The sequence below is a fragment of the Coregonus clupeaformis genome, chromosome 27, assembly GCF_020615455.1.
Source record: "Coregonus clupeaformis isolate EN_2021a chromosome 27, ASM2061545v1, whole genome shotgun sequence".
Classification (NCBI taxonomy): domain Eukaryota; kingdom Metazoa; phylum Chordata; class Actinopteri; order Salmoniformes; family Salmonidae; genus Coregonus; species Coregonus clupeaformis.
This window is the reverse complement of record NC_059218.1, coordinates 17,280,259-17,352,347: the sequence shown is the minus strand read 5'-3', so window position 1 is coordinate 17,352,347 and position 72,089 is coordinate 17,280,259. Positions and strand designations below refer to the sequence as shown.

Below are 72,089 nucleotides of genomic sequence, written 5' to 3'. Positions count from 1 at the left end.
AGTAAAGCGCTCAAAGGAAAAAAGAACAATGCCCTATCCAAACGGATTACCCATTTACCTAGCTCTTATCAATAGCTCTTATCAATTAGAAAATTACAGTGCATGGAGATTGGAGTTATTTCGGGAAAAATAAAGTCAATGTTTTTCCACTTCGAACCGACAGGTTACTTGACCTTACTCATAAAGGTGGTGGAATTGTGAGGGAATTAAGTCAAGGTCAGTATCCAGCATTATCTGTAGACACACACCTCCATTTCTTTGATCACGCGTACCTTGCTGGCACTGGCTTTTCTCCATGCGCAAGTTCAAGATCAGAATATGCATAGAGAGAAAAGTACATAAAAAGGGAATAAAATAACGTAACCATACCTGCCAACTTTTCAAAAAACCTTGGAGTGAGATTTTGTCCTGGGTCCGCCTGGGTCCTGCAGTCTGTGAAAAGCAATTGCACTGCCTGCGTCTCAGAACTGCGGCCGCCTTGATCTCATTAGGTTATCGTTGCCCACGTGTGCATGACGTCAGAGAAAGTCGGGATCAAGTCGGACACAAATCTAACCAGCATGCATTGGGCGGTGATCGCCGGTGATCGATTCTGCGCAGACCTGGCTCATCTCAAATGAGCCTCTTGTCTATGATCTGTCGGCATGGTTATACTGGCCTGTGGCCTTCTTGGAGGCCTTGATGATATCGGAGGGGGGCTCCCATTTGAATCAGGGCTCCAGATTGGCCATCTTTATGGTCATTATTGAGGACAGGGTGCCATCCAATGCTAGGCTGTTTCTTCTCTTGGTTTTGTTCAGTCCCACAACTGAAAACACCCTCTAAGCATCTGCGTTTGCATGGGGAAACACCAGGACAAGCTTGGCGACGGCAGCAAGCCTCTCGAATTCTTTGGCTCCTATCACCTATGGAAAATGCACCAAAACACAATGGAAAAACATACCTTGATTTTTGATTGATTAATACTGTAAGTATACTGTAGGTTGATCCATTAACAAAGTTCAGATAAAAATATGCATAATTTGCTTACATGCATGACACATATATGCATGCAACAATTTTAAGCAACAGATGTAGCCAAGCCACACCTGCCAAAAGGAAAGACAAAAAAGGAAAAAAAATGTACCTTATGCTTCCGGGTTGCCATTTCAGCCCAGAAGCTTTCCATTTCAGTTTCGTCTTGCAGGGATATCATTGGCATGGTCTGATAATTTAGAAACTCCTCACCCAGAAGGTCATGCTCCTCTGGCCCATGGTATGGGAGGAGATGGGGAAACCTATTTATGAAAGTAGAGTTACAAGTTGTTACGTTTTAGGTATATAGTCATCAACCAGCAGCAGTTCATACACATCTTTGAGGAGAAGCCACATAAGAATATCTCATGTGCAGTTTAGGAGTGAACACACCTCATCATAAAACACAGGGTATTTTAGCTAAGATGATAGACAATAATTAGAGAAAAAAACTAACCTTTCAACAAAGTACAGGACATCTTCGATGTCACTTTCAGCCCTCTGCCGTACATCTACAAATTGTGCGTGCTTGATCAGTGGCTCTTCCAGTGGCAGCTTCTTAAGTGCATAGCACTTGTCAGGAAACACAACACAGCTTCATGGAATGAATCCACCTGCTGTGGTGTGATGTCACCCTCGTCGAGTAATCTGTTAAATTTAGCCCTGGTTGTGAACCCAATGTTCAACTTTCTTCCTGTCACAGATACAGCATATCGGTATAAGGTACAAGGCTAAATATCACATATCACAGTGTTTGATCATAATAATAGTCAAATACTAACCTGGTAAATGGTTTGCCTTTTCTTTAAAGGCAATTTCACAAGGCTCCTCATGGCACTGCAGAGCTGCTGGAACCATAAACTTGGAACATAGCTTGCATACGAATTTCACCATCTATAACAGACATTTACAAAAATAGAAGGTGAAACCTGTTTTAGAGGATCCCTGCAGATATCAGCAAGAAACACAGAATGGGAAAAAAACAGCAAAATCCAATCCCACCTCATCATGTAACAAAAATATTGATGACTGCTCTCTCTGAAGTAGTAAGTTGAAAGAAGTGAAAGTTGGTACGGTGGCTTGGAAGAACAGCAGGTACACTTCTGTCATGGGGTCAGTGAATGTCTGCACAAGTCTATTTCTATTGCACACATTTCCTGTATTTATGTTAAATTCTTTGGAATACATCTTACCTGTTTGAAATCAGCTGAGTTTACATTCACCACACTAAATCATGTTAACACGCACAAACAAATAATTTATTTCAAGATTTAAAGTTTAAGAGAGTGAGTACTCAATTGGACGACATTTCATTGTTACATACCTAGTCTCAGCTCAGCTTCTTATCAGACTTCTTGAGGTAGTGACCGTTTCTTCTCCTGTTGTCTTTTTCTGTGGCTAACTTCGGGGTGCAGCGCATATGGTTCAGTGGCGCTCATCAGCGCCATCTACCGTCGGGGAGTTTGAAAAAAGGAACGAACGAGTCTCGGCCGATTTTTTTTGCGTGAGAAATTGGATGTGTGGCGTGAGTGCGTGTGAAAACAGGCAAAAACGTGTGTCACACGGCAAAAGCATGAGAGTTGGCAGCTCTGCGTAACTCGGGTCTGAATTCCCCCCTATTGCACCCAACTGGGTAAAAGCACACTTGGGGAATCTAATAACTCAAGCCTACAAGCCTACGACAGTTGGATAGACAAAGGTCCTCTACAATGCAGATATTTCTACTTGTTGTTTTGTATTTACAGCTTTGAGAGGGAAAATACTTTGAATCAGCATCTGAAAACTCCCTTAACCCTCTACTGCACATCATTGTCCTCAGGCAACAGAAAACCTTTTTGACCCCCACACTCCCCCATATAATTGTTTTAATTCCTACACATGACAATATGTGGTGTCTGTAAACAATCCAATGAGGTGCAGAAGTTGGTATGATTCTTTCAGGAAGCAGAGCGACGTGAGCGCATGGTATGAGCAAAGGGTCAGATACATTTCATTATTTTGCATGTTGAAATAGTGATAACTTGACAACAAAATATGTACTTGTGTAGGAACCTCTAAAGAAGCATATTTGATAGATTTGGAACATACTTAGTTTGTATTTATGTAAAAATAAAATAAATTGTTTTTACCTCAATGCAATGTTGTGCAGTTAGGCTACTATTCAGGGCAATATCAGACTAAATGAAAGACATGTACACCTGCAATTATGTAAAATGATGGCCTTGGTCAATGTTTTTGTTTTTGTTTATCCACTGACATTCACAAGAAATGGACACAGGGACATTCTATTGGCGAAAGTAGCCTAATCGAGCAGTTAGGATCATTCCCTATGATAGTGACGACAGTGAGCTTTAGGACAATGACAGCGAGGAAGAATGGACCCCAAAATCAGGTTTGAGAGGCAGTGAAATACTAGTTTATTTTCTTATAAAAATAATGCTTGTTTCTACTATATTTCATTTAATAAATGTTCTGAAAATATCTGATTTTCCTTGGTGAGGCAACAGAAAAAACAAAATGTGTGCAGCAGAGGGCAATCTCTGTCAAATCAGCCACATTGTAACTTAGTCATTATATCCTTAAGTCAATAAGAATAATTCCTTATCTTATTATAAAAGATTCACGAGTCAGTGCTCATAAAAAGACTGCTTCAGTACTCTCCAGCATTTTAGTTTTTCATTCTGATTCTATGAACCTGAATCTACTCAAGTCTTAATGCCAGCTAAGTGACTGCTATTTTTCCACTTTTGTTTGGCAAAACTGCACAGCAACACACATTCTGTGAAGGTCATACCACCTCACCTTATTCTCACATTTTGAAATGAGCATCAGAGCATGGGTCCTTCTGGAGTAAGCAATTTGGGGTCAGCATATCAATGACCTTTATACTGTGACCATTGAAGCACCATCATCATTTAATGAGTCCCTGCTCAGTGGGGAAATTCAGACAATAATAAAAAACATAGCTATGAATCAGAGAGAGAGATAAAAAAAAAGATTAAAAAAAGAGTTTATTAAGAATTCAGGTGGAAACAGTAACTATTCCTCAAATAACCACCTACAGTGAATTCAATATTTTAATTCCTTGTGGAAAATAGCCATGTATGAATAATCTACAGTGAAACCATGTTTCAAATGCTGGCAAATAAATCAGCAATGTACCCTCCCTCACCTCAGTACAGTACATCTGGTGCCTGAACAAGTACCCAATCATCACAGTGGGGCACTCATGCTTTATTGCCTGTGACATGTCACCGTTCGGTCTAGGATTCGCTGATACAGTGTATTACATTTTAGTCATTTAGCAGACGCTCTTATCCAGAGCAACTTACAGTTAGTGAGTGCATACATTTTTCATACTGGCCCCCCGTGGGAATCAAACCCACAACCCTGGCGTTGCAAGCGCCATGCTCTACCAACTGAGCTACAGGAGGTGTAGGAGCGACTGACCCTCCTTCTAGCCTCTCTCTACTGAGGTCTAAAATGAGACCCAAAGCACTGGAAAACTCACCCAGGTGTTTTACATTTGGGAAGAGGGCTTGTAAAAGTGGCTGCTATTGGTAACCGTGTGTTATTTCGGGGGAGATGGGGGAGTGTGTCAGGGCCTATTAACCCAGTGCTCCACTCATTCATTCATTAGGTCTACTATGCAGGGTGAAAACTGAGGTTTCCCACCCGGCCCCTGCATGTGGAACCATAGATGTATGGCATCATGGGATCATTAATGCACTAGGGACTTATGGGATCTTATGGGATCATTATGGGATCATTAATGCACTAGGGACTTACACGCATTCTGTTTTTCCATTTTCCTACTGCCTCACTATGGTGACATATGGCTCACTTCAAAGATATCCCTCTTTTTGCCAGCTAACCATTTACATATAGATTTCATGAAAAATGAGGCTTTGCAAGAAGTTTTCCTATGTAACGGTCTGGGGCTATCATTGTTAGATAGAGTCTAATACCTCATTCAAAGACTTGGGACTCTATTCAATCTGTATCGCTGAAGCGTTACAGATTGCACAATTTAAATGGTCAATCTGCAGTTGCTACATACATTTGTTGATACAGTGCCTTGCAAAAGTATTCATCCCCCTTGGCATTTTTCCTATTTTGTTGCATTACAACCTGTAATTTAAATTGATTTTTATTTGGATTTCATGTAATGGACATACACAAAATAGTCCAAATTGGTGAAGTGAAATGAAAAAAACAACTTGTTTCAAAAAATGGTGTGCAATCTAAGTGACACATGATCTGTCACATGATCTCAGTATATATACACCTGTTCTGAAAGGCCCCAGAGTCTGCAACACCACTAAGCAAGGGGCACCACCAAGCAAGCAGCACCATGAAGACCAAGGAGCTCTCCAAACAGGTCAGGGACAAAGTTGTGGAGAAATACAGATCAGGGTTGGGTTATAAAAAAATATCTGAAACTTGGAACATCCCATGGAGCACCATTAAATCCATTATTAAAAAATTGGAAAGAATATGGCACCACAACAAACCTGCCAAGAGAGGGCCGCCCACCAAAACTCACGGACCAGGCAAGGAGAGCATTATCAGAGGTAACAAAGAGACCAAAGATAACCCTGAAGGAGCTGCAAAGCTCCACAGCGGAGATTGGAGTATCTGTCCATAGGACCACTTTAAGCCGTACATTCCACAGAGCTGGGCTTTACGGAAGAGTGTCCAGAAAAAAGCCATCACTTAAAGAAAAAAATCAGCAAACACGTTTGGTGTTCGCCAAAAGGCATGTGGGAGACTCCCCAAACATATGGAAGAAGGTACTCTGGTCAGATGAGACTAAAATTGAGCTTTTTGGCCAGCTATGTCTGTCGCAAACCCAACACCTCTCATCAACCCGAGAACACCAGCAGGGACTGGGAAACTGGTCAGAATTAAAGGAATGATGGATGGCGCTACATACAGGGAAATTCTTGAGGGAAACCTGTTTCAGTCTTCCAGAGATTTGAGACTGGGACGGAGGTTCGCCTTCCAGCAGGACAATGACCCTAAGCATACTGTTAAAGCAACATTTGAGTGGTTTAAGGGGAAACATTTAAATGTCTTGAAATGTCTTAGTCAAAGCCCAGACCTCAATCCAATTGAGAATCTGTGCTATGACTTAAAGATTGCTGTACAGCAGCGGAACCCATCCAACTTGAAGGAGCTGGAGCAGTTTTGCCTTGAAGAATGGGCAAGAATCCCAGGGGTTTGTCTCATTTCTTTTTTTCTATTTTTTTTGGGGGGGGGATCAGCTTAATATTGCAGATAGATTGTATCTTCTATCAATGTAATTGTCTGCATCACTTCCAATCCCCTTATTTCTTGTTTGTTTAACAATAATAAATATTTTTTGTAAATCAAATGATACAAACCCCCCAAAAATCCATTTTAATTCGAGGTTGTAAGGCAACAAAATAGGAAAAATGTCAAGGGGGGTGAATAGTTTCGCAAGCCACTGTATGTACTATTTATTCTTGAAGAATATAACTTACAAATGCCTTATGAGATTAGTTCAACTGTCGTACCCCATCAGAACCCAAAATATAAGCTTGTTTTATCTTATCTTTAACTCTGCATTGTTGGAAATGGACCCATAAGTAAGCATTTCACTGTTAGTCTACACCTGTTGTCTATGAAGCATTTGACAAATAAAATTGTATTTGATTTTATGAAAGAAACCAGTCCTCTAAACCAACTAGGTAGCTCTCCTCTAAACCAACTAGGTAGCTCTCCTAACCCAAAAACCAAGTTCCCTCAACTCCAGGACAACTGCTGAAACTTTAGAAACAACTACCTCTTTTAAACCGAACGCTGAGTTGTACCACAATTTCATGGCTGAGCTGTGACCTGGTCGGAATATAGAGGGCTGTCTGTGACATCTCATCCTTTCTGAGAGCCAATCAGAATGCTTGTTAGAGGGAGCCGACCCCTCTTAATGAGCATACCTGGGGCTGGTTATTGTCCTAATAAAGCTGGCAGACATGGCGACTGAGGGTGTTGATTTGAGACTGAAAGTTTTGTGTGGAGCCTTAGGAAAGGACATTTTCTTAGAAAACTTTAAGCAACTGCCTTAAGTGTGATAAAATGTTAGTCACTACCCCATTAGTGGTGTAGTTATTGCTTCTTCAATACAGTCTCTTATTGTGTGTACTCTATGGTGTTATTAAATGGAAGACATTCTTGAAGATGATGAGTTACTGTAGGTGTTTTGAACTTATTTGAACTTCACAGTGCATGGTTCGTATCAAATATTATAAACAGACACATAAATTCCATACTTATTCATCTGCCTTTCCAAACACACACACGCACACACACGCACACACATGCGCGCGCACACACACACACACACACACACACACACATACACACACACAGACACACAAACACACACACACTTTTCTTTTCCCATGATCTGTATAACAGGCACAACTAGCTGAAAAGGTTCCATCATTCCAATGCATTATCCAAACAGCATCATGTAACCCTCTGAAATGTATTCACATTTAAAGTTTAATTTTATTTAGTTCTATTCTTTAACTTTTTTTTGATTGAAATGGAGATGTGAATCCAACATATCAATAGTTAATTTGTAGAACTGGAATTAAAGCCGAACTAAGTCAGAGGCACAGATGGAACTATCCAAGCAGAAGATACATCTCCTTAAAATGTTGATATTTGGTTGCGTTGACAACCAAACACAATTCAATATCCAGATTATCTACAAATTAATCATTGATATGTTGGATTCACATCTCCATCTCAACCAAAAATCTAATCAAACTTTAAATGCACTTTAAATCAAGTTTGACTTGATTAACTAAATGGTGCTACACATGTTTTTGCATTTTTGCAACCGGAGCGGCATCTGGGAATGCTGTTCTGACTGTGGCTGTGTTATCTAGTGGAAATAATTTCCTGGTTGCAAAAATTCTACACTGTTTGTTCAATTTCAGTTTATGCTTTCCAAAAGTTGTTTATATATTATAGAGATCTATCAGACCTCAGGATAAGACACAGATGCAGACAGTTCGAAATAACAAAAGTTTACTTCCAAAACAGGGGGCAGGCAAACGTCAGGTCAAACACAGGTATAATGGAGAAAATGGGTGACAGCTGGAAGGGGTGGAGACAAGCTTAACATCCTTATCATTTATCACCCTCCAGGTTCCCTTGGAGAGTTCTTCAATGAGCTTGACGCCTTGATTAGTTCCTTTCCTGAGGATGGCTCACCCCTCACAGTTCTGGGTGACCCTACGTCTACCTTTGACTCATTTCTCTCTGCCTCCTTCTTTCCACTCCTCTCCTCTTTTGACCTCACACTCTCCCCCTACTCACAAGGCAGGCAATACGCTTGACCTCATCTTTACTAGATGCTGTTCTTCTACTAATCTCACTGCAACTCCCCTCCAAGTCTCCGACCACTACTTTGTATCCTTTTCTCTCTCGCTCTCCTCCAACACTACTCACTCTGCCCCTACTCAGATGGTAATGCGCCGTCGCAACCTTCGCTCTCTCTCTCCCGCTACTCTCTCCTCTTCCATCCTATCATCTCTTCCCTCTGCTCAATCCTTCTCCCTCCAATCTCCTGATTCTGCCTCCTCAACCCTCCTCTCCTCCCTTTCTGCATCATTTGACTCTCTATGTCCCCTATCCTCCCGGCCGGCTCGGTCCTCCCCTCCTGCTCCGTGGCTTGACGACTCATTGCGAGCTCACAGAACAGGGCTCCGGGCAGCCGAGCGGAAATTGAGGAAAACTAGACTCCCTGCGGACCTGGCATCTTTTCACTCCCTCCTCTCTACATTTTCTTCCTCTGTTTCTGCTGCTAAAGCCACTTTCTACCACTCTAAATTCCAAGCATCTGCCTCTAACCCTAGGAAGCTCTTTGCCACCTTCTCCTCCCTGCTGAATCCTCCTCCCCCTCCCCCCTCCCTCCTCCCTCTCTGTAGATGACTTCGTCAACTATTTTGAAAAGAAGGTTGACGACATCTGATCCTCATTTGTTAAGTCAAATGACACTGCTGGTCCTGCTCCCACTGCCCTACCCTATGCTTTGACTTATTTCTCCCCTCTCTCTCCAGATGAAATCTTGCGACTTGTGACGGCCTGCCGCCCAACAACCTGCCCGCTTGAACCTATCCCCTCCTCTCTTCTCCAGACCATTTCCGGAGACCTTCTCCCTTACCTCACCTCGCTCATCAACTCATCCTTGACCGCTGGCTATGTCCCTTCCGTCTTCAAGAGAGCAAGAGTTGCACACCTTCTCAAAAAACCTACACTCGATCCCTCCGATGTCAACAACTACAGACCAGTATCCCTTCTTTCTTTTCTCTCCAAAACTCTTGAGCGTGCCGTCTTTAGCCAACTCTCTTTCAGAATGACCTTCTTGATCCAAACCAGTCAGGTTTCAAGACTGGTCATTCAACTGAGACTGCTATTCTCTGTGTCACGGAGGCTCTCCGCACTGCTAAAGTGAACTCTCTCTCCTCTGCTCTTGTCCTTCTAGACCTGTCTGCTGCCTTTGATACTGTGAACCATCAGATCCTCCTATCCACCCTCTCCGAGTTGGGCATCTCCGGCGCGGCTCACTCTTGGATTGCGTCCTACCTGACAGGTCGCTCCTACCAAGTGGCGTGGCGTGAATCTGTCTCCGCACCACGTGCTCTCACCACTGGTGTCCCCCAGGGCTCAGTTCTAGGCCTCTCCTATTCTCGCTATACATCAAGTCACTTGGCTCTGTCATATCCTCACATGGCCTCTCATATCATTGCTACGCAGACGACACACAACTAATCTTCTCCTTTCCCCCTTCTGATAACCAGGTGGCGAATCGCATCTCTGCATGTCTGGCAGACATATCAGTGTGGATGACGGATCACCACCTCAAGCTGAACCTCGGCAAGACGGAGCTGCTCTTCCTCCTGGGGAAGGACTGCCCGTTCCATGATCTTGCCATCGGGGTTGACAACTCCGTTGTGTCCTCCTCCCAGAGTGCAAAGAGCCTTGGCGTGACCCTGGACAACACCCTGTCGTTCTCCGCTAACATCAAGGCGGTGACCCGATCCTGTAGGTTCATGCTCTAAAACATTCAGAGAGTACGACCCTGCCTTACACAGGAAGCGGCACAGGTCCTAATCCAGGCACTTGTCATCTCCCGTCTGGATTACTGCAACTCGCTGTTGGCTGGGCTCCCTGCCTCTGCCATTAAACCCCTACAACTCATCCAGAATGCCGCAGCCCGTCTGGTGTTCAACCTTCCCAAGTTCTCTCATGTCATCCCGCTTCTCCGCACACTCCACTGGCTTTCAGTTGAAGTTCGCATCTGCTACAAGACCATGGTGCTTGCCTACGGAGCTGTGAGGGGAACGGCACCTCCGTACCTTCAGGCTCTGATCAGTCCCTACACCCAAACGAGGCCATTGCGTTCATCCTCCTCTGGCCTGCTGGCCCCCCTACCTCTGCGGAAGCACAGTTCCCGCTCAGCCCAGTCAAAACTGTTCGCTGCTCTGGCACCCCAATGGTGGAACAAGCTCCCTCATGACGCCAGGACAGCGGAGTCACTCACCACCTTCCGGAGACACTTGAAACCCCACCTCTTTAAGGAATACCTGCGATAGGATAAAGTAATCCTTCTACCCCCCAAAAACATATTGTAAAGTGGTTATCCCACTGGCTATAAGGTGAATGCACCAATTTGTAAGTCGCTCTGGATAAGAGTGTCTGCTAAATGACATAAATGTAAATGTAAGCGCAAGACAGATGAAACAGTTCAGGGTGTGACAGAGATCAGTCCTTTCGGGGGCCCAGATAATTTTTTTATAAATCCTATTATTAGATGGTTCGGTAGTTGGGTTTCTCAAGGGACTCCATAGGCCAGCATAGCTGACCTAAGTTGTAAATATAGAAGAAAAGGAGTTGCCTGGTAATGTGCATGTATCTTTCAAATCTTGGAATGTTCTTAAACCATTACTTTCCATGTTATCGGTAAGGGTACGGATTCCACAGTGGACCATTGCGGGGGATGCAAAAGGCCGCCCTCCAGATCTCGGTATTATTGTGAAATATTGGAGTATGAGCATGCCATTTTGATTCTCAATTACATTGTTTTTCAACTTTGCTCCAAATAGAAATTCTGTGAGCAATAATAGGACCAAAGCGTAGTTTACATTGTTTAAGGGATACACTACCAGTCAAAAGTTTGGACACACCTACTCATTCAAGGTTTTTGTTTTTTCTTTTGACTTTACATTGTAGAATAATAGTGAAGACATCAAAACTATGAAATTACACATATGGAATCATTTAGTAACCAAAAAAGTGTTAAACAATTCAAAACATATTTTATATTTCAGATTCTTCAAATAGCCACCCTTTGCCTTGATGACAGCTTTGCACACTCTTGGCATTCTCTCAACCAGCTTCATGAGGTAGTCACCTGGAATGCATTTCAATTAATAGGTGTGCCTTCTTAAAAGTTAATTTGTGGAATTGTTTTCCTTCTTCATGTGTTTGAGACAATCAGTTGTGTTGTGACAAGATGTTGAGGCAAGAACAGCTCAAATAAGCAAAGAGAAACGACAGTCCATCATTCCTTTAAGACATGAAGGTCAGTGGGTGAACGGATGATCTCCACATTTGTATATCCCACCGTAAAGCATAGAGGAGGAGGTGATATGGTGTTTGGGTGCTTTGCTGGTGACACTGTCTGTGATTTATTTAGAATTCAAGGCACACTTAACCAGCATGGCTATCACAGCATTCTACAGCGATACGCCATCCCATCTGGTTTGGGCTTATTGGGACTATCATTTGTTTTTCAATAGGACAATGACCCAGCACACCTCCAGGCTGTGTAAGGGCTGTTTTACCAAGAAGGAGAGTGATGGAGTGCTGCATCAGATGACCTGGCCTGCACAATCCCCCGACCACAACCCAATTGAGATTGTTTGGGATGAGTCGGACCGCAGTGTGAAGGAAAAGCAGCCAACAAGTGCTCAGCATATGTGGGACCTCCTTCAAGACTGTTGGAAAAGCATTCCAGGTGAAGATGGTTGAGAGAATGCCAAGAGTGTGCAAAGATGTCATCAAGGCAAAGGGTGGCCATTTGAAGAATCTCAAATATAAAATATATTTCTCTCATTACTCAGCTAGGGGGCCGAAGACTCTTGTCTAAACCAAATTAGGATGGGGCGAAATTCTAGTGCCCGGAATTACAATTTAAAGTCCGTAACGATAGTCATCCTTTCCTTATTTGTTAATTTTACCTTGCCACACACATTTTGAAACCGCACTATGAGTTTTATCTCAATAGCCAGAAGGGGGAGCCATGGTAAACATTGAACTAAAGAAATTCAGCCCTGGCAATATATTTATTTTGACAATAGGCATTCTGCCGGTTAAAACAAATGGGATATTATTCCATCTACTGAAGTCGGATTTATTAAAATTTATTAATTTAAATTGATTTGAGCATTCTGTTATTTCTGGCAATGGTTTTATCTAAGGAAGGAAATACATCTACTCCCAAATATTTAAAATGGGAAATGTTTGGGATTCCATAAGTAGAGATGGTCCTCCATCAGGGTCTTGAGAGGCAGTAGGGCAGAATTTATTAGATTTAATTCATGATTTGAGATGAAGCTGAATGTATCTATGATCTTCAATGTGTTTTGGAGCGATTGAGATACATTGTGTAGATATAGCAAAATATCGTCAGCGAATAATGAAATGAAGTGATCAGTAGATTTTAGGGAAATAGGTGTTATTTCCTTCGATTTACGAATTGCCTAGGCCAGGGGTTCCATGGATAATAGCAAAGGAGATATTGGATTGCCTTGTCTGCTGCTTCTAGTGATTCTGAACGGAGCAGAGCAGATATTGCCTGTTAAAACTATGACTGAGGGATTGACATATAGAGAAATTGGTCTATCAAAAGTTTTTTCTGCATTGAGAGATAATACACAGCCCAAGCAGCTGTTGTTTCTGATGAAGCATCTAAGATCATTAATAGTCGACAGAGTTTATCTGAGGATAAACGCTTTTCAACAAACCCTCTTTGGTCAGTGTGGACCAAATTGGTTAAGTAAGTGTCGAGACGGGAGGACAACATTTTGGAAAACAGTTTAATATCTGTGTTTATCAAAGATAATGACAACACTGGGTGGCATCCTTACCTCAGAGGTGTACAGTTCTTTATAGAAGCGGGAGAATCTTTGATTTATTAATTTGGGTTCTGATAGTAATTCCCCTGTTTCAGATTCAATAGTTGCTATATCAGATAATTGATCATTACTTCGTAGCTTGTTGGCCAGTAAACGACTAGGACTGTTACCATGGAAGTAATGGTTGAGTCTATCTCGATGGATGGCAAATTCTTCTCTCTGTCTTATAAATAAATGAAATTCTGTCTTGACTTTGGAAAGAGTCATAGCTACCTGGTCTGAAGTATTTGTTGAGAACGCTCTAACGCAGTTAACAACATTTCCAAATCTGATATCTTCTTTAATTGTGATATATTCAACTAAGATGCAAATGCAGTTGCATTATTTTTAATAAACCCTTTGGTGGCATCTCACATAATCTTTATTGATCATTATGAATTCATTTAGTTCAATTTCAAATTGATCACAGAATGTAGGATTTTGTAGAAATAAAACATTGAAACGCCATCTTGTGGCTCTTTTAGTATAGTCTAAGATTTGAAGTTGGCCATAGTAAGCGTGTTTGAGTAGAACGTGTACTCTTTTGCTTTAGGATTACATGCTTGCCAGGCATCAATGAGGTTGTAATCAGAGAGTATATGCTGGAGAGCCTTGGTTGGGTGTGGATTGTAGTTGGTCTAATTAGATTTGTCTCGCATATCCAAAATGGCATTCATGTATGTCCCTATAACCAGATGGAATTCAGTTAATTCTAACAATAGACTATTGTTTTTTTCTGATAATGGATATATAACGTTGAAGATCTGACATTGTTTCAAAGGTACAAATTCTCAAAAAAAATTTATTTTACCTTTATTTAACTAGGCAAGTCAGTTAAGAACAAATTCTTATTTACAATGACGGCCTACACCGGCCAAACCCGGACGACGCTGGGCCAATTGTGCGCCGCCCTATGGGACTCCCAATCACGGCCGGTTGTGATACAAATGTCTATGTTTAAAATTGGTTACCATGATGACATAACCCTGTGGTTTATATTTCAACCTCAAAACAACAGTTGATTACTTTTTTCAAATCCAATGTATTACCCGCGTAGATTCCACGTCACAATACGTTGACAAATTACATTGAAACAATGTTGATTCATCCAGTTTGTGCCCAGTGGGCAGCTCCTTCTCATGGTCTCTAATAAAACGCTGTCATATTGAAGTATACATGGCAGATGGTCAGACTAACTCCTTTCAAGTTTGCCCAGAAACAAACAGTAAAAGTTATTGGCCGGTGTCTGGCTGCAGCCTTGCAACACTCTGCAAGATATCTTAGCGCGCCTTGATATAACCCAGGTTAATTTCCTATGGCAGGAATATGGGGTTGGTGACTTACAGTATGTTGCAGTATATTGTTTTGGCTGGATGTTAAAAGATTAATATGTGTAAATGTGAATATGGACAATAAGTCATGGAATGGAACAATTTCAAGAACAATAGCCACCACAATGCACAAGGAGAATGATCTAAAGTTACATGTCTACTGAAATTAAAGCTCCATTCCCCAGACGTACTGGGCCTGTATAATCATCCACTAGCATGAGATGAAGAGGTTGTCGGCAGCACAGAGGAATTGACTCAATGGTAGCCTGTTACTGAAGACGCCACATTGTGAGTGTAGGCAGGAAACAAAGGGATATCATGTCATCATGGCTCTCTCTCACACACACACACTCAAAGACACACACACGAAACATGCGTGCGCAGGTGATTTGCCTTTATTCATGCTATCCAATGCCCTTTTGAGTTCATTGAGAGACATTTGGGTTCCCAGCGAGGTGGCTTCTTCTGTTGAGAGAGGAGATCTTAATTATTTTAGAAAGGACTTAGTCTGGCTTGGTGTGATTTACAATCAGAGGTGTACAGTTCTTTATAGAAGAGGGATAGTCTTTGATTAATTAATTTGGGTTCTGATAGTAATTCCCCTGTTTCAGATATAATAGTTGCTATGTCAGCTAGTTGATCATTACTGCGTAGTTTGTTGGCCAGTTAATGACTACGATGGTTACCATGGAAGTAACGGTTGAGTCTAAATCAATGGATGGAAAATTCTGCTCTCTGTCTTATCAGTAAATTAAGTTCTGTCTTGACTTTGGAAAGAGTAATAGCTACAGTGGGGGAAAAATGTATTTAGTCAACCACCAATTGTGTAGACTTACAGGAAACGTTTGACCTGTGTCATTGCCAACAAAGGGTATATAACAAAGTATTGAGAAACTTTTGTTATTGACCAAATACTTATTTTCCACCATAATTTGCAAATAAATTCATTAAAAATCCTACAATTGTCACGCCCTGGCTCTGGGGACTCTTAAATGTTGAGCCAGGGTGTGGATTTTCTATGTTTGGTTTTCTATGTTTTTTGTTCTAGATCGTTTAGTTCTATGTTGGCCAGGGTGGTTCCCAATCAGAGGCAGCTGTAGCTCGTTGTCTCTGATTGGGGACCATACTTAGGCAGCCTGTTGGCACCAGTTAGTTTGTGGGATCTTGATCCGTAAAGGTTTGGTGTGTGTAACCTCAGGACTTCACGTATCGTTTCGTTTTGTTGTTTTGTTCGTGTGTTGTGTATCAATAAAGATGTACGCTTATCACGCTGCGCCTTGGTTCCACGAGTTATCAGTCAACGTGCGTGACAGAAGATCCCACCAAAGGAGGACCAAGCAGCGTGTCCAGGAACAGACAGCCTGGACTTGGGAGGAGATCCTGGACGGGAAGGGATCCTGGACTTGGGAAGAGATTCAGGCCGGAATGGATCGCCGTCCTTGGGAGGAGACTGTGGAGGCGCGCTACAGAGAGGAGCAGCGGCAACGCAGAGGGTACCGGCCGAGGAGGAAGCCCGAGAGACAGCCCCAATAACATTTTTGGGGGGAGCTAAAAGGGTGGTTGGCGGAGCCTAGAGTTAGAGCAGAGCCAACTCCCCGTACTCAGGCTAGGAAGCGTGAGACTGGGCAGGCTCCGTGTTATGCGGAACACTCGCACCACGCTAGCACCACGCACGTGTCGTGCTAAGATGGGCATGCAGCCAGGACGGGGTGTGCCGGCTCAACGCTCGTGGCCTCCAGTACGCCTCCTCGGTCCCGTATATCCTGCGCCAGTGCCACGTGCTGTAGCGCCAGTAGGAGTGCACAGCCCTGTACGTCCTGTGCTGATGCCTCACACATATTGTGTAGAAATAGGCATTCAGCCAGGACTGGTCCGGCCCGGCCCGTTCCGGCTCCACAGTCCGGCCCGGCCGTTCCGGCTCCCCGCACCAAGCCAGTGGTGCGTGTTCCCAGTCCAGCCCGGCCTGTTCCTTCTCCCCGCACCAAGGCAGTGGTGCGTGTTCCCAGTCCAGCCCGGCCTGTTCCTGTCCCTCGCACCAAGCCAGTGGTGCGCGTCGCCAGCCCGGTCCGGCCTGTTCCTGTCCCTCGCACCAAGCCAGTGGTGTGCGTCGCCAGCCCGGTCCGGCCTGTTCCTGTCCCTCGCACCAAGGCAGTGGTGCGCGTCGCCAGCCCGGTCCGGCCTGTTCCTGTCCCTCGCACCAAGCCAGTGGTGCGCGTCATCAGCCCGGTCCGGCCCGTTCCTGCTCCCCGCACCAAGCCAGTGGTGCGCGTCGTCAGCCCGGTCCGGCCCGTTCCTGCTCCCCGCACCAATCCAGTGGTGCGCGTCGTCAGCCCGGTCCGGCCCGTTCCTGCTCCCCGCACCAAGCCAGTGGTGCGCGTCATCAGCCCGGTCCGGCCCATTCCTGCTCCCCGCGCCAAGCCAGTGGTGCGTGTGTCCAGTCCGGCACGGCCCGTGCCTGTTCCACCGGTGCCTGGTCCGGCACCGGTCAGCTGCTCCACTCCGGAGTCAGAGCAATCCGCTCCACCGGGGTCCGATCCAACTCCAGTCAGCGGATCCACTCCGGAGCCAGAGCAACCCGCTCCACCGGTGTCCAGTCCAGCTCCGGCCAGCGGCTCCAGTCCGGAGCCGGTAAGGTCTGGTTCACCGTCGTCGGGTCCAGCTCCAGTCAGCGGGGCCAGACCAGACCAGGGGCGCAACGGGGAGGTGGAGAAAAGGTGGTGGTCACGCCCGGAGCCGGATCCGCCTCCGAGGTGGAATGCCCACCTGGCCCCTACCCTCTTGTGTTTGTGTGGCGCGGTCGCAGTCCGCGCCTTTGGGGGGGGGGCGGGTACTGTCACGCCCTGGCTCTGGGGACTCTTAAATGTTGAGCCAGGGTGTGGATTTTCTATGTTTGGTTTTCTATGATTTTTGTTCTAGATCATTTAGTTCTATGTTGGCCAGGGTGGTTCCCAATCAGAGGCATCTGTAGCTCGTTGTCTCTGATTGGGGACCATACTTAGGCAGCCTGTTGGCACCAGTTAGTTTGTGGGATCTTGATCCGTAAAGGTTTGGTGTGTGTAACCTCAGGACTTCACGTATCGTTTCGTTTTGTTGTTTTGTTCGTGTGTTGTGTATCAATAAAGATGTACGCTTTTCACGCTGCGCCTTGGTTCCACGAGTCATCAGTCAACATGCGTGACAACAATGTGATTTTCTGGATTTTTTTTTCTCATTTTGTCTGTCATAGTTGACGTGTACCTATGATGAAAATGACAGGCCTCTCTCATCTTTTTAAGTGGGAGAACTTGCACAACTACCTCAACTAGCCGGTGCCCCCGCACATTGACTCTGCACCGGTACCCCCCTGTATATATAGCCTCCCTACTGTTATTTTATTTTACTTCTGCTATTTTTTTCTCAACACTTTTTTTGTTGTTGTTTTATTTTTACTTTTTTTGTTAAAAAGAAATGCACTGTTGGTTAAGGGCTGTAAGTAAGCATTTCACTGTAATGTCTGCACCTGTTGTATTCGGCGCATGTGGCCAATAAAATTAGATTTGATTTGACTAAATACTTTTTTCCCCCACTGTATGTGGTCTGAAAAGAGTATTTGTTGACAACGCTCTGTGCTGGAAATGTGAATGTTGTACTTTTGTCCCAGATCACTTTTCTAACATGACTGATCTTGCCGAATACATTACCACTGTTGATGACAACCCAGAATGAAGGGCTTGAAATGATGAAGTGTCTGGTTTTACGTGTTGATTTCACTCCTGTTAATCGAAGTATAACCTTTATTATGATTTATTATAATTATGTATTTTGATATAGGAGCTAAAATGTAAATGATTACATTAAAATGTATTCATGAGTTATAAGAGGAGGGAATGTGCAGAATGTAATTTTTTAAATGTTTTTATAATAACTCATTTCTATGTTCTATTCATGTGCTTTTCTAATATTCATTTTCTGTGCTCGTGCAAGTGACTGACTGAGCGAATCCTCATGCAAGTGACTGACTAAACGAATCCTCACTATCAGTAGCTGCAATTTGGCAGTACGCCCAGACCTTTGTTTTGAGAGTGAAAGATATATCAGTTTCAAGGTCTCAGGTGTATACAGTGGGGAGAACAAGTAGTTGATACACTGCCGATTTTGCAGGTTTTCCTACTTACAAAGCATGTAGAGGTCTGTAATTTTCAACTGTGAGAGACGGAATCTAAAACAAAAATCCAGAAAATCACATTGTATGATTTTTAAGTAATTCATTTACATTTTATTGCATGACATAAGTATTTGATACATCAGAAAAGCAGAACTTAATATTTGGTACAGAAACCTTTGTTTTCAATTACAGAGATCATACGTTTGTAAGTAGGATTACCTGCAAAATCGTCAGTGTATCAAATACTTGTTCTCCCCACTGTATATACTGAGATCATGTGACAGATCATGTGACACTTAGATTGCACATAGGTGGACTTTATTTAACTAATTATGTGACTTCTGAAGGTACAGTGCCTTGCAAAACAATTCATCCCCTTTGGCGTTTTTCCTATTTTGTTGCATTACAACCTGTAATTTAAATGGATTTTTATTTGGATTTCATGTAATGGACATACACAAAATAGTCCAAATTGGTGAAGTGAAATGAAAAAAACAACTTGTTTCAAAAAATTCTAAAATAAAAATAACGGAAAAGTGGTGAGTGCATATGTATTCACCCCCTTTGCTATGAAGCCCCTAAATAAGATCTGGTGCAACCAATTACCTTCAGAAGTCACATAATTAGTTAAATAAAGCAGGTCAGGGACAAAGTTGTGGAGAAGTACAGATCAGGGTTGGGTTACAAAAAAATATCTGAAACTTTGAACATCCCACGGAGCACCATTAAATCCATTATTAAAAAATTGAAAGAATATGGCACCACAACAAACCTGCCAAGAGAGGGCCGCCCACCAAAACTCACGGACCAGGCAAGGAGGGCATTAATCGGAGAGGCAACAAAGAGACCAAAGATAACCCTGAAGGAGCTGCAAAGCTTCACAGCGGAGATTGGAGTATCTGTCCATAGGACCACTTTAAGCCGTACACTCCACAGAGCTGGGCTTTACGGAAGGGTGGCCAGAAAAAAGCCATTGCTTGAAGAAAAAAATAAGCAAAAACGTTTGGTGTTCGCCAAAAGGCATGTGGGAGACTCCCCAAACATATGGAAGAAGGTACTCTGGTCAGATGAGACTAAAATTGAGCTTTTTGGCCATCAAGGAAAACGCTATGTCTGGCGCAAACCCAACACCTCTCATCACCCCGAGAACATCATCCCCACAATGAAGCATGGTGGTGGCAGCATCATGCTGTGGGAATGTTTTTCATCGGCAGGGACTGGGAAACTGGTCAGAATTGAAGGAATGATGGATGGCGCTAAATACAGGGAAATTCTGGAGGGAAACCTGTTTCAGTCTTCCAGAGATTTGAGACTGGGACGGAGGTTCACCTTCCAGCAGGACAATCACCCTAAGCATACTGCTAAAGCAACACTCAAATGGTTTAAGGGGAAACATTTAAATGTCTTGGAGTGGCCTAGTCAAAGCCCAGACCTCAATCCAATTGAGAATCTGTGCTATGACTAAAAGATTGTTGTACACCAGCGGAACCCATCCAACTTGAAGGAGCTGGAGCAGTTTTGCCTTGAAGAATGGGAAAAAAATCCCAGTGGCTGGATATGCCAAGCTTATAGAGACATACCCCAAGAGACTTGCAGCTGTAATTGCTGCAAAAGGTGGGGTGAATAGTTATGCACGCTCAAGTTTTCAGTTTTTTGTCTTATTTCTTGTTTGTTTAACAATAACAAATATTTTGCATCTTCAAAGTGGTAGGCATGTTGTGTAAATCAAATGATACAAACCCCCAAAAATCCATTTTAATTCCAGGTTGTAAGGCAACAAAATAGGAGAAATGGCAAGGGGGATGAATACTTTCGCAAGGCACTGTAATTGGTTGCACCAGATCTTATTTAGAGGCTTAATAGCAAAGGAGGTGAATACATATGCACGCACCACTTTTCCGTTATTATTATTTTTTATTTATTTAAACTAGTTCTTTTTTTCATTTCACTTCACCAATTTGGACTATTTTGTGTATGTCCATTACATGAAATACAAATACAAATCAATTTAAATTACAGGTTGTAATGCAACAAAATAGGAAAAACGCCAAGGGGGATGAAATACTTTTGCAAAGCACTGTAAGACAACTGCTATGACTGCCCCAGCAGAGCTCCTGACAGATGGTCACTATGGTGCATCAAGTTTGTTGGAACCTCTCCAGCGCTGACAATAAAGAATGATTCATTTAAGATTGACTTTGAGTGTCCTTCTGTAAGAACTTGAACTTGATTCTGCCTGCGGAGCTTTCCAGTGGGGGTCTGCGAGGAAAACCGGTGGCGCATTTTATGAAGCGTGAGGGAAATTCCCGTCTGACCAAAATAGGACGAGGACCCACCCAGACCAGACCCCTACTGTGAGCTTCCTAGGAGGAGACACATCATCTGCGAACAATTGAGGGACGGAAACTGATTTCAGTGAGTCAATGTAAATGAATTTTTATACAAATAAATTATAAAACCAATTAAACTAAACATAAAGAAGGAAGGTAACACTAGCCTACAAAATAACACAAGGTGTTTTTGAATAAGGGGTGTTATTTACATGTATGGGAAGCAGCAAGATTATAGAGCATATAGAGACCATAGCATTTATGATTATATAAACTACTGAGACTATAGACACTGAGAGACTATAGATACGCGAGACTATAGATACTGTATAGAGTATAGATACTGTAGATTATGGACTACATAGACTATTGAGACTATAGACACTGAGATACTATAGATATGTGAGACTATAAATACTATACAGAGTATAGATACTGTAGAGACTATGGGGACTGTAGAGACTAAAGAGGAACCGTTGAACATACATAAGACGTGGAAGAAGGCTAGAGTTCGTCTTAGAGAGAAGACTAGAGCTAGGGCAAGTAACGGTACCATGCCCCGCTGACAGCTGTCTGTAGGCATTTTTAAGAGAAATATCTATGTGGTCTGCAGCCACTGGTAGAGAATAGCTTAAGGTGCACTCTGTGCTATTTTATATGTATAGTGAAGATACATATGGTGCATAGGAGGTAACGACAGAGAATCTTTGAAGATGCACATGGGGTACTAAGGGAGGTTACCGAGTGTGTTTGGGAATAGTACTAAGTGAATGTGGATGTGAAAGTTGTGTATGGTTGTGTGAGTGTGGAAAGGACGTGTTAAGCTGGTAGAAATGTGGATAATAAACTGATTGATTGAAATGTGGGTGTTAAGCTGATTGGAATTTGGATAATAAAATGATTGATTGAAATGTGGATAACAAGAGAATGAAATGTGGATATTAAGCTGACTGTACAGAGTGAATGAGAGCTGTCAGGGGACTAGCTCCAGTGTGAAAGAGGATTACTGAGTGCGTGAAAGAATGGATACCCCAACCAGTTCTGTGTGAGCTGAATTTTTAGATCTATAACATTATCTAAGGGTTCTGTCCACCACTGCCCATCGATCTACAGGTAGTGAGCACTGACAGGAAAAGCCATTGAAAGATATGTGTACCTCTCGGGCTGCTGTGCTGTGATTGTGTCTGCGGTGTGGAGGTGAAAACCTAAAGATTTATAACGTTATAAAGGGATTCTGTATAGAGATATGAAAGGAGAAAGTACTATTTCCGAATATGCTGTTAAATAGAACACTAGTGAATATTTAAACCCCTGTATGAATACAACACTGGTGTAGAGGAGAAATGTATGATGTAGCACAAATGTATAATGGGTTACTGGAGATCTAAATAATAATAATAATATACAACTTAATTGTACGTAAGTGGTGTAAAAAGTATTCTGTTCAGAGTGGTCCCTTTATGGATCATTTGATGAAGATGAGGTTAAAGACTTGATTTACCCCTAAGCAATAAAACTATACACTCTTATGAGATTTCCTCCACCCTGGTAATACATTTTGAAATAAGCCCATACCCTGTTAAATAGAACCAATGATTTTCTGTATTCACTTACTCAACCGTTTAACGTGCTAGATAGAGACTTATTATGGACAGAGCATGCCATCTACATGGGACTGATAGACAGTGCAACCCAGTTAATACATATTGATCCCTCCAAAGCATTACATATGAATCTTAAAATAATAAACATTTGATAAATGTTGAAGCAGGAAGTGAATATCCTACAGAAATTTGAAATAAATATAGAGTAACTTTTGAAGGTATACTAAGATGAAAATAATGCCTTCCAATATGGAGAACGTTATCATGTTTGTTTTGTTTTGGGTTAAACCTTGCAATAGGGGGAAAAGCAGAATGTTGTTTGAGAGTGATCCGTGTGTTTAAGCAGTAGTGATTGAGGTATTCCTATTGGGAAGGTAGTCCAAGTTGAGGGAAACAGATATGGAGACTAGTGAAAGTAACAAAGTGAATGGTAATTGGCTTTCAGATAGCAATCCAATAATGCAATATTTTAGTAATTTAAAGAAGTAAGACAGGGATTGAGCATTGTGACTTAAATTAGAGGCCGCTCACTCTTCAAGGCCTGGTCCACTGCATCTGGTGTTTGGGTTAAGAGATAAGCTTCCTGTGGAACAATAGATAGCCGCCAGTACACACTGTATTCAAACAAGCTGTAAGGGACACAGTGGAGATAAGAGAGACAGTGGGGGAATTTGGGACACAGGTATGAATAATTGAATAAGACACACGTTTTTGACAATTTCCAATTATTATTATTAATCAATTCTATAGTTTGGGTAGCACCAGTGATTTAAGTAAGAAGGTAATGTCATCTAAAACAATAATATTTTCCCATTTCGTGGAATTGTGTCCAGAATGAAGTAGATCCAAGTAAATGTTTTAAGTACCGAATATTGAGCTGATAAGCCAGCACCAACTTTTTGAAGGTCCTAGCAGATTTGTTGAACAACAGGTTTCATATTTTGACTAATTTATGTCCCAAGGACAGTTTGTACAGAATTGTATTTCAATGCAACAGGTCAAACTGACAGTGTTTACTTTAGAAGGTGCCTATTCAGCTTGACGAGACACTATCATCTGATGTGTCTGAAGTATAATCTGTATATGACTGATGGAATGTCCGCTACCATGTTTTTTTTTCATGTTTATCAATGATTCTGTATCTCTCCCTTTGAAAGGCTTCCTGAGGCAAGTGCTTTAGGAGAGCAGTTAAAGGTACCCGGATCCAGCTATCAAGGGAGTTCCCAAATTAAGTAAGGCCTGGCCATTTAGTTTGTTTTTACCCTACAATTTTTACCACACACGCCAGCACCCACACACAACCCACCTGTTAGTGGTTAATACTCTGTTTGATTAATTGGGTGGGGTCTTTTTCTATTTTTTCTTTTAGTGGGTTTTTTATGGGCTAGAAAGGATGCTGTACACAAATTATATTTTTTAAAGTTTTTATTGTCCGAGTTTTGGTTGCACACATGTAAATTCTCTTGACAAGAAATGTACTGAAAAACCCAATGTAAACCTGATACCCCAAATGTTTGAAATGATTAAAATATATTTCAATAATGTCTGAGGTACAAGGAAACAAACACTCACTTAATGGGGTTGAATGACCTCTGACCTCTGTTCTGACTTTCTGGTGAGGCCTGATCACCCTCACAAGAAAGACTAGAGACATTGGGTGAGATTTAAATGGGCTATGTAAACACTAATAATTAGAAGTTTAGTATTTATCAATAGTCCTATGTGTGATTCGGACCACGAGAAGGACAGAGAGAGAGCGCTGCCCCTGAGTTATCAAGAGATGTAATTCTAATTTGATTTGTTATCATAATTTGTTTATTTTTGATTCAACATGTGTCCAAAGGGGGAATTACCGGTCCCCTGTGCCTTTGGTAAATATGCAAATTGGTTTTTTTCACATGCTTGCCAGTAAAAGGAAAAATATGTTAGTAATGGCTGACAGTTACTCCAAATGGATTGAAGTTTTCCCTACCTCGAGTGATATACAGTTGGGGAAAAAAGTATTTAGTCAGCCACCAATTGTGCAAGTTCTCCCACTTAAAAATATGAGAGAGGCCTGTAATTTTCATCAAAGGTACACGTCAACTATGACAGACAAAATGAGGAAAAAAAATCCAGAAAATCACATTGTAGGATTTTTAATGAATTTATTTGCAAATTATGGTGGAAAATAAGTATTTGGTCAATAACAAAAGTTTCTCAATACTTTGTTATATACCCTTTGTTGGCAATGACACAGGTCAAACGTTTTCTGTAAGTCTTCACAAGGTTTTCACACACTGTTGCTGATATTTTGGCCCACTCCTCCATGCAGATCTCCTCTAGAGCAGTGATGTTTTGGGGCTGTCGCTGGGCAACACAGACTTTCAACTCCCTCCAAAGATTTTCTATGGGGTTGAGATCTGGAGACTGGCTAGGCTACTCCAGGACCTTGAAATGCTTCTTACGAAGCCACTGATTCGTTGCCCGGGCGGTGTGTTTGGGATCATTGTCATGCTGAAAGACCCAGCCACGTTTCATCTTCAATGCCCTTGCTGATGGAAGGAAGTTTTCACTCAAAATCTCACGATACATGGCCCCATTCATTCTTTCCTATACAAGGATCAGTCGTCCTGGTCCCTTTGCAGAAAAACAGCCCCAAAGCATGATGTTTCCACCCCCATGCTTCACAGTAGGTATGGTGTTCTTTGGATGCAACTCAGCATTCTTTGTCTTCCAAACACGACGAGTTGAGTTTTTACCAAAAAGTTCTATTTTGGTTTCATCTGACCATATGACATTCTCCCAATCCTCTTCTGGATCATCCAAATGCACTCTAGCAAACTTCAGACGGGCCTGGACATGTACTGGCTTAAGCAGGGGGACACGTCTGGCACTGCAGGATTTGAGTCCCTGGCGGCGTAGTGTGTTACTGATGGTAGGCTTTGTTACTTTGGTCCCAGCTCTCTGCAGGTCATTCACTAGGCCCCCCCGTGTGGTTCTGGGATTTTTGCTCACCGTTCTTGTGATCATTTTGACCCCACGGGGTGAGATCTTGCGTGGAGCCCCAGATCGAGGGAGATTATCAGTGGTCTTGTATGTGTTCCATTTCCTAATAATTGCTCCCACAGTTGATTTATTCAAACCAAGCTGCTTACCTATTGCAGATTCAGTCTTCCCAGCCTGGTGCATGTCTACAATTTTGTTTCTGGTGTCCTTTGACAGCTCTTTGGTCTTGGCCATAGTGGAGTTTGGAGTGTGACTGTTTGAGGTTGTGGACAGGTGTCTTTTATACTGATAACAAGTTCAAATAGGTGCCATTAATACAGGTAACGAGTGGAGGACAGAGGAGCCTCTTAAAGAAGAAGTTACAGGTCTGTGAGAGCCAGAAATCTTGCTTGTTTGTAGGTGACCAAATACTTATTTTCCACCATAATTAGCAAATAAATTCATAAAAAATCCTACAGGGTGTTTTTCTGGATTGTTTCATCTCTATTTGTCTGTCATAGTTGACGTGTACCTATGATGAAAATTACAGGCCTCTCTCATCTTTTTAAGTGGGAGAACTTGCACAATTGGTGGCTGACTAAATACTTTTTTTCCCCACTGTATTTGTATTGCTGTTGTTGTTTTGTTTTGTTTTCTTAGTTTTTGTCTTGCTTCAATAACAAATCTCATCACATTGGGTCTGCTGGATGGTCGGGATTTCTCCCTAAGGATTAGTCCTCTAACTCCTTGATGCTGTAACTCTGCAGTGAGATCGCCAAGATGATAGGGGAGTATAAGCTAATTTGGAGAAGACATTTTTTTTTTCAACTGTGTGTTATTCTCTTTGACATTTGTTTTAGAAATCTGTATTAAGAATATTGGTAGTAGTAATAATTAGTCATACAGTAAATCATTTGTCTGGATTTCCTGAATCTGGTAGTAGTAATAATTTGTTATACATTAAATAATTTGTCTAGATTTCCTGAATCAGAAATGACCTAAACTAAACTGTTGTTCTGGTCTGTCCTCTCTTGAGGTTATGGCGAAGGTGACCACAGATGGTATCTAGATGCATGGAAGATATTTCGGCCGAGAACAGTTTGAACCTCACCCCCTCTAACTGGCTGAAATAATTGCAAAAATGGCATTCAGGATGGTCCTTCACCACTTCTACCGTGAGACCTGAGTCCAAGCCAGCAACCTGTACACAGCATCCAGTCGAAGCTATCAACTGCCTTTTCTCTGATGCGTTTTCTCTCAGGAGAGCGACATGAGTCCATGTGGAGTGAGCATGGAGAGAGATCCCGTCCAAACTTCTCTCATGCTGCTGGTGTACTGGTAGGAAAATGGACAAAGACATGATGGACTGTAAAGGACAGTGGCGGCTCAGGTGAGAAACATTATCAAGGGCCATCCACATGTTCTGAAGAAGAACATGAAGAAATACCAGAAAGATGAGTGCCAGGAGGGAGGGGGGTGGTCAACTGTGCCCGTAATTGATTTAGGCTTATCCAAAATTGTTTATTTGGGGTATCAGGTTGATTGTGGAGGTCTGCACACTGTGAAATGTATAGTAATTTCGATTAAGAATGCATTGAGATACCATTCTGTCAGTCTCACAAGTGATGTGAGAGTTAATGCTAGAAAAATAAGATGAATATACTGTATGTAAATGTAGGTGTACATTCTGCCAGTATCGGTGTGTGCTAAGTTGAGGGTCTTAAATTAAAGTGATAGAACCAACGTGACGCACTAAGGACTGTCATTCTAAATGTGGGTTGAATAATTTATTAATAGTTATAATTATGATTTGGAAAGGCGAGGCTTCTAGAGACAGAGCTATGCCCCTAAATTGTGAGGAGAGCCACTAGATTGTAGCTTGGCCTTGCCCCGATCTCATTCTTATCAAGGTTGGTGTGAAACTGTTATAACACATGTTCACTCTCTTCCCTGTGAAAGTCAATATGCATGTGCCCTAGACCAAATTCGGGAGATCTCTAGAGACATACACAAAATTGGCAATGCTAAAATAATTGCATAAATTGGCTCTGCAAAACAGAGAGGCTCTTGACTATCTTTTGGCAGGTCAAGGGGGCATTTGTGCAATCATTGACGATGAATGTTGTACTTTTGTCCCAGATCACTCTTCTAATATGACTGATCTCGCCGAATACATTGCCACTGTTGATGATAACCCAGAATGAAGGGCTTGAAATGATGAAGTGTCTGGTTTTATGTGTTGATTTCACTCCCATTAATAGAAGTATAACCTTTATTATGATTCATTATAATGATGTATTTTGATATAGGAGCTAAAATCTAAATGCTGACATTAAAATGTATTGATGATTATCACAGATTAAGTTATAAGAGGAGGGAATGTGCTGGACATTTTTTATGTTTTTCTAATAACTAATTTCTGTGTTCTATTCATGTGCTTTTCTAACAACCGTTTTCTGTGCTCATGCAAGTGACTGACTGAACGAATCCTCACTATCAGTAGCTGCAATTTGGCAGTACACCCAGACCTTTGTTTTGAGAATGAAAGATATCTCAGTTTCAAGGTCTCAGCTCAGAGAGAAGAAGCCTCATGAGGTATTGGTCTGTCACATGTTATGAACCAGTATTGGTCAGTCACATGAATGAAAGAAAATGGTAATGATGAATTAGTTATGCAAAATCATGCAAATATAACTTGTCTGTGTATAGCTGTATATAAAACAACTGCTGGGACTGCCCCATCAGAGCTCCTGACAGTCGTTCACTATGGTGCATCAAGTTTGTTGGAACCTCTCAAGCGCTGACAATAAAGAATGATTAATTTAAGATTGACTTTGAGTGTCCCTGTGTAAGAATTTCCACAACAACTCTAATGCAGTTAACATTTCCAATTCTGATGTTTTGTTGTTTCAAAGGTACAAATTCAACATATTTTATATAAGGTTTGTCTATGTTGAAAATTGGTTACCATGATGACATAATCCTGTGGTTTAAATTTCACCCTAAAAAAAACCCGATGTCATATTGAAGTATATGGCAGATGGTCAGACTAACTCCTTTCAAGTTTACCCAGAAACAAACAGTAGAAGCTATTGGCCGGCATCTGGCTGCAGCCTTGCAACACTGCAAGATATCTGAACGCGCCTTGATATAACCCAAGTTAATTTCCTATGGCAGGAATATGGGGTTGGTGACTTACGGTATGTTGCAGTATATTGTTTTGGCTGGATGTTAAAAGATGAATATGTGTAAATGTGAATATGGACAATATGTCATGGAATGGAACAATTTCAAGAACAATAGCCACCATAATGCACAAGGAGAATCATCTCCAGTTAAATATAATAATAATATGCCATTTAGCATGTATTATTATTATATATTATGGCTCTCACACACACACACTCACACTCAGACACACACACACAAAACATGCATGCGCAGGTGATTTGCCTTTATTCATGCTATCCAATGCCCTTTTGAGTTCTTAATTATTTTAGAAAGGACTAAGTCTGGCTTGGTATGATTTACAATCATAGGTGTACAGTTCTTTATAGAAGAGGGATAATCTTTGATTAATTAATTTGGGTTCTGATAGTAATTCCCCTGTTTCAGATACAATAGTTGCTATATCAGCTAATTGATTATTACTGCGTAGCTTGTTGGCCAGTAAATGACTAGGACGGTTACCATGGAAGTAATGGTTGAGTCTAACTCGATGGATGGAATATTCTGCTCTCTGTCTTATCAGTAAATTAAGTTCTGTCTTGATTTTGGAAAGAGTAATAGCTACCTGGTCTGAAAAGAGTGTTTGTTGAGAACGCTCTAATGCAGTTAACATTTCCAATTCTGATATCGTCTTTAATTGTGATTTATTCAACCCAGATGCAAATACAGTTGCATTATTATTTATAAAACCTTTGGTGGCATCCCATAGAATCTGGGGGTCATCGACTGAATTTTTATTGATCATCATGAATTCATTTAGTTTATTTCAAATTGATCACAGAATGTAGGATTTTGTAGAAATGAAACATGAAACGCCATCTTGTGACTCTTTTAGTAGATTCTAAGATTTGAAGTTGGCAGCAGTAAGCGTGATGGTCAGGTATGTCTAATTTCTATTTTCTTGATTAAAGAAAACAGAGGTGTAGATAATAGTATGAAATCAACTTGTGACAATGTTTTATGCCTGTTTGAGTAGAAAAGTGCACTATTTTGCTTTAGAATTATGTGCTAGCCAGGCATCAATGAGGTTGTAATCAGAGAGTATATGCTGGAGAGCCTTGGTTGTGTGTGGATTATAGCTGGTCTTATTATATTTGTCTCGCATGTCCAAAATGGCATTCATGTCTGTCCCAATAACCAGAAGGAATTCATTTAATTCCAACAATAGACTGTCTACAGAAATAAAAGCTCCATTCCACAGCCATACTGGGCCTTTATAATTGTCCGCTAGCATGAGATGAAGAGGTTGTCGGCTGCACAGAGGTAGTGACTCACTGCTAGCCTGTTACTGAAGATGCCACATTGTGAGTGTAAGCAGGGACCTAAATAATTTAATGTCATAATGGCTCTCACACACACTCAAAGACCCCCACACCCCCACAAAACATGCGTGCTTACACGCATGTACACACACAGACATGCACACAAACATGAATGATATAATGGCATAATGGCATATGGCCTCTGCACGCTGAGGGTATAATCTGCTGGTAGAATGCCCTCCAACCAGAGTAGGGAAACCAGATCTGCTTATCAATTTCCATTAGCTTAGAGCCACATATGTCTTACTGACTCCTTGCTAACCAGTTGGTGCTGTAAGCCCAATAATGACAGGTACCAGCTGAGAGTTCATTGGCCCGTCCATCCACTTGTCTCTTACAGAGTTAATCAATTATCATTAGCAACATCCTATCTCTTTTTGGAGGGCAGTCCTGCAACACTTTCTTATTCCCAGACTCCTACCCATCAACAACATGTCAGAGGACTGCTAGAATGGACAGAAGTGGCGCTATTGAACATTGTTGATTAACAAGACCATAAGCACCACATTTGTGCATCATAGACATACACTACATGACCAAAAGTATGTGGACACCTGCTCGTCTCATTCCAAAATCATGGGCATTAATATGGAGTTGGTCCCCCCCTTGCTGCTATAACAGCCTCCACTCTTCTGGGAAGGCTTTCCACTAGATGTTGGAACATTGCTGCGGGGACTTGCTTCCATTCAGCCACAAGAGCATTAGTGAGGTCGGGCACTGATGTTGGGCGTTTAGGCCTTGCTCGCAGCTGGCGTTCCAATTCATCCCAAAGGTGTTCGATGGGGTTGAGGTCAGGGCTCTGTGCAGGCCAGTCAAGTTCTTCCACACCGTTCTCCACAAACCATTTCTGTATGGACATCGCTTTGTGCACGGGGGCATTGTCATGCTGAAACAGGAAAGGGCCTTCCCCAAACTGTTGCCACAAAGTTGGAAGCACAGAATAGTCTAGAATGTCATTGTATGCTGTAGCGTTAAGATTTCCCTTCACTGGAACTAAGGGGCCTAGCCCAAACCATGAAAAACAGCCCCAGACCATTATTCCTCCTCCACCAAACTTTACAGTTGGCACTATGCATTGGGGCAGGTAGCGTTCTCCTGGCATCCGCCAAACCCAGATTTGTCCGTTGGACTGCCAGATGGTGAAGCGTGATTAATCACTCCAGAGAACGCATTTCCACTGCTCCAGAGTCCAATGGTGGCGAGCTTTACACCACTCCAGCTGACGCTTGGCATTGTGCATGGTGATCTTAAGCTTGTGTGCGGCTGCTCGGCCATGGAAACCCATTTCATGAAGCTCCCAACAAACAGTTATTGTGCTGATGTTGCTTCCAGAGGCAGTTTGCAACCGAGGACAGACGATTTTTACTCGCTACGCGCTTCAGCACTCGCCAGTCCCATTCTATGAGCTTGTGTGGCCTACCACTTCGCTACCACTTCGTTGCTGAGCCATTGTTGCTCCTACACATTTCCACTTCACAATAACAGCAGTTACAGTTGACCGGGGCAGCTCTAGCAAGGCAGACATTTTATGAACTGACTTGTTAGAAAGGTGGCATCCTATGACGGTGCCACTTTGAAAGTCACTGAGCTCTTCAGTAAGGCCAGTCTACTGCCAATGTTTGTCTATGGAGGTTGCATGGCTGTGTGCTCAATTTTATACACCTGTCATGGGTGTGGCTGAAATAGCAGAATCCACTAATTTGAAGGGGTGTCCACATACTTTTCTATATATAGTGAGCTTTCATCCTTTCTAGCATGTCCAGAACAAAGTCGAAAGAAACTCATTCTGGGAGATTATAAAAATCCTTAGACATTTTTCAAACTCATTCATTAATTTCAATTAGGTATGTAATAAACATACTGCTTCCTGGGAGACAAAAGCTGATTCGTCCAGCCTCCAAGAGCTTATAGTCCAGGCCCAATGGGGAGGGTTGCTAACACTATTGCTACAGGAGCCTCGACAGCTGTGTGGGCCAGTCCTCTTCCCTTCCCACCACTTCCTATAGGAAAGCCTTGGCACTGCCAATTCAGTTCCACGGTCTCATTATGAGTCATGACTCATCCAACCACTACTAGGCAAGAATATCACTCTCTGGGAGATGTTAGAGGGCAGCTGAGGTGACTTCCAGTTATGGCCCCGACGCTGTAAGACTGGCAGGAAAGGATTTTTCTTCACTGGGATTTGTGTGAGGTGGATATTGTAGTGTGACCTTAAGTACAAGGTTGCCAAATAGACTTGCGAGTGCATTGGCAAAATGTGGGTCCTTGGGTTGGAATCATAGACAGAAGGATTATGTGGGTATCAGCCTAGGGCTCAATCATGTCTTTGGAAGACGTTTAGAAAGCATTCAAACAGTAGAGTATACAGTGCATTAGGAAAGTATTCAGACCCCTTGACCTTTTCCATATTTTGTTATGTTACAGCCTTATTCTAAAATGTATTAAATTATTTTTTTTACTCATCAATCTACACACAATACCCCATCATGACAAAGCGAAAACTGGTTTTTAGAAACTTTTGCAAATATATTAAAATAATAATACCTTATTTACATAAGTATTCAGACCCTTTGCTATCAGACTCGAAATTGAGCTCAGGTGCATCCTGTTTCCATTGATCATCCTTGAGATGTTCCTACAACTTGATTGGTGTCCACCTGTGTTAAATTCAATTGATTAGACATGATTTGGAAAGGCACACACCTGTCTATATAAGGTCCCACAGTTGACAGTGCATGTCAGAGCAAAAACCAAGCCATGAGGTTGAAGGAATTGTCCGTAGGGCTCTGAGAGAGGATTGTGTCGAGGCACAGATCTGGGGAAGGGTACCAAAAAATGTCTGCATCACTGAAGGTCCCCAAGAAGTGGCCCACGGTGACCTCCATCATTCTTAAATGGAAGAAGTTGGGAACCACCAAGACTCTTTCTAGAGCTGGCCGCCCGGCCAAACTAAGCAATCGGAGGAGAAGGGCCTTGGTCAGGGAGGTGACCAAGAACCCGATGGTCACTCTGACAGAACTCCAGAGTTCCTCTGTGGAGATGGGAGAACCTTCCAGAAGGACAACCATCTCTGCAGCACTCCACAATCAGGCCTTTATGGTAGAGTGTCCAGACGGAAGCCACTCCTCAGTAAAAGGCACATGACAGCCTGCTTGGAGTTTGCCAAACGGCACCTAAAGGACTCTCAGACCATGAGAAACAAGATTCTCTGGACTGATGAAACCAAGATTGAACTCTTTGGCCTGAATGGCAAGCGTCACGTCTGGAGGAAACCTAGCACCATCCTTATGGTGAAGCACGGTGGTGGCAGCATCATGTTGTGGGGATGTTTTTCAGCGGCAGGGACTGGGAGACTAGTCAGGATCAAGGGAAAGATGAACGGAGCAAGGTACAGAGAGATCCTTGATGAAAACCTGCTCCAGTGCGCTCAGGACCTCAGACTGGGGACGAAGGTTCACCTTCCAACAGGACAACGACCCTTAGCACACAGCCAAGACAACACAGGAGTGGCTTCGGGACAAGTCTCTGAATGTCCTTGAGTGGCCCAGCCAGAGCCCGGACTTGAACCCGATCTAACATTTCTGGAGAGACCTGAAAATAGCTGTGCAGCGATGCTCCCCATCCAACCTGACAGAGCTTGAGAGGATCTGCAGAGAAACTCCCCAAATACAAGTGTGCCGAGCTTGTAGCGTCATACCCAAAAAGACTTGAGGCTGTAATCGCTGCAAAAGGTGCTTCAACAAAGTACTGAGTAAAGGGTCTGAATACTTATGTAAATGTTATATTTCTGTTTTTAATTTTTTATAAATTTGCAAAAATGTATAGAAACCTGTTTTTGCCTCGTCATTATGGGGTATTATGTGTAGATTGATGAGGGGAAAAACGATTTAATCTATTTTAGAATAAGGCTGTAACGTAACAAAATGTGGAAAAACTAAAGGCGTCTCAATACTTTCCGAATGCACTGTAGAAGGAGACAAATCTCACCATAGGATAAAATCCACAGACTCATTTATCATTTCCATTTGCTATTTTCCAATGATTCCTGTCTATGTTTTATTCATCTTGCTGAGTAGCCTGGTTAAATTGGAAGGCTGCACCCTCACTCTCCTCAATCAGCATCCCTCAGAGGCGTGGTTATCTCCCTACACGCATCAATGGCAGAAATCGCCCTGCAATTACTTGGTTGCAAAAAATATTTATTGTTCGCCTAACTTCAGTGTATGTGATAAAACAAGCAATGTGTAGAGAATCATTGTACCATCTAAATCACTGTGAAATATATTTTCATTAACCGAAAGTAAAAGACTCAAAAGCAGGGGAGGAGATGGGGAGTAAATCCAGGATGGGGAAGAGTTGTTTGAATTCTGGAAAGTGTTGTTGCAACTCGCCTAGCTTCCACAAGGGGCTGCGTGTAGACAAAGGGCTCTATTCAATCCGCATCTTGGAAGTTCCGCTTTAATAGCGTGATTGTAATTTAATGGCAACGTTCCCGTTTTTGCAGAGATTGCATTCATGGTAAATGCTGCATATATTGGCTCAATCGGAAATTACCTTTAAATTTCTATTGCATAATCTGTAACACCTCACACTCAGTTTAACAGATTGAACAGAGCCCATAGTTCCTATAAAGGTACAGAATATGGTCAAGGGATATTTGCCTCGGAGTGAATCCGAGATTCTAAGAAACCAGAAGCTCTATTAGCTCTTTATCTCTGGCAGATGACCAACTCTCATCAAAAGGGATGAAATAATTCCTGTTTGAAGATCATGCATGACAACTGTAGTGATGGTGACCAGCGTAAAGCAATGGTGAGCAGCACCCCCTTCTGGTTGAATACAGGAACAGTAAAATCAAATGACAACTACCTCTCTCTAACCTGGAGGAAGAGATGGAGGCTGTCCTACTGTAAATGGCACCCTATTGACCAGGGCCCATAGGGGTAGTGCACCAAAGTAGTGCACTATAGCTGCAATTTGGGACACAGTCAGACGCTTGGTAAAAGACAAACAAAACCCAGAAATCCAATGACAAATGTATTGCATACTACATGTCCTGTAAGAGCCTTTCTAGCATATTTAGAGAACATCAATGAACACATCAGAATGTATATAGATCTGACGTCACAGTATACAAATCACAGAACAAAGTAGTACCCTGTGGAACATTTAAATAATACAAAGTGCACAAATAAAGTTAATTCAATTCAACTGCATCAACAACTGTTAAAACGGAACTGCTGAACTGTTTTCCTCTCACAGAAACAGTGGAGAGGACCACTGCATTAATGCTGTACATTCAGACACCTAAAGAAAGATATATGATTGTACTATAAGGAGATATTTTTCTGAACATACTAAATTGATGTCTCCATTAGTCTAGGTGGTTCCAAAAGTGGCCCTTGCATTATATTGGAATGAAACAAAAATACAAACCATAAATATACATTATTCTCCAAGCATATTTGGCACCATATTTGAGCATAGAATACAAGTACAACTTACAATACAACTTTTGTAATAATATGGAGGTAATATAGCATTTTGGCACAACACATGGATAAGTATTTATGTAAAGGACCGATTACGTATGAATCCCACCCGTATGTATACTATACTTACTGAACAACTTTTCCAGTTTGAAGCTGAAAAGCTACCTCTGCAGGAGGGATTCTTCTTATAATGAACATGGTCAGAATCAACTCCCGCAGAACCAAACCCTGTCTATAACCATCAGAGGACCAAACAACACCCTATTCACTGACTGATGTCCAGAGGCCAAATACTACCCATTATAACAACTAAAGCACCCTTTCTCAGAGGAAAATTATATCAGTGGTCCTCAACCTCTGGTCCGAGGACCTGCACCGATCTCTGGGATGCTGCTGACTGGTCCCTCAGATTGTTAGCTGACAAGAATGTAGCCAGTTCTCAAGTGCCTTCAAGGACCATAGCAGCTTACCAGTTCTTGGTACAAGAGGGACCATCGTTTTCGGGTCCCAGTGGCATAAAAAAGGTTGAGAAACTGAGTTAAATTACACAGAATTACTGTAGGAACCTTTAAAGAGTCATTTTGAGGAATGTAAACACAACCCCTTCATATTGTGTTTTTTAACCCACAGTTAACCTAGAAGAATGGGGTGCCATGGTTGGTATTATGTGGCAGAGCTTTTGTTGTTGCACCATATAAGCAATTCAACCAATATATGTTACTTTAAGGGGGTTTCCAGACCTGTCTTAAACCATCTCATTAAAACAAAAACTAGGTATCACTAATAATATATTCAACAATAACAATATGCGTATAGTAACATCAATATATTGAATTGTTCAACATTATGATATTATATGTATAAATTCTAATGAATATATTTATATATAGGCATCTGCTTGTGTTATACAGAAGCAGTGCGAGGTATGACATAATAATAATGCTATCTTTATTTATACTCCTCCAAACAAATGCTAATAAATGCGTTCGCCATTGGTCTATGAGGTAAGACAATCACGAACTGCGATACTGAATATGAATTGAACCCTCCCATGCACAGAGAGGTTTCAATACAGGTCAAGACTGGTTTCAAAACAGGTCTGTGAAAACCCTGACGCAAGTCCAGAGGGGGAAGACTATTGGGGTAAATCAGCACCCCCTGGTGGACATGCATAGAACCTACAGATATATTTCAGTTCTAAAGGATTTCCTCTGATTTAGCATTTTGGTCAGCGTCATTGTGGGGCTTCATGAATAATAACACCACCTACGCTAAGAGGATTCACTGTCACCCACAGGTTAATGGAATGTATGTAGAGTTACATCAAACATAAATTAATGATTTTCAACCCCTATGGTCCAATGGAAAAGTATACCATCACATTCACTTGTTTTCACTTCGAGGCTACATCCCTCTTTATCCTTCCACTTTAACCTCTTCAACTAACGCTCAACTGTCTGTGCTAAAATCAGCATCGATCGCCACACATTTTTCTTTTACATCGGAAAAACAAAGCTGAGAGCAGCAAAACTACATACAAATGTACCGTACTGTAATATGGACAGAAAACAAGGAACACACCATTCCTTCAGTTCACTGAACCTGTATTAACCTCCATCTATGGTGGGGCACAGTACTATGTGTTGAGATGTGAGCTACTGTACTGAGCATATCCTGGGGGAGAAGCTCTTCCAGGTTGGTGTATTTACCAATGACAGAAATACACTTGTTGTATGCCTCAGGCTTTGACTGGCAAGCTGCCTTATAACACCCTGATAACTCCACTGTATCTTCCACAGATGTACCGAACCACCAATCCCGTAACCCTCGACCCCTAAAGAGAAACAAGAAATGCAACACTAACAAGTATATGTAAAAGTATATGCCTGGATCCAAGAAATGCAGGCAATGTCCACCATTACAGGTGGTTTAACTCACTAACAAGTGTAACAACGAACAAGAGCCCTCCAGCAGCACAATGAAAGGAGAGAGCACTTCAACACTAACAGGCCAATAAAAGATAGCCGGCATGCAATTTGCGCAAAAAGGCAAACAAATGCCCATATTCTTATTCATAACATAACTCCACGTTTGTCTATGCAAATGTACTCAACAATGGCATTGAGAAGCTCACGACATCCACAATCAAAATCACTGGCGTTGAGATCGGAAACAAGAAAAAAGGCGAATACCCTGCTACACCAAGCCAAGCTCTACTTCTACGATAAGCAGTGGGTCCATTTTATACACTGACAGGGAAAAGGTTCATATCCCCCTTTTTACTATCCTCTAACCGTAGCGGCTAACGGCTACAATTCATTCTCTCCGAGACCAAATCAAGTCTTATGAAAAACAAAGAGAGAAAAAGATGCCCTCTAACCCAATTCAACCACCACATATCCCCATTTCAATGCCACAGGTTCTGTCCTACTCAATATTGAGACTATATTCTGGAGTTACTTTTCCATGGATACAAATAATACAGAGCTAAAGTGGGGTTCAAGCACCATGAGGAATCAAAATGTAGAGCTACAACAGAATTGCTCTGCAAAGGACCGCCTTGTACAACAGTGCAACAGCCTCCTGAGCTGGGCAAACTGGAGCCGCATGCAGCACACAGTAGAAAGCATGTCAGTCTCCCTACTACTGGAGGGGACTGAAATAGGCCCGAATGGATCCCAAATGGACCCAAATGCAGCTGAAATGGTGACCAAAAGCAGCCAAAACGGAGCCTGAATGGCCACAGTGCTGCTCAGTTGCCTTGCACTTCCACTTCAAAGTGTGCATCTAGAGGCCTGTGAGATCCACGGTGGCCTTGATGAAGATGATGTCATCGCGGATGTAGGAGTTCTTGGCGTCAAGCTTTGAGAGCGGGCAGAACAGCGGGCAGCCGCTGGCGATGTTCATCTCGCTCACAGGCCTCTGGAAGGAGGAGGAAGTGATGTCAGGCCGGAAGGCGTCGATGATGTGCTCCCTGCTACTCTGGTCCAGCAGCATCAGAGTCACCTGGTGAGTGAGTGAGTGAGTGAGTAAGTGAGTGAGAGAGAGATAATATTCCACATAAGCATGTCTGATTTATACATCACAAATCTTCATGCAAAATCTAAATGTATTGTACATTTTCAAACCAATTTGAAGATTTACAAATTACAAGATTGACGTGAATTTCAACATACAGTATGTAAAAAATATGATCAAACCTGTGCATTTTATAAACGAGTCCCCAGGTCCTTACCTTCTGGTTGAAGGGCCATTTCAGCAGAGCATCACTCAATCCCCTCATCACCACAAAGAACAGAGACAGGTGGCTGCCACGCCCTGTCCCGTCCCCATTCAGGTAGATCCGCAGACACATCTTATAGCCGTATTTACTGGTGTAGAATGCTGTTGACGAAAAATACATACACTACCGTTCAAAAGTTTGGGGTCACTTAGAAAAGCAATTTTTCTGTCCATTAAAATAACATCAAATTGATCAGAAATACAGTGTAGACATTGTTAATGTTGTAAATGGCTATTGTAGCTGGAAACGGCTGATTTTTAATGGAATATCTACATAGGCGTACAGAGGCCCATTATCAGCAACCATCAGTCCTGTGTTCCAATGGCACGTTGTGTTTGCTAATCCAAGTTTATCATTTTAAAAGGCTAACTGATCATTAGAAAACCCTTTTGCAATTATGTTAGCACAGCTGAAAACTGTTGTGCTGATTAAAGAAGCAATAAAACTGGCCTTCTTGAGACTAGTTGAGTATCTGGAGCATCAGCAATTGTGGGTTCGATTATAGGCTCAAAATGGCCAGAAACAAAGAACTTTCTTCTGAAACTCGTCAGTCTATTCTTGTTCTGAGAAATGAAGGCTATTCTATGTGAGAAATTGCCAAGAAACTGAAGATCTCGTACAACGCTGTGTACTACTCCCTTCACAGAACAGCGCAAACTGGCTCTAACCAGAATAGAAAGAGGAGTGGGAGGCCCCGGTGCACAACTGAACAAGAGGACAAATAGATTAGAGTGTCTAGTTTGAGAAACAGACGCCTCACAGGTCCTCAACTGGCAGCTTCATTAAATAGTACCCGCAAAACACCAGTCTCAACATCAACAGTGAAGAGGCGACTCCGGGATGCTGACCTTCTAGGCAGAGTTGCAAAGAAAAAGCCATATCTCAGACTGGCCAATAAAAATAAAAGATTAAGATGGGCAGTCTGAGATATGGCTTTTTCTTTGCAACTCTGCCTAGAAGGTCAGCATCCCGGAGTCGCCTCTTCACTGTTGAAGTTGAGACTGGTGTTTTGCGGGTACTACAGTGAGGGAAAAAACTATTTGATCCCCTGCTGATTTTGTACATTTGCCCACTGACAAAGAAACGATCAGTCTATAATTTTAATGGTCGGTTTATTTGAACAATGAGAGACAGAGTAACAACAAAAAAATCCAGAAAAACGCATTTGTCAAAAATGTTATGAATTGATTTGCATTTTAATGAGGGAAATAAGTATTTGACCCCCTCTCAACCAGAAAGATTTCTGGCTCCAAGGTGTCTTTTATACAGGTAACGAGCTGAGATTAGGAGCACACTCTTAAAGGGAGTGCTCCTAATCTCAGTTTGTTACCTGTATAAAAGACAACTGTCCACAGAAGCAATCAATCAATCAGATTCCAAACTCTCCACCATGGCCAAGACCAAAGAGCTCTCCAAGGATGTCAGGGACAAGATTGTAGACCTACACAAGGCTGGAATGGGTTACAAGACCATCGCCAAGCAGCTTGGTGAGAAGGTGACAACAGTTGGTGCGATTATTCGCAAATGGAAGAAACACAAAAGACTGTCAATCTCCCTCGGCCTGGGGCTCCATGCAAGATCTCACCTTGTGGATTTGCAATGATCATGAGAACGGTGAGGAATCAGCCCAGAACTACACGGGAGGATCTTGTCAATGATCTCAAGGCAGCTGGGACCATAGTCACCACGAAAACAATTGGTAACACACTACGCCGTGAAGGACTGAAATCCTGCAGCGCCCGCAAGGTCCCCCTGCTCAAGAAAGCACATATACAGGCCCGTCTGAAGTTTGCCAATGAACATCTGAATGATTCAGATGAGAACTGGGTGAAAGTGTTGTGGTCAGATGAGACCAAAATCGAGCTCTTTGGCATCAACTCAACTCGCCGTGTTTGGAGGAGGAGGAATGCTGCCTATGACCCCAAGAACACCATCCCCACTGTCAAACATGGAGGTAGAAACATTATGCTTTGGGGGTGTTTTTCTGCTAAGGGGACAGGACAACTTCACCGCATCAAAGGGACGATGGACGGCGCCATGTACCGTCAAATCTTGGGTGAGAACCTCCTTCCATCAACCAGGGCATTGAAAATGGGTTGTGGATGGGTATTCCAGCATGACAATGACCCAAAACACATGGCCAAGGCAACAAAGGAGTGGCTCAAGAAGAAGCACATTAAGGTCCTGGAGTGGCCTAGCCAGTCTCCAGACCTTAATCCCATAGAAAAACTGTGGAGGGAGCTGAAGGTTCAAGTTGCCAAACGTCAGGCTCGAAACCTTAATGACTTGGAGAAGATCTGCAAAGAGGAGTGGGACAAAATCCCTCCTGAGATGTGTGCAAACCTGGTGGCCAACTACAAGAAACGTCTGACCTCTGTGATTGCCAACAAAGGTTTTGCCACCAAGTACTAAGTCATGTTTTGCAGAAGGGTCAAATACTTATTTCCCTCATTAAAATGCAAATTAATTTATAACATTTTTAACATGCGTTTTTCTGGATTTTTGTTGTTGTTATTCTGTCTCTCACTGTACTACGGAACAATGTAGTCTCAAATTGGACTCAGGTTGTTCTGGCTTCAGTCTTGACTCTGTCTCAAAGCCCCTTTGGTCTCAGTCTTAACTCGGACTGGAATAGCTCTGGTCTCGCTTCAGGTGGTCTACAGCACTGGTTCTGGGAGTTACCTGGTGAGAACATGGCAGGGGCTCGGCCAGCGATGGCGTCCTGTCTCTTTTTGGTGAAGTCAGAGATCCTCCAGACGAAGACGCCGTCGAATGTGGTGGCCGACATCTCCCTAAGCCTGCCCTCCATCTCCGCTACCGTCAGGTCCTTCAGCCCAACCGTCCTCTCCAGCTGCCGCACCTGAGACACGCGCACGCACACACACACCAATGTGCTAGCTTCTATGAATTCAAAACCCTCTGAATCTCCAGCTTTATACCCCATTATACAACGGGTGGTTTGGAATTCCCATTGTTAGAGCCTCTCCTGCCCATGATATATGAGACAACATACACATGGCCACTTTCATATAAAGTTTACGTCGTTACCTAGCAACCCACTCCCACTACTACAACTACTAATCTTAGCACCTATAACTCCTCATTGATGATTTTAAAGTTACTTTTGATTTGTTTTATCTACTAATGTTTAATGAATGGTGCCAACAAGAAGAGGAGGAGGAGGATATTAAAGAAATGAAACAAGAGGAAGAGCATAGAAAAGGAGAGAAATTAAGAAGTTAACTACATCAAGACAAACCAACTGGGCAGTGAAGTGCTTTCTGGAATGGCTGTCAGAAAAGGGGATAAACATCGATCTGGCAACTGTTTCAAAACAGGAGATGGGTAATATTCTCCGGAGTTTCTACGCCACCTACTGAATAAGGTGTGGTTTGATTTGCAGTTGCACTTTGGCCGAAAAAGCAATGAAGGAAATCACAAACTGAAGCCAAACTAATTCGTAATAATAGAAGACAAAAATGAAGAAACCAAGAACCAAAAAAATCCAATGGAAATAGACAGAGAGAATCGTTGTGGCTGCATGTATGAGAACCTACGGGAACGAGCTCTGCCCCGGGGAAAATTACATAAATAAATAGCTGTCGATGCTGCGACCATCCGAAAAACAATGTCATTGTGGTTTCTATTCTGATCTGCTGTATCAATGTCTTTGCTACAATGTTTCAGCGCTGTTTTCAGATCCATGGACAGCGCCCCTATACAATGTTTCGATCTGGCATCCAATTTTCGTATGCATAGACCAGACGTGCATTGTTTTCAGAACCATGGACAGCGTCCCTAGAAAACAAGGTTCTGGAAGTACTACTTCAGTAGTTTTTGGGGGTATCTGTACTTTACTATTTATATTTTTGGCAACTTTTACTTTTACTTCACTACATTCCTAAAGACAATAATGTACTTTTTACTCCATACATTTTCCCTGACACCCAAAAGTACTTGTTACATTTTGACAGGAAAATGGTCCAATTCACACACTTATCAAGAGAACATCCCTGGTCATCCCTACTGCCTCTGATCTGGCGGACTCACTAAACACAAATGCTTCGTTTGTAAATGATGTCTGAGCGTTGGAGTGCGCCCCTGGCTATCCGTCAATAAAAAAATACAAGAAAATTGTGCTGTCTGGTTTGCTTAATATAAGGAATTTGAAATGATTTATACTTTTATACTTTTGATATCTAAGTACATTTTAGCAATTCCATTTACTTTTGATACTTAAATATATTTAAAATCAAATACTTTTAGACTTTTACTCAAGTAGTATTTTACTGGGTGACTTTCACTTTTACTTGAGTCATTTGCTATTAAGGTATCTTTACTTTTACTCAAGTATGACAATTTAGTACATTTTACACCACTGTGTACGCCCCTAGGCTTCGCTTCGTGGCAGGGCCCATATCACAGCCATGATAAAAATGTCATAACACATGACCGCTCATGTATTATTGCTTAAGTGAGTAATGCCATTGAATTTTAAGTGGCACTCCAGTCACCTTTTAACCATATTTAACACCTGATTTACTTAACAAAAGGCACATCTCAATAGGTGGTCCAGGTAAGTCATGACATAGCACAACTGAGGGGGTGGGCCTGTTTTGCTCTCTCTTGCTCCTCTTTGGTTCATCAAGTAAGGGGGAGGCTGATTACATCACGGATTCATATCAGACCAACTCCTTGAATGCCCTACACTTTGAAGTTTGCAGTTATGTAAAAAAAAAAGTTTTTACCCTTTAGTGTGTGTATTTTACTGTATTTATACTTGAGCTATCGCTTTTCAACAGTAAAAGTAAAACAATCGCTGGAGGACGTCTTTAAATATTGGAAAGGGGCTCTATAAATCAAATTACAATTTCATTTCTGCTTCAGGGTCTTCCTTCCTACCTTGTTGCTCAGGGCATCAATCTTATCCTGGTCCAGGCGATGCTGTCTGTTACCTGCTTCCATGGTGGTGGTGAAGCGTTCTACCTCTCGGTTCAACACACACACCACATTCTCAAACGTCCCCACCTTCACCTCCAGGTCGGTGCACCTGCGTCCCAGCTCCGCCACCTTGGTCTTCTCACTGTGGAGCTGCAGCTCCAGGGCCGCCCCCACCGAGCTGGGCAGGGGGGTGAAGGAGGTGGACACGGTCAGTGTTGTTGCCGGGGTGGGAGGTGGAGGCAGGGGAAGAGCCGGGGCAGGAGGCCCGGGGAGGCCTAAGGAGGAGGAAGAGGAGGAGGTGGCCCCCTGCACGGTAGGCCCGATAGAAGTGGTGCTGAGCTGGGAGACGCGGGCTTCCAGCTCCCTAAGGGAATGGTGGAGGTCCAGGAGCTTGTGTCCGGCTTGCTCCAGTCCATGTGGCTGCAGGCCCTCCATGCTCACCTTCAGGGATAGAGAGGGGGAACATAAGTAAACACCAAGAAAATAACCACTCCCTCAACGTCAACAAAACAAAGGAGCTGATTGTAGACTAGGAGACAGAAGATACTGTGTATTTAAATACTGTATTCTCGACAAAGCTCATTCTAATACTTTTACTACTGTACGTTGCATTTTAGTTACACTGTTTATATGCACCACATATTTATTTATATACTGGATTCTCAACATTGCTCACTCTAATATATATACTGCTGTACATACCATTTTTAGTATATCTTGGGTGAATTAATCCGGTGTACATATGTATAGATTGCATTTGGATTATTGTTACAGTGCTGTTTGGGTTGTTAATTAGATTTGTTCCGATGTTTCTTGATTTATTATTATTTTTTAGTGTAATTATTTGTGTACTTTATTGACATTTTACTGCATTGTTAGGAGCTAGTAACATCAGCATTTTGCTGCACCCGCTATAACATCTGCTAAACTGTGTATGCGACCAATAAACTTTGATTTGATTTGACGAGGCAAGTAACGCTAACGCTAATGTAACTGCTAAGTAAATGCTTATGCAACCAACCATAATTTAGCGTAATAGGTGTGTACACTGCTATTCACCAATTAAAAAGCTGTATAAACGACATTTCCGCTGCACTACATCCATGCTCACCCTCACCTTCATACCCATAATGTAGTGTAGCAGCAGGTTGAGGTGTTCGTATGCGCAGGCCCTCTCGTGGTCGTGGATCCTCTCCTTCTCCACCTGCACAGAGAGCGGGGGAGAGGACAGCTGTTTTAACAGAATCACTTTAACCAGGTATTAACTAAGAAATAACATGGTAAAATGGTAATTACACAGTAACAACCTTGTTTGTTTCATTAGGATTGATTGAAACCATAGCTCTGAAGAGATAATAATGCTACTTACTGACATATCACACCCAACAACATGGAATCTGCATGGCGTTCTGAATTTGCTGCAGAACTTAATGTGGTCCACATACTAGGGAAATAGCCAAAGACGAAAAAATACACAATGATTTGACAAGTTCTACAGCCATTTCAAACATCACCCTTCTTAAAATAGTGTGGCTTATTTTCTCTCAATATTGTGCTTCCTTTCCTGTCATGCATTTTCCAAATGGATTCAGTCACAAGTTCCCAATAATAATATAAAAACGGCTATATTGTGTGTGTTGAACATTTAAGAACTCACCTTCTCCCTGGGGATTTTCTTCTTGGCACAGCCTTCACAGATCATGGGGTACTTTGGGCAGATCTCGTCGTGGGCCTAAAAATGACATGTTTTTGTATAGCTTTTTACACAAATTGATGCTACTACTCCTTGCAATCTTGACGCGATCATAAACCAGCCATTTGAGAGATTTCACCACCAACAGATGGATGGATGTTCTCTCAGAGCCTGCATAATTTCTCACCTTGATGTTTTTGAAATGGAATGGTTCCTTGCAGTACTTGCAGTTGAGGGTTCTCTCGGGGCACTCTCGCTCGTTGTGGCGTTCCTGTTCGTTGAAGCAGATCCGCTCTTTACAGGAGGGGCAGGGGATGATCATGTACTCACACTTCTCCTCGTGGCTCAACTGTAAGAGACCGAAAATTAAGTTTGGATTATTTTGACTTTAGTATACGTTCATAAGCGTATAACCAAGGATCTTCAGTCAAACTGATTGAGAAAAAAGAGCAAAGCAAAACCCAGACATACACTACAGTACTGAGATGCATTGCTTACAAGCATTTCTGGCACATTGGTGGTGCTCCTTCTTTTCAATAATGCCTGTCTGTCTAAATGCATCGTTTAAATGATGAAAAGGTTGATAATCAGTCTAAAAAACACCCAACTAACCTCGTATTCTTTAATATTGCCTTTCCAAGTGCAGCCTTCGTTGATGCAGACAGCAGAGAGGTTTTCGACCTCTCTTCGAGCTGCGTTGTCAGGAAAAGCCTGCAGAAGTGAGAGCAAACAAAAATGGAGGCTTTTGCTGTTACAGTTAATCTGTTCTGTTTTCCGAACGCATCATTTATGATTGCGAGGTGTGTGTGTGTGTGCGTGTGTGTGAGAGAGATAAGTGCACACGCTCCAAATAACATGGACGCACTGGCACTACCTTTAAATTATACAACACAAAGAGAATCTACTGTACACACGGATAACACCATTTAGACATTACTTCTGAATGACAGGGCTTTTATAAAACCAGTGTAAACAACGTCCAATTCAAAAGTTGAATGACATCACCAGTATTTAAAGGATACATTTTGATCATACTTTTTCTTTGAGACGATAAACTGACTCTGTAATAAAAGACTGTGAAGAAGAAGCTCCTTCACCAGAGATTGAGATCTTTTAAATACAGTGCATTCAGAAAGTATTCAGACCCCTTTACTTTTTCCACATTTTGTTATGTTACAGCCTTATTCTAAAATGGATTAAATAGTTTCCCCCCCCCCCTCATCAATCTACAAACAATAACCCATAATGACGAAGCAAAAACAGTTTTTTAGAAATTTGCATATTTATTACAAATAAAAAACGGAAATATAACATTTACATAAGTATTCATACCCTTTACTCAGTACTTTGTTAAAGCACCTTTGGCAGTACCTTTGGCAGCCTTGAGTCTTCTTGGGTATGACGCTACAAGCTTGGCACACTTGCATTTGGGGAGTTTCTCCATTAATCTCTGCAGATCCTCTCAAGCTCTGTCAGGTTAGATGGGGAGCGTTGCTGCACAGCTATTTTCAGGTCTCTCCAGAGATGTTCGATCAGGTTCAAGTCCGGGCTCTGGCTGGGCCACTCAAGGACATTCAGAGACTTGTTCCGAAGCCACTCCTGCGTTGTCTTGGCTGTGTGCTTAGGGTCGTTGTCCGGTTGGAAGGTGAACCTTCACCCCAGTCTGAGGTCCTGAGTGCTCTGGAGCAGGTTTTCATCAAGGATCTCTCTGTACTTTGCTACGTTCATCTTTCCCTCGATCCTGACTAGTCTCCCAGTCCCTGCCGCTGAAAAACATCCCCACAGCATGATGCTGCCACCACCGTGCTTCACCGTAGGGATGGTGCCAGGTTTCCCCCAGACGTGACACTTGGCATTTAGGCCAAAGAGTTCAATCTTGGTTTCATCAGACCAGAGAATCTTGTTTCTCATGTTCTGAGAGTCTTTAGGTGCCTTTTGGCAAACTCCAAGCGGGCTGTCATGTGCCTTTTACTGAGGAGTGGCTTCCGTCTGGCCACTCTACCATAAAGGCCTGATTGGTGGAGCGCTGCAGAGATGGTTGTCCTTCTGGATGGTCCCCCGTTCTCCACAGAGGAACTCTAGAGCTCGGTCAGAGTGACCATCGGGTTCTTGGTCACGGATTTCTCAGTTTGGCCAGGCGACCAGCTCTAGGAAGAGTCTTGGTGGTTCCAAACTTCTTCCATTTAAGAATGATGGCCACTGTGTTCTTGGGGACTTCAATGCTGCAGACATTTTGTGGTACCCTTCCCCAGATCTGTGCCTCGACACAATCCTGTCTCGGAGCTCTATGGACAATTCCTTCGACCTTGTGGCTTGGTTTTTGCTCTGACATGCACTGTCAACTGTGGGACCTTAAATAGACAGGTGTGTGCCTTTCCAAATCATGTCCAATCAATTGAATTTACCACAGGTGGACTCCAATCAAGTTGTAGAAACATCTCAAGGATGATCAATGGAAACAGGATGCACCTGAGCTCAATTTCAAGTCTCATAGCAAAGGGTCTGAATACTTATGAAAATAAAGTATTTATGTTTTTTATTTTTAATACATTTGCAAAAAATTCTAAAAACCTGTTTTCGCTTTTTCATTATGGGGTACTGTGTGTAGATTGATGAGGATTATTATTTTTTAAATCCATTTTAGAATAAGGTTGTAACGTAACAAAATGTGGAAAATTTCAAGGGGTCTGAATACTCTCTGAATGCACTGTATGTATTCAAGAAGAAGTGTGCCTATATGTTCACAAAGACCAACATTGTTGACACTTACACAGCCTTGTTTTAGAATCGACGTCAGCTCTTCAAAAATGTCCTCTTTGATACAAGCATTGCATTTCTGAGGTCCATCTCTGCAATGGGAATATGATGTCGACAAACATTACAAAATAACAGTACAGTGTGTCATATTGTCAAATGTTTCATATACACTGAGTGTACAAAACATTAACAACACCTTCCTAACATTGAGTTGCCCCCCTCCCCTCTTTTGCCCTCAGAACATCCTCAATTCGTCGGGGCATGGATTCTACAAGGTGTCGAAAGCGTTCCACAGGGATGCTGGCCCATGTTGACTCCATTGCTTCCCACAATTGTGTCAAGTTGGCTGGATGTCCTTCTGGTGGTGGACCATTCTTGATACACACGGGAAACTGTTGTGCGGGAAAATCCCAGTAGAATTGCAGTTCTTGACACAAACCGGTGCGCCTGGCACCTACTACCATACCCCGTTCAAAGGCACTTAAATATTTTGTCTTGCCCATTGACCCTCTGATGGCACACATACACAATCCATGTCTCAAGGCCTAAAAATCCTTATTTAACCCGTCTCCTCCGCTTCATCTACACTGATTAAAGTGGATTTAACAAGTGACATCAATAAGGGATCATAGCTTTTACCTGGATTCACCTGGTCAGTCTATGTCATGGAAAGAGCAGGTGTTAATGTTTTGTACACTCAGTGTATTCATCAAGCATCATATCTTGGGGGGCATTTCAATAGTCTAAAGTTGATTTCTTATGTTTTACCAGACCAGCACATACACAATACAGGGAAAGGAGACAATAAAGACAATTGTATACAATTGAGATACACTCTTCGAACTCCTACCTGACAGTCATATTGAAGCAGTAGGAACAGAAGCGGTGTCCACACTGGGCTTGGAAGGGCCTCCGCAGCAGGTTGTGACAGCAGTTACACAGGTGCTTATCCTCCAGCTTATTGGCCAGGATCTTCTTGGGGAAGCCGGGTTTGTTGCTCTCCATGGACGATGGAGGGGATGGTTCTTGCGTGGCCATGATTCACTCAGTACACCTCAGACCTGGCAACAACAACGTCACAGAGTCAAAATAAATGTGAAAAGACTACTATGAGGTATTGACATGACAAGGCAGGTTTTTCTATGTGTTGATGACATGATAAAGCTAGGATGATCAGTGTGCGCAGGTCTCCATTTGCCATCTTCTTCTGAGTCCGAGTATCTTTTTGAAATCAAACTATAATACTGGTTAATAAAGATAGAGGAATGTGCAGAAGGTAGGCTACATACTGACTTTTCTTGATATGACACTAGGGTTGTTCCACCAATTTGGTACCTTTTGAGAAGCGTAACTTGGTCAATTTATTTTTTTATTTCACCTAATTGTAACATTCTGTGAACGTGAACATGTTCAAATTCCATAAAAAACAAGTTTTCCCATCTCAAGAGGTTAAATAAAAAATTACTATAGTAAGTGCCTATTAAGTGCCAAATAAAATAACAGGGTTGACAAATTCATCTAAAATCTGCCATAAATCTCCTTGACACAGGGAAATGGAAGCGTGTTGTGTGCAACAGGGAGGGGCAATAGAATGCAAGCTTCACAAAAAATATTAAATTGTTTTTAAAAATCTAGCCTATCTATAAGTAACAGGGTGTTATGCTCGACCCGCTCTGCTTCCCACTACTACAGGCATTGGATTTTCCATGTATATTTTGAGGTTGGACGTTAGCACTTTAGCCACACCGATTGACATCACCTCGTTAGTCAGTGTGTTACACCTGTGCTGGCTTGTCATCTCGTTAGTCGGAAGGTGTTTCACCTTTGCTGGCCCAGGTGATATTTAAGAGTGGCTGGCTCAGTGCTCTTGAGAGATGTGGAGGGTTAACACCTTTAGTTGGTACGCCCTAGTTGAGTTCTTTAAAAATAATATTTTATCTGATCTTCCCTGTTGTCGTTTTGTGCCACTTTTTGGTTTGCTTCCTGTCTTTAAGTTTGGTGTGGGTTTTTATTTTGTTTGCCTCTTCTTGGGCAAATTCAGTGGGTGCTCATGGTGGGTGTCTTTTAGGTCCCAGTTGTTGTTGCTAGTTGCAAAACAAAGGAGATGATCGTGGACTTCAGGAAAAAGCAGAGGGTGCACCCCCCTATCCACATTGACGGGACCGACGTGGAGAAGGTGGAAAGCTTCAAGTTCCTTGGCGTACACATCACTGACAAACTGAAATGGTCCACCCATGCAGACAGAGTGGTGAAGAAGGCGCAACAGAGCCTCTTCAACCTCAGGAGGCAGAACAAATTTGGCTTGGCACCTAAAACCCTCACAAACTTTTACAGATGCACAATTGAGAGCATCCTGTCGGGCTGTATCACCACCTGGTACGGCAACTGCACCGCCCGCAACCGCAGGGCTCTCCAGAGGGTGGTGCGGTCTGCCCAACGCATTACCGGGGGCAAACTACCCACCCTCCAGGACACCTACAGCACCCAACGTCTCAGGAAGGCCAAAAAGATCAAGGCCATCAACCACCCGAGCCACTGCCTGTTCACCCCGCTATCTTCCAGAAGGCAAGGTCAGTACAGGTGCATCAAAGCTGGCACCGAGAGAATGAAAAACAGCTTCTATCTCAAGGCCATCAGACTGTTAAATAGCCATCACATTAGAGGCTGTTGCTGCCTATTGAAATCAATGGCCACTTTAAGAAATGGAACACTAGTCACTTTAATGTTTACATATCTTTCACTACTCATCTCATATGTATATACTGTATTCTATAATATTCTACTGTATCTTAGTCCATGCCGCTATGTCAATGCTTGTCCATATGTGTATATATTATTTACATTTTTTGTCATTAAGCAGATGCTCTTATCCAGAGCAACTTACAGTTAGTGATTCCATTCCTTACTTAGATTTGTGTGTATTGGGTATATGTTGTTAAATTGTTAGATATTACCGTACTGTCAGAGCTAGAAGCACAAGCAGTTTGCTACACCCACAATAACATCTGCTAAACACGTGTATGTGACAAATAAAATGTGATTTGATTTAGTCAACTTTCAGTGAACACCCACATGAGTGTCTTTCAGAACCCCTCCTAAAACCCCACCTTTTTTCGTTTTGGTTGTTGTCAGCGACTGTTAGTTCCCCCTTCTGTTTGAGTGACAATTTTTTCATTTTCTTGCTGGGGAACGTAACGCCACAAAACACCAGAAAATGGACAATGAGAGTAGAACCATCTCACCTGCTTTTACACTATGATTTGACTATTAGATGTTCAATGTTTTTAAAATATATATTTAAAAATGAATATTTCCACCATTTTATAACGAGCAGTTCACGTAACTGGGTTGACCTTTTAAAATGAGACCAGAGTAAATTAAAAACATTATATAAATAAGTCTTCAGAAATGACTGTCAAAGCAACTAAATAACTAGGGCTTTATGACAATGGTGAAAACTTATATGTCGGGGTTAAAATCTTCCTAGAAGGTACAGCGGGTGCATGGAGGGACATGTCAAAATGCTGAGAATGTATTGAATTCTCCATGTGGTCTATATTAAAAGGGCACTTCATTTAATATAACATGCTTTTAAAATGCAATAATTGTGCACAATTTCTACTTAAGATATCAAAGGGATGCAAAAGGCACTCTTTTCGTGGAACGACCCACTAATATAATACTACTTCGGTCAGAGAGAGCCACAATTTGGCAGATCTGATAGGCTATGAAAGCAAGCCAATGTTGCTTGTTTAGATGGTGGCATTATAGCTCAACCGCAATGTTCATATAAAATAAACAGGTGGCATCTAACCTAATCATTTGACATTCTAAAAAGCTTGTCATTGTAGTACTAGAAAATATAAAATATTTTTTTCTAACACCCATCATTTGAAACATTACGGTACAGAGGACACACGATCCACCACATGGTATCCTTGTACTAATACATGCACCGTGCATAAAGACAGTTGACACTATCAACGACAACTTCAATGTAGCTAGCCAGGCCTATTGAGAGAGCTAGCATAAGGGCCGTCTCCCTTTGTTTACATTTCGAGTCAGCAGTCGTAGCGCCTTGTCGCTTGAGCTACATTCATGTCAGAACAGTTGATGGTCATGTCACCACAAACGAAATGCGCGGCGCACAGTCAGACAATCCGAATGATGCTTACAAATCGTAAATCCATTGTTGTCGCCCTCCGCTTTCCCCAGTTGTCGTTGCTATAGCTATCAGCATCTTTAGCTGGAAGTGGTACCCTACACGTCAGCCGCCACGCCCCTTTAAAAAAGCAGGTGCACAAACCAGTTCGCTGTCGAAAAGGTTTCGTATTGAAAATGGACGATGGGCAATTACATGACATTTACCAGCGATTGAAACCCTCATCGCTTGCAGGGATAGTAGCTCCTTCTCGTCGTAGCCCCGCGGGCGTTAAATGTACAAATGTTGCATGCGACTCTACAGCAGAATGATTCAGTTTTAATGTTAACATAATAAATATGGTAACGAGAAGCTAGCTAGGGTTGTTATTGTTCAACTTCGCCATTGCACTATGCAGTGTGGGTGTTACGTAACGTGCAGCCTGAACATGGGTTGACCAATGATGTGTAGGATGATATATATAAAATTAGGATTGATTTGATAGCCAGGCCAAACGTAAGCCCGTAAAGGGAGGTGCATTCCTAACGGTATTCCTTTTCTAAAAGTTTCATATTAGACCAATTAAAATACATAAATACTCAAATATAATAGATATGGACACATTCTATAGGTTAGTTTTGCATAACTATATGTTTTAATTTATAACACTTGTGCTATTTATACAAAATCCCAGTAAAGTTACTATATAAGCATGAGATAGTTCAAGTCAGCATTTGAGGTAGCTATAATTGTAGGCCTAGCAACTGCCACCGCAACTGGTAAAATAAGAAAAACATTCAAGACAATAGATCAACAGGACTATCTTCAGAATTGAAACATATGACCTGTATCAAGGTTGTGTGAAGTGTTTCCCTGGTAAGTCAACAGTGCTCTGTGTATTCAGAGATGTGAACACTGAAAGAGGATGCAAATCTTTCATTCACTTGACGCTGTCAAAAAGTACTAAGTCAAGAGCAGTAAATATGAAGCAAGACTATAGTTTGCTCTGTGGGAAGGTTGAATTGTCGCACTCAAAGTTCATTCGCAGTTAACACACTGTTCCCCGGGCGCCGATGACGTGGATGTCGATTAAGGTAGCCCCCGCACCTCTCTGATTCAGAGGGGTTGGGTTAAATGCATTCAGTTGAACAAATGACTAGAGCGGTGTTCGAATACTCATACTAACCGCACTATTTGTGACGTAAATTGAGTATGTAGTATACAGTATGTTAGTATGGGTATTCGAACACAGCTTAGGTATCCCACTTTCCCTGCTTTGCCTGAATGCAAATCCTACTCAAAGTAGGGGACCATTGTTGGACATTGAGATGCACCCCATCTCCCTATGCATCTGTGGCACTCCAGTAGAAAGGGGAGTAGCAGGGTCACTGACAGGACAGAGGTCAGTATCTGGGCTTCCACTCTGTCAAAGATTTTTAAAGGAAATTAGGAAAGGATTAATGAGATAAACCACTAGAAAAAACACAAACATTGATAAATTAGAATGAGCAGCATCTGCTGGTTTAGGGGTGTTAGGACAGCCTCAACACACGGCATGGCATTATGTTAAATCATTAAGTGCTTATTGAAAATGCAAGCTATTCACCGAGTTATTAGCGGCATTTAGGCATGTTGAATGACAGTTTGAGACAAAAAATGAAGCAAGAACTATAAATATTGTATTGGCAATTCATATCTGTATCAACAAAAGGAAACATGAACTGTAGGCATTACAAGCCTGACCTTTTTGTTATTTATTTAGAAAAACCTTGAAATTACTCAACCTGAAAAAATCCCATTAATATTGAAAACCTTCAGATACAGTACTACACATAGGCTAAAGCGTATGGCTTCTCTTCACTAAGGGTTGCGTCTTGCCTTCAAATCTGCACACCAAACTTCAATTTACATAAATCTCCCATTGACCTCAAGGCATGATTTAGAAGAAATTCTGAGTTATTAGCCACGAGTTTGAAGTTTACAGACCAAACTAGCTACAGTTGCTGAAATGTCTCGATTCCTCTGGTACGCTATCAGATACAAAATAATGGTGTTTGTCCTGAGTAGAGTGAGAAGGAAGATACTGCTATTGCACAATTAAGAAACGCTCTCTTTTCCGAAGTGGCCATCTGTTATTTGGCAACAGATTGCCGATCAAATCTGCAGTGTTTTGACCAGCGTTTTAAGAAGGCACTGCTTCAGTCCAGCGAGGCGCTGCTTCGGTCCAGCGAGGCGACCAACGGGTCCTTCAGTCAGGTCTCTTCAAGTAGCTTCCTGAGATGTCGCTGAATCTGGTTTGGTAGGATTATAGACAGGTTAAATGCATAGAATTTGTAAACAATATAATACATGAGGCTGATGAGTGAAGAACACTCCCACAATGGGCTCTTGACAATCCCCAACAAGATCATTATACTATTCACCCATTATGTAACCAAATGGAGAATGGTTACTAAAAAAAAATTATTGGGAAAGCAGAGCTATTGTCCCACTTAATTAAAATGTTAGCTCAGTGACAGAGCTGACTGCGTGGAATGTTTGAACAGTTTCATGGAGAGTGGCGAGGTGACAATGACAGAGTATTTACAGTTCCTTCAGAAAGTGTTCACACCCCTTGACTTTTTCCATATTTTGTTGTTACAGCCTGAATTTAAAATGGATTCAATTGAGATTGTGTCACTGACCTACACACAATACCTGTAAAAGTGGAATTGTTTACAAATGTTTACAAATTAGTTTAAAATGAAAAGCTGAAATGTCTTGAGTCAAGTATTCATCCCCTTTGTTATGGCAAGCCTTCAATTCAGGAGTAAAAATGTGCTTAACAAGTCATAAGTTGCATGGACTCACTATGTGCAATAAGTGTTTAACATTGTTTTTTTAATGACTACCTCATCTCTGTACCCCATACATACAATTACCTGTAAGGTCCCTAAGTCGAGCAATGCATTTCAAACAGATTCAACCACAGAGACCAGGGAGGTTTTCCAATGCCTTGCAAAGAAGGGCACCTATTGGTAGATGGGTAAATGGAGCATGGTGAAGTTATTAAGTACACTTTGGATGTTGTATCAATACACCCAGTCACTACAAAGATACAAGCATCCAACTCAGTTGCCAGAGAGGAAGGAAACCGCTCAGGGATTTCACCAATGGTGACTTTAAAAGAGTTAGCGTTTAATGGCTGTGATAGGAGAAAACTGAGGATGGATCAACATTGTAGTTACTCCACAATACTAATCTAAATAACAGAATATAAATATTTGTTTGTAATAAGGCACTAAAGTAAAACTGCAAAAAATGTGGCAAAGAAATTAACTTTATGTTCTGAATACAAAGTGTTATGTTTGGGGCAAATACAACAACACATCACTGAGTACCACTTCGTATTTTCAAGCATAGTGGTGGCTGCGTCATGTTATGGGTAAGCTTATCATTGGAAAGGACTAGGGAGTTTAAGGATATAAATAAATTGAATAGAGTTAAGCACAGGAAAAATCCTAGAGGAAAACCTGGATCAGTCTGCTTTCCAACAGACACTGGGAGACAAATTCACCTTTCAGCAAGACAATAACCTAAAACACAAGGCCAAAAATATAACACAAGGCCAAATTATTAAATATACACTGGAGTTGCTTACCAAGACAACATTGAATGTTCCTGAGTGGCCTAGTTACAGTTTTGACTTAAATTGTCTTAAATCTTTGGCAAGACTTGAATGGCTGTCTAGCAATGATCAAAGTGTTGTACAATCCAGGTGTGAAAAGCTCTTGCAGACTTACACAGAAACACTCACAGCTGTATTTGCTGCCAAAGATGATTCTAACATGTATTGACTTGGGTGTGAATACATGTAAATAACACTATTGGTCAAAAGTTTTAGAACACCTACTCATTCAACGGTTATTCTTTATTTTTACTATTTTCTACATTGTAGAGTAATAGTGAAGATGTCAAAACTATGAAATAACGTATGGAATCATGTAGTAACCAAAAAAGTGTTAAATCAAAATATATTTTATATTTGAGATTATTCAAATAGCCACCATTTGCCTTGATGACAGCTTTGCACACTCTTGGCATTCTCTCAACCAGCTTCACCTGGAATGCTTTTCCAACAGTCTTGAAGGAGTTCCCACATATGATGAGCACTTGTTGGCTGCTTTTCCTTCCCTCTGCGGTCCGATTCATCCCAAACCATCTCAATTTGGTTGAGGTCGGGGGATTTTGGAGGCCAGGTCATCTGATGCAGCACTCCATCACTCTCTTTCTTGGTCAAATAGCCCTTACACAGCCTGGAGATGTGTTGGGTCATTGTCCTGTTGAAAAACAAATTATAGTCCCACTAAGCCCAAACCAGATGGGATGGCGTATCACTGCACAATGCTGTGGTAGCCATGCTCGTTAAGTGTGCCTTGAGTTCTAAATAAATCACAGACAGCGTCACCAGCAAAGCACCCCCACACCATAAGACCTCCTCCTCCATGCATTACGTCGGGAAATACACATGCGGAGATCATCCGTTCACCCACACCGCGTCTCACAAAGACACGGCGGTTGTAACCAAAAATCTCAAATTTGGACTCCAGACCAAAGGACAAATTTCTACCGGTCTGATGTCCATTGCTCGTGTTTCTTGGCCCAAGCAAGTCTCTTCTTCTTATTGGTGTCCTTTAGTAGTGGTTTCGTTGCAGCAATTCCACCATGAAGGCCTGATTCACACAGTCTCCTCTGAACAGTTGATGTTGAGATGTGTCTAACTCTGGGTCTTCCATTCCTGTGGCGGTCCTCATGAGAGCCTGTTTCATCATAGCGCTTGATGGTTTTTGCGACTGCACTTTAAGAATCTTAAAAAGTTCTTGACATTTTCCATATTGACTGACCTTCATGTCTTAAAGTAATTATGGACTGACGTTTCTCTTTGCTTATTTGAGCTGCTCTTGCCATAATATGGACTTGGTCTTTTACCAAATAGGGCTATCTTCTGTATACCCCCCTTACCTTGTCACAACACAACTGATTGGCTCAAACCCATTTAAGAAGGAAAGAAATTACAAATTAACTTTTACGAAGGCACACATGTTAATTCAAATGCATTCCAGGTGACTACCTCATGAAGCTGGTTGAGATAATGCCAAGAGTGTGCAAAGCTGTCATCAAAGCAAAGGGTGGCTATTTGAAGAATCTCAAATATAAAATTGATTTTGATTTGTTTAACACTGTTTTGGTTACTACATGATTCCATATGTGTTATTTCATAGTTTTGATGTCTTCACTATTATTCTACAATGTAGAAAATAGTAAAAATAAAGAAAAACCCTTGAATGAGTAGGTGTTCTAAAACTTTTGACTGGTAGTGTAGATTTCTGTATTTCATTTTCAATCAAATAGAAAAAATGTCTAAAAACATGTTTTCACTTTGTCATTATGTGTAGATGGGTGAGATTTTTTAAAGATATTTAACCATTTTGAATTTAGGCTGTAACACAACAAAATGTGGAATAAGGCAAGGGGTATGAATCATTTCTGAAGGCACTGTACACACACACCCAAACATGACACAGGAGCTGGGCAAACTAGGACAAGCTAGACTAGTATCTATTAGCTACTCCCAAAGAGTAAACTTTAACGAAGCTTATGAAATAACTTTTAGGAGTAGAAAACAGTGAGCCGATGTTGACAGTCTTTTGTTGGCAAGGCGACAAACCTTTTCTAGCTTAAAGGTTTGAAGACAACTCCCCACATATTTCTGCATTGAAGTCAGCCTGCGATCTGTGATGCACAACGTTTCTGAAACAAAATATGCTCAGAATTAGCCGTCATGTCTGAATCCAGGTGAATTCAGTTTCAGCTCATTCCCATGGCAAGATGCAAATGAATCCCGACAAATGTAAAGGTCAATTTTACTCTATCCTGTCATTAGGATACATTTAGGTATTAAGTATTGTAAAATACTGGATTTTTACAATTTTCTATGGGAACTGTTTGGAAAAATGACATCAAAACATACGTATTACACATATTCATAACATGATAAAGAATGACAGATTCTTGACTGACCAAGTCATTCTTTGGGTTTTCCAACAGTTTGTGATGACAAATTCCACATTTATCATGCATTATAACGCCACCTATATACCAGGGCTAATATGACTGGATTCTTATTGCATCACAATTGTTAATATGTTAACTAATTCCCATTGCTGCTCTGTTATCTCAGACAAAGCTGTAGTGGCAGCTCTTACTTGGTGCGGAACCCAACGAGTTCAACCGCTTCTCAAGAGCCACAATCTTGAAGGCCATGTAACACGAGGACAAGACAAGGACACTTACTCTGCAAAGACAACACAAACACGTCACACACCCATATGAGGGCTGGAATCCCCAGGAACCCTTTGGCTTTTACTAAGTAACAAGTATTTCCAATTCAACTCCCATTGTTGAATCATCTCCCACACGACACAAACACACAATCCCACAACCAAGTTAACACCCAGGCCAGGACAAAACAGCCAGTTCACTTGGCTTGTGTCGACATGCTCAGCGACAAGTGAAATGATTAGCTAAATGACTTGTCAGATGACTTCGACACCACCTTATCACCCATAATGAGAGGTTACTCACAGGAACAAAAAGAAGATGTTCAATGATGCCGGCTGTAGCAATTTCACTTTGAATTCAACCCCCTGGGCAGGCTTGGACGGCTCTACAGATGAGACAGGATTAGTGCACAGGTCAGCGATACAGATGGACGGACTTACTAAGAGTTTGCATCTGTAAAATGTTTTTTTTCCTCCAGAATGGACTAACATCCAAAAAGACAAAGCTAAACACATTTTTATCAACACTTGCAGAACTGCATCTTTAAGATCTTATCCTTCAATTAATGTTCTATTAATGTTTATTTACATTCTGTTCCACTCTTCAGATTCCATTTCCTCTTGAAAATGATAGATGCCAGGCCCAGAGAATGCATCATTATAATTAGAGTATATCTGTTTCCACTGCGCCACGCTCATGCGTAAGGGCCTCATACCATTCTGGTGAGCGGCTCCGTGCTTTTGGTTGGGGGTCTGGAGGTGGACGTCTGCATGCACCACCATCTCTCCTTCTTCATCCAACTCAGGAATGTGCCTGGGATGCTGGAAAACTCTGCACAAACAAACACAGAATGTTCTCTGTAAACACGACGGGCCGCCAACCATGTAAACATTTATAACCTCGCTTCTCATCTCCTTTCAATTCAATATGCCTAACTACTAACATTATCAGATGTGGTCCTGTTAATGGGTATCTAATCCGGGTCGCCTGTGCGCACTGAGACCATGTTAGCCCACTGAGCTAAAGCCTAGGCATTCTCTTGGGAGGGCGAACAGGAGTCTTTAGGTCTCAGGCAAGATTACGCTTCACGTGCACTTAGCTCACTTAACCACCTCTGTGTTATTCTCAGCCCTCCAATAAACATATGCAGTGAACAGGTGAAATTACGTACAGGTCTCTCATTGATGGTTGTACGATGACAATCCGCCTACAGCCAATCAATCCTTTATCTTTTTAAATATTGACTTGTTTAAACCAACCATAGTCACTACTGTATCCACATGTAAAAAGTAAATAGTGTCTGTTTAAATACAGTTGAACTCTTACGTCTACAGGCTACAAGAAAAAGTGAGCCTGTACAGTAAAATTTGGCTACAGCTGTGTTCGGGCAGAGAAGCTTAAGTAACTGAAAGCATCTGACTGCACCTGGCAGTCCAACTCAACTTATCTATTATAATATAATAATAATATGCCATTTAGCAGACGCTTTTATCCAAAGCGACTTACAGTCATAGGCTATTGGAAGCTGTTAGTACTGCTCTTCGTTAATCTGTATAGATAAAACTCCTTACTCAGGGTCAATTTCTTTCCCTCCTTTATTCTTTCTCTCCACTCATGTAAGGGCATAGTGATAGTTTATTTCTGTCTCTATGATGTTGCATAGATTATGTATGATGATTGTATTGTCTTTCACCAGGAGGATGGTTGGACACCCCTGCCATCATTAAGGGAGAACCCACCCACCCTTTTCTCATAGTCAGGAGTCTGGGAGCCCAAGCTGCTGCTCTCCAGCATGTCCTGCCTCCTCTGGCGCACCACCCCATCTAGGTCTGAGAAGTCTCCAGATAAATCCTACACACACAATATTTACGTTAATTTAAACCCATTTAAATAAAACTAATCTTAAATAGAATTTAAACTGTCCAGACACAGAGGGTCCAGTAGAACAATTACAACACACACACATACACTTTGGTCATATAAGAAGAGTTGGGAGAAAGGCAACAGTCTCAGTACTGACCAGAGGAAGTGATGAAGGACAATCGGCTCTGAAGCTGTTCTCAGCAGAGGAAGTAAATGGGGCTGCTCCCTGTATTGTCCCTCTACAATGGTGTCCAATGAGTTAGACTTGAAAAGGCCAACTGCACAATGCTAATGCTATAGTTTAACAATATGTTAAGCCTCACAATGCTGTTGTCTGCAGGTAGTTGTAGTATAAAAAAACAAAAAAACATAAATTGACAAAAAGATTGTGAAATAATTGAAGACAAGGAGGAAGAACTTACATCCAGATGAACACATATGGATTTCAGGAGTTTATATGTTGTATCTCGGATAGGAATGATGCAAATACGTGCTGTAAAAAAACAGATTTCACATGACAAATTACAATGAAAGAATAATAAGTGTTACTAATTAACAACAAACTTGACGATTGAATATCTACAAATAAAACTGGTCTTAACCACTCGTTTGTGGTTGTGATAACGAGTGCATTTGGCACCAAAATTGCAGTTTTTGTCTTTTTGATAAGAGTAACAGAGAGTACGGGAATAGCAATCTGGAAAGTGAAAGTTAACATTATTTCACTTCAACTACATTTCAGGGAGTGTCTTGTTTGAACCTATTTTCCTAGAGAGACCAGGCCAAACACTAGCAAGGAGAAAAAGTCAATACATTTTTTGTATTAAAAACATCTTCTAGCAAATCTGTTGACATTGACAAATCTGAGTCCGAGGAACAACTCTTGATAAATGCAATGGCTCAGGATAGTAATGATAGTGTGTGCACTAAACCAGGGCTTGAAGTTATCAGGAGCAATAGTGCAATTCAATTGAGACTGGAAAGCTGTATTGCACTTATCTGAAGGAGTATTGACTGACTGTAGGGATGCACATTTCAGTCAATTTTGATGCCAACCAAGAGACTAAACAACCCTCATTAACCAGTTAACAAATGGTTCAATTTGTTCCAAATAGTTTAATGATGTGACCAACACAAAATACTATACGTGCATACAAGGAACGGACATTTTTTATTAAGAGCTTAATTGAAACATACAACAGTAGCAGCAAGCCAGACGGCTAAGGCTATATTATTGAACATACAACTACTGTAATGAAGCACCCAATGTAAAACATCACTTCAAACATTTGCCAAAATGCAATTTGAGGGAAAACACTGTTCTAAATAGCGCACCTGATGTGAGCGGTTCCATATTTGACAGCGATGAAAATCTATGTTAGAAACGTAGAGTAGGAATCTAAGATGCAACAATTGGATGGGTTGCTAATGTGACTAGGATTGTGTCTTTGGCATCTGGACAATGAAAGAAAGTTGCCCACGGCATAATGTCTTGTTCTAGTTGTTAGTAAAGTCTAATTAAAATGAAGACTGTCCATTTCCGATTGATGGCTCATTTCCGATTGATGGCTGTGGTGCTTCAAGTTTCAGCACCACAATGTAAGTTACTCAAATCTGGTTTATTGTGAGGTCAATAACTCTGATAAATACATCATGGGCAAGAAACATATTGTTTTTAATAAAATACATTATAGTAATAGCAAGCTATCAACATTAGCCTCCGGTCATCCTCATTTTAGCGCTCTCTCCTTCTCAAACTGAACAGAACATAGGCTAGTCCGCGCGCAAGTTTTTTTGGACTAGGCGTAATAAATAAAACAATTCGGAAGAACCCTTTGACTCTCCTCCTGAACTGCCACCGTAGGCCTACACAGCACAGCTATTGGTTAGGCAGCACACAAAAACTATTTGATCAGCAAGAGCAGAGCAGACCAGCACTCAGGGTTAGAATATCCATTGCAGTGTGTAATGCAGCCTAGTTTTATTTACACCACCCCAGCCTCTCTCTTAGAAATATAACTTTGCTCTGTGCTTCTCTGAGCATGCACTTCGTGGATCATTATATTGACAACTAACTAAATATGCCTATAGGCACACTTGATATTGCGCACCCAGTGCCCTCGCCCTAACAAAAATACCATCCTATGCTAGCTCCACATGTTACTGCTCGCATGTTGTCAGGATGATCCACACCCTGGACCTCTGGAGAGCCCAAGATGAAATGTCCAATACAAGCTTGCCACAACTGTGGCATAAGCAAATAGGCAAGAACATTAATGCCAAGCCTATTACAGCTGTCATCAAATCAAATCAAATTTTATTGGTCACATGCGCCGAATACAACAGGTGCAGACATTACAGTGAAATGCTTACTTACAGCCCTTAACCAACAGTGCATTTATTTTAAACAAAAAAAGTAAGAATAAAACAACAACAAAAAAAGTGTTGAGAAAAAAAAGAGCAGAAGTAAAATAAAGTGACAGTAGGGAGGCTATATATACAGGGGGGTACCGGTGCAGAGTCAATGTGCGGGGGCACCGGCTAGTTGAGGTAATATGTACATGTGGGTAGAGTTAAAGTGACTATGCATAAATACTTAACAGAGTAGCAGCAGCGTAAAACGGATGGGGTGGGGGGGCAGTGCAAATAGTCCGGGTAGCCATGATTAGCTGTTCAGGAGTCTTATGGCTTGGGGGTAGAACTTGGTGGCAAAAGTCATGGTGGCAAAAGTCATGGTGATGGTGGCAAAAGTCATGGTGGCAAAAGTGAGTTGGAAAAGATTGCCAGTCTTCTGCAGTTACAACTTTGACAGGTAAACTACATGTGAATGCCATGTTTACATCTAATGCATGTAATAACCAATCCAACCACAAGAGGGTAGTATAACAGAGGCAGGTCCATTATATCTTCCACTGTTACATATCAAAGAAACAGATGTTTTAGACGCTGGCAGGTACTTACTGTATAGGCACACATCTATGGTTAGCAGCAGAAACAGTAGGGTATGCATAAACAGAGTCATCAATTGTTTTTCACCTCCATGTTTGTATATTTATGTTCTCAGGACAGTGTCAGAAGTAACAGAAGAATGAAATAAATGTCAGGCACACCTATGAGCTACGTACATTGTTAACTGGCCCCCATTAGAAGTACTGTAGCAGTAGGTGAGGACCCAATAGCCAGTGGCTTGAGCTACCAGGTAAAGCAATTCAGGATTATTATTTTTTAAATAATCACTATCACTATATTGTTTATTAATAAATACAATTTATAGAAAAGAAGCATACTCACCGATAACAATACTAATGCATAAGATTACAAATGAGTAACAGCAGGATGTTACAGTACATTTACAGCAGGGTTACAAATGCCAGTTAGTAATAAAAGGAATGTGTGTGTGTATTCATGCATCACTACAGCTTTCCAGATACTATTTTAAAACGTCTTAATTTTGGCTATTGCCCTTTCCACGTGCACCCTATCCTTCGCCATTTTCTTTGTCATCTTGACATCTGGTTCTGGCATTTGTAGGTTGGACTTTGCAAAGGGAGGAATGTTCAATCTAAGGCCAATTTCTTCCACATCTTTCTCAATGAGAAATACCTCATCTGCCATGAGCCCATCACCTCTTTTAAGGTAGCCACATTGAAGCAGACATTGCAGTAAGTCTGATGTTAAACTGTTTAAATATTTCTCTCCAAAAATGGATCCTGTGTAGAGGGTGGATGCAAATAACTGAACCACGTGGATCATATATGATCAGATTTCAGTGTGTTGGTAGACTTGTAGTTGAAATAAGTTTGGCTTTGAAGTAGCAGTGAGCTTGGTTTCTCCATATTTAACTCTGTGCAATCTAGTTTTGCAAAGGTCGTTGGAAAATCTCTCCTGTTATCTAACATGTTTTCTGTGATGACCTAGCCTGTCATACATAAAGTCCACGTAGGAACTGAATAAAGTGCTAACACTTTGTAAGTCCATATGAAATCTGAAAGCCAGATCTTTCAGGTCTATTTTGGACAAGCAGAAACTACTGACACCGAAGTCACTGGGCACAAAGTGTTCTCATGTGGCTTTGTTGTCAACACCCACGCCCCTTATTTAGGCAAATCTTCTGACAGAGCAAGGAGAACCCAAGCTCATGGAATTAAAGTGCCCAGACCAAGACAGCTTTACGGGATATAAATACCTCCATCAAAGACCTGATGGTACCTACGCTCTCAAACCTAATCATGAGTACCACTACCAAATTATGGGACAAATGGGAATCATGGGGATGCCGTGGTGTGATTTATTTGTTGTGTGTAAAATGAATCACCTAGAGCGCGTCCACTTTAATGCAGAAAAGTGGGAGAGCATGAAAAGCCAGCTGGACTGCTTATTTTTTGTGCATTTCCTGCCAACCCTGTGCATATAATTAAAATAGTACCTATTTCAATGACCCCGGTGGCCTCCTTTGTTGAGGTATCATCTCCGATATCCTCTGGTGATTTGGTTGCCGTCTCTCCTGTGGTGTTTGTGGAAGCCGCATTTTACACATCAGATCTTAATCTGTAGATGCATGTGATGATGTAGTGTGTTATTCATTCGTGTATTCAGTCAGTGCTAAGGTTATATTATTTCAGAGGTCTCCTGAATCAAATGATATGTAAATCAGACATCTGTTGCCTACGTTGTACTTGTGATTGCACCTAGTTGTGTGGTTATGTATGAGTTATGTAAATTGTGTATAATTTGTTTCCATAAAGGATAAACTTCCATATAAAGGATAAACGTATGAAATGTGCCCCCTGAGTGTCTGTCAACATTTGGTAATGTAGGCTAGGTTTAGTTAAACATATTACAGTACCTTTTTTTTGGAGGTGGCCTGCATCCTATGACTGCATCTCATCCAGCAGTACTAGCAGCAGCTTGATTTGGGTACTGAAGACTTGGCTTCCCATCAACGAAGTACTGAAAGAATTACGTATTTTAGCAAATAGTCAGCTAAAGATTTGTGATATATATATATAGCCTAACAATGCTACAGTAGCTAGCTAACGTTGATAATCAGGTAGCTAGCTAACAAAGTTTAGCTTCGTTGTATAAATAATAACTTTTATCTAGCCAGTTTCTTTCTTCTCTTAGTAATGTATTGCGATATCACACATTATGCAAAAGGTGAACTTAACTGAGTTACTTACCTTGGAGCAAACATGTGTCCTTCATAGTTACTTACCTTGGAGCAAACATGTGTCCTTCATTATCTTGCATGTGTTCAACTATGAATGAAGTCGTCCACAAAGCTTTATCCACAAACTACACTTCTCTCTCCGTCAGATTTTGGTTTTGGAAAGGGTATATATAAAAAAAGACACACCACCCTCTAACCTCTCCAGGTATCGACTGTCAGTATTACATGTGCCCCAGGCACACCGATTTAACATTTTCGGTTCACTTGTAACAGAGAAAGGAAAAGCATGTATTCCTGTAGCCCATATACGCCATCATGATGTTTTGTGAAAAGTCTCCGAGGTCTGAGCGGTTGGTTACGGTTGCTAAGCTCTGATTGCTAAACTCCTGCCCCAACAACCTTCTTCTTTGATGAGGTTTAACGGCGGTTGGCATCCAATAAATGTTGCATTACCGCCACCAACTAGACTGGAGTACAACTACCTTATACTTTGCTTGAAAAAATAAACAAAATACCGTACCATCTAACACTACACTCACAAAAAATATTTTAAAATAATAATAATAAAAAATAACACCACCCTACTCCACTATTTAAATATATTTAGTCCTACCTCAGGCAAACTACCTGAAAGGATAGGAAACCACCACTTAACACCCTGTAACTCTAATATATAACTTATATATCCTAACATCACTTTGTCGGGCGAAGACTCAACATCAAAACTCAAAAGAAAAGACAATGACTCTTCTGTTTCACCACTCATGCCACCCTGTATGTGTCGCACAAAACAACGAGCATCACAAACACCGGGAATCTTCCCCTTCAGTTGGTCAACTTTTATATTTACTGCTACCCCAGTAATCACTCCTTTCAATGGCGCCCTTTTCTAGAGCGTGAAACAATTCACATCTCTCACAAACAATTATCACAAGACCACTTCTGGTTGCCCTCACCGATTCCACAGCACCCAACTCTGTTTTCACCCACCATGAAACCACAAATGGATCAGCCAAAAGACAGGTTCCACTTTTTCCAAAAACTTCACTCCTACTGTCACAGACTCATTTTTTGTAAAACATTTTTTAACCTTTATTTAACTAGGCAAGTCAGTTAAGAACAAATTATTATTTACGATGACGGCCTACACCGGCCAAACCCGGACGATGCTCGGCCAATTGTGCGCCACCCTATGGGACTCCCAATCACCGCCAGTTGTGATACAGCCTCGAATCGAACCAAGGGGTCTGTAGTGACGCCTCAAGCACTGAGATGCAGTGCCTTAGACCATCTTTATCATCCTGACCCTCGGTGCAATCCTCGGCCTCCAAGAAGGAGGCTCTCCGCACTGCTAAAGCTAACTCTCTCTCCTCTGCTCTTGTCCTTCTAGACCTGTCTGCTGCCTTTGATACTGTGAACCATCAGATCCTCCTCTCCACCCTCTCCGAGCTGGGCATCTCCGGCGCGGCTCACTCTTGGATTGCGTCCTACCTGACCGGTCGCTGCTACCAAGTGGCGTGGCGAGAAGCTGTCTCCGCACCATGTGCTCTCACCACTGGTGTCCCCCAGGGCTCAGTTCTAGGCCCTCTCCTATTCTCGCTATACACCAAGTCACTTGGCTCTGTCATATCCTCACATGGCCTCTCCTAACATTGCTACGCTGACGACACACAACTGTCATGATTAAACTGGATTTGAACCCAAATGCAGACAACTACACCGAGCCAGAGAAGGTTTAACAGGTTTATTTACAATGTTCAATTTGTCCAGGTTTCCAATAATAAGGGAAGAGCAAGTCCAGGTTACAGGGAGGGTAACAGATCCAGGTTCAGAGCAGGTGTGGTACCGTAATGTCCTAGTGTCCGTGGTGAGTCCAAAAGGGAGGTCCGGTAGTGGAAAGCAGGATGGTGGTGGCAGGAGTGAAGCGGAGGCAGGAGTCAGGTTCCAATAATCTGTGGCACAGGAGAAAAGTAAATAGAACAGGCCAAAAACACAAAGAGCGAAAACAAGCAGGTTGAGTCGGCAGCGAGACTAACATGGTCGTCTTGACTATGATCTGACGATGAGTGGCAGGTTTGACCGGGTCTTAAAGGCTGAGGTGATTATGGTGAATGAGCTGCAGCTGGAACCCTGACTCCCGCACACCAGACTTCACTCCTGCAATCAAGGACAGACAGAGGGGAGGGGGAGAGCAGAGAGAGAGCTACCTAGCAGCAGTAGGCCTAACAGTACCCCCCCCCCTCTACGGACGCCACCCGGCGGCCGACGGAGTTTATCCGGATGTAACCTATGAAAATCACGGATCAGAGCAGGATCCACAATGAAGCTCCTGGGAACCCAGGAACGTTCCTCAGGACCATAACCCTCCCAATCCACCAGGTACTGGAAACCACGACCCCGGCGGCGAACATCCAGAAGTCGCCGGACAGTGTAGACAGGACCCCCACCCACGATCCTGGGCGGAGGAGGGGGACGAGAGGGCGGGCACAGAGGGCTGACTGACACAGGCTTGATCTGGGACACATGAAAAGTGGAATGAACCCGTAGGGAGGCAGGAAGCTGTAGTTTAACCGCGCAGGGGTTAACAATAGACAGTATCTTGAACGGTCCTATAAAACGCGGCGCCATCTTCTTGGATTCTACTTTCAATGGAAGATCACGTGACTTAAGCCATACCTCTTGACCAGGAGTGTAACCGGGAGCCTGGGACCGGTGACGGTTGGCTTGCCTCTGCATGTATGACGAAGCTCGGGACAGAGCTACCCTGGCCTTCCTCCAGACCTTGAAGCAGCGGCGCATGTGGGACTGCACCGAGGGTACCGCCAGTTCCCTCTCTTGAGAAGGGAACAGGGGAGGTTGATAACCCAGAGCACACAGAAAGGGAGACAAACCAGAGGAAGCGTTAGTCAAGGTGTTATGAGCATATTCCACCCAGGGAAGCATGGAGCTCCATGACCCAGGGTTAGACCCTGTGACACAGCGGAGAGCGGTCTCCATCTCCTGGTTCGCCCTCTCGGCTTGCCCGTTGGTCTGGGGGTGATATCCAGAGGACAGGCTGGATGTGATGCCCAAAGCTTTACAGAAAGCTTTCCAGACCTGGGAGACAAACTGGGGACCCCTGTCAGAGACAATATCAGTGGGTAGACCATGAGAGCGGAACACATGTTCAACCAAAATATCAGCCGTTTCTCTGGCAGTGGGCAGTTTAGGTAGGGCCAAAAAATGAGCAAACTTAGAAAAACGATCAATCACAGTAAGAATGACAGTCTTTCCAGACGAGGTGGGAAGTCCAGTGACAAAATCCAATGCAATGTGGGACCAGGGCCGGCTGGGTATAGGTAGAGGTCGTAGATGACCAGCGCTGGCCTGGGTGGAGTTCTTACTTCGTGCACATACCGTACAAGCAGCAATGAAGACTCGAGTGTCCGCCTCCATCCTGGGCCACCAGAACTTCCGTCGCACAAAGTCAAGGGTCCGCGTAACTCCAGGGTGACAGGTAAGGGGAGACGAGTGAGCCCACTGAAGTACCTGGGAGCGAACAGACTCAGGGACAAACAACCGGTTAGGAGGACCGCTCCCAGGGTCAGCTTGATGATGTTGAGCCTGTCTAACAATCCCTTCGATGTCACATGTAATGGCCGCAATACTGCAGGTAGGAGGCAAGATGGGTTCAGGGTTACTACCAGTATCAACAGCAGAATGAACACGAGACAGGGCGTCAGGCTTGACGTTGCGTGACCCAGGACGGTAAGACAGAGAAAAATTGAATCTCCCAAAAAAATAGTGCCCACCTGGCTTGACGGGGATTAAGCTGCTTAGCTGACTGGATGTATGCCAGATTCTTGTGATCCGTCCAAACGATGAAGGGTTGTTCCGCCCCCTCCAACCAATGCCGCCACTCCTCGAGAGCCAGCTTAACGGCGAGCAGTTCACGATTTCCAACATCATAATTCCTCTCTGCCTGAGAAAGCTTCCGTGACAGAAAAGCACAGGGATGCAGTTTGTTATCTTCAGGAGAACGTTGTGACAACTCCGCACCTACACCAGTGTCGGATGCATCCACCTCCACGACAAACTGGCGGTCGGGGTCCGGCTGCATCAGAATGGGAGCCGAGGCGAAGCGATGTTTCAGTTCTTCGAACGCTGATTCGGCCCCTTCATTCCAAGCGAACAGTAGTGAGATGGAGGTGAGAGCGGTGAGTGGTGCCGCAATGCGGCTGTAGTCCTTGATGAACCTCCTGTAGAAGTTCGCAAACCCCAGGAATCGTTGAAGTTGTTTGCGGGTGGAGGGGCTGGCCAGTCCGTGACCGCGGAGATCTTAGCTGGGTCCATCCGCAACTCCCCCGAGCTATTATGTAACCCAAAAAGAGGTCTCAGACACATGAAATTCACATTTCTCCATCTTCACAAATAGTTTGTTCTCCAACAACCTTTGCAACACCTGGCGCACATGCAGTTCATGTTCCTGGGAGGACTCTGAGAAAATCAGGATATCATCCAGATAGACAAAAACAAAACGATTCAACATGTCCCGAAGGACATCATTCACGAGTGCCTGAAAAACAGCAGGGGCATTAGACAAACCAAAAGGCATGACCAGATACTCAAAATGTCCCAAGGGTGTGTTGAAGGCAGTCTTCCATTCATCACCTTTACGAATGCGCACCAGGTGATACGCATTTCGTAGATCCAGTTTCGTAAAGATGGTAGCACCATGAAGGAGGGGAAAAGCAGAATTAATCAAAGGCAGAGAATACTTGTTCTTAATGGTGATGTTGTTAAGTCCACGGTAATCAATACAGGGTCTGAGGGTCTTATCCTTCTTTCCAACAAAAAAGAATCCCGCTCCTACAGGTGACGAGGAAGGACGAATAATACCTGCCGCCAAGGAGTCCCGCATGTAGTTCTCCATAGCCTCCATCTCCGGGCGGGAGAGATTGTACAGGCGACTGTTAGGGGAGAGGGGCTCCTGGCTGGAGGTCAATGGCGCAGTCGTATGGCCGGTGAGGAGGAAGAGAAGTAGCTCTGTGTTTGCAGAAAACGGATGCCAGGTCATGATACACGTCAGGAACAGCAGAGAGATCCATGGACTCCAGTGGAGGTTGAGGCACAGTGCTGGCAGGAGTCTGAGCAGAACACAAACAGTTCACATGACAAAATGTGCTCCATGAAACAATTCTATCTGTCACCCAATCAATGTGTGGATTGTGTCTTATGAGCCAGGGGATACCAAGGACCAGGGGGGTCTGTGGGCAGTCAATTATGTGAAATTGAATGCTCTCCTGATGATTACCCGACACTCTGAGACAAACAGGGACAGTCTGATGAGTAATACGGGTCAACAATTGTCCATTTAGACCCTTAGCCTGCAGCGGACGGTCCATAGGAACAGTCTCTAACTCCATTTGTTGAGCCAACTCTCGATCCAAAAGCTTTCATCGGCACCAGAGTCAACCAGCGCACTAACAGGGAAATCCTGGACCTGCCACTGGAGGGATGCCTGGAGCAGAATGCGGGGAGAAGAGGAAGAATCCGCTGTTCGGCTCACCAAAACTTCTCCCATTAATGATGAGCCGGCCCTTTTCCCGGACGAACTGGGCAGGAAGGAACGAAATGACCAGCTTCTCCACAATACAGGCAGGCCCGAACCTGAATACAACGTGCACGCTCCTCTGAGGACAACCGTGCACGACCCACCTCCATGGCTTCGGGTTCAGTGCTCCTGGTATCGACTCGGGAAGACTCAGCCTTCTCCGTAGGGAAGAGGCGGGGAGGAGTTGGTTGACGACAGACAGGTTGCTTGGAACTAACACTCCTCTCCCGGCGGCGCTCCCGAATCCGATTATCCAACCGGATGGTGAGTGAAATAAGGTTATCCAGCGTAGGCGATTCATCATATGACACCAATTCATCCTTCAAAGTCTCAGACAAAGCCTTAATGAACACTCCTTGTAATGCCTCGTCATTCCAACCACTCACTGCCGCTAACGTCCGAAACTCCACTGCCATCTCCGCCACACTGCGAGACCCCTGCCGAAGAGACAACAACCGTTTAGCAGCCTCCTTGCCCCGTACGGGGTGGTCGAAAACCTTCCTCATCTCAGTGGTGAAGGCAACGTAAGCGTTGCAAATGTCCGACTGACTCTCCCAGACCGCGGATCCCCAGGAACGAGCGGAACCGCTAGAAGAGTTGATAAGGTAGGCAATACGGGCTCTCTCTGAGGCGTAGGTGAGGGGCTGTTGTTCAAACACTAGCGAGCATTGAGTCAAAAA

The 72,089-nt window shown here is 42.5% G+C and overlaps 1 protein-coding gene and 1 long non-coding RNA gene across 7 annotated transcripts; both read right to left on the bottom strand.

The window, feature by feature from the left end:
* Positions 1-34,337: 34,337 nt before the first annotated feature.
* Positions 34,338-52,879, bottom strand: LOC121541579 (TNF receptor-associated factor 2-like). Of its 2 annotated transcripts, none has more exons than XM_045208056.1 (12): positions 52,690-52,879; positions 49,172-49,382; positions 48,335-48,413; positions 46,177-46,275; positions 45,752-45,913; positions 45,529-45,603; positions 45,241-45,315; positions 44,989-45,075; positions 43,833-44,312; positions 41,613-41,790; positions 38,883-39,031; positions 34,338-38,653 (listed from the first exon to the last, which is right to left on the bottom strand). In XM_045208056.1, exons 2-12 carry the CDS (start codon positions 49,357-49,359, stop codon positions 38,435-38,437), a joined length of 1,791 nt encoding a protein of 596 aa, XP_045063991.1. In that variant the 5' UTR covers positions 49,360-49,382; positions 52,690-52,879; the 3' UTR covers positions 34,338-38,434. The 2 variants fall into 2 exon arrangements, with proteins under 2 accessions (XP_045063991.1, XP_041706620.2); XM_041850686.2 differs by lacking the exon at positions 52,690-52,879 and adding an exon at positions 52,497-52,636.
* A 270-nt stretch (positions 52,880-53,149) lies between these two features.
* On the bottom strand, positions 53,150-66,245 carry LOC121541578. 5 transcript variants are annotated; one of them, XR_005995772.1, is made up of 11 exons: positions 65,827-66,245; positions 65,493-65,578; positions 65,073-65,194; positions 61,069-61,139; positions 60,804-60,885; positions 60,527-60,634; positions 59,499-59,614; positions 59,087-59,168; positions 58,708-58,796; positions 58,170-58,252; positions 53,150-54,753 (listed from the first exon to the last, which is right to left on the bottom strand). It is a non-coding gene; the product is annotated as an uncharacterized LOC121541578 (long non-coding RNA). The 5 variants fall into 5 exon arrangements; XR_005995770.2 differs by having other exon boundaries at positions 65,493-65,596; positions 65,862-66,245; XR_005995773.1 differs by having other exon boundaries at positions 65,073-65,150; positions 65,493-65,596; positions 65,862-66,245.
* Between the last annotated feature and the right edge of the window lie 5,844 nt (positions 66,246-72,089).

What these genes read in the sequence shown, in the direction of transcription:
- LOC121541579 (XM_045208056.1), bottom strand. Translation starts at nt 49,359, where the DNA reads ATGGCCACGCAAGAACCATCCCCTCCATCGTCCATGGAGAGCAACAAA. An exon ending in TTGTTGGGTGTGATATGTCA is followed by an intron (nt 45,076 to 45,240) that starts GTAAGTAGCATT and finishes CTCTCTGTGCAG; the next exon opens with GTGGAGAAGGAGAGGATCCA. An exon ending in ACTACATTATGGGTATGAAG is followed by an intron (nt 44,313 to 44,988) that starts GTGAGGGTGAGC and finishes CTATCCCTGAAG; the next exon opens with GTGAGCATGGAGGGCCTGCA.